The 69,020-nt window shown below is 47.9% G+C and overlaps 1 protein-coding gene across 1 annotated transcript; it reads left to right on the forward strand.

The window, feature by feature from the left end:
- Window positions 1-20,311: 20,311 nt before the first annotated feature.
- On the forward strand, window positions 20,312-57,556 carry LOC141122107 (WD repeat-containing protein 97-like; the record flags this gene model as incomplete). The annotated part of the gene is made up of 7 exons (XM_073611938.1): window positions 20,312-20,382; window positions 41,115-41,704; window positions 44,359-44,480; window positions 45,709-46,354; window positions 47,909-48,057; window positions 52,519-52,755; window positions 57,466-57,556. Coding segments are annotated over exons 2-7 (1,835 nt in total), but the record flags the coding sequence as incomplete, so codon positions are not given.
- Between the last annotated feature and the right edge of the window lie 11,464 nt (window positions 57,557-69,020).

The following is a 69,020-nucleotide window of genomic DNA, read 5'->3' on the forward strand; positions in this document are numbered from 1 at the left end:
GAGACGGACGACATAGGAGGGATTGCATCACTGGGAATATTCTGTATATGAGTTTGCCACTGTTGATTTTTACGCCATGCTGACACATGCTTGCACCCCTACAGCTGACAATTATCCTCTGAAGATGACCCAGTGAGGGTCGAAACGCGTCAGGATTCCAATTTCCATGATCTTCTTGTCTCTAATATACTGTACGGTACATTGTTCCCGACCACGGGCATTGTCCGCTGTGATTTTTATATTGTACTCCAGTTCATGTCCTGACTCTAAGGTCAGAACTCATCTGTTTTACACCATTTTTTGTATCAATAAAATTAACTTTTTGACTATCTATAGTCTTTTTCATTGGCTGCTATAAAGCCCCGCTAGGGGGTTTCTCATAGTATTTTTCAAATATAGTCTGCTCCCCCCCTAATATCGTCTGCTCCCCCCCCCCCCCCCCCCTAATATCATCTGCTTCCCCCCCCCCCCATATATCGTCTGCTTCTCCCCCCCCCCCCCTAATATCGTCTGCTCCCCCCCCCCCCCATAATATCGTCTGCTCCCCCCCCCCCCCCCCATATATCGTCTGCTTCCCCCCCCCATAATATCGTCTGCTTCCCCCCCCCCCTAATATCGTCTGCTTCCCCCCCCCCCATAATATCGTCTGCTCCCCCCCCCCATAATATCGTCTGCTTCCCCCCCCCATATCGTCTGCTTCCCCCCCCATAATATCGTCTGCTTCCCCCCCCCTAATATCGTCTGCTTCCCCCCCCCCCATAATATCGTCTGCTTCCCCCCCCCATAATATCGTCTGCTTCCCCCCCCCATAATATCGTCTGCTCCCCGCCCCCCATAATATCGTCTGTTCCCCCCCCCATAATATCGTCTGTTCCCCCCCCCCATAATATCGTCTGCTCCCCTCCCCCCCCATAATATCGTCTGCTCCCCCCCCCCCCCCCTAATATCGTCTGCTCCCCCCCCCCCCCATAATATCGTCTGCTTCCCCCCCCTAATATCGTCTGCTCCCCCCCCCCCATAATATCGTCTGCTTCCCCCCCCTAATATCGTCTGCTTCCCCCCCCCCCCCTAATATCGTCTGCTTCCCCCCCCCAATAATATCGTCTGCTCCCCCCCCCCCCCCCATAATATCGTCTGCTCCCCGCCCCCCATAATATCGTCTGTTCCCCCCCCATAATATCGTCTGTTCCCCCCCCCTAATATCGTCTGCTTCCCCCCCCCCCATAATATCGTCTGCTTCCCCCCCCCCCCATAATATCGTCTGCTTCCCCCCCCCCCCCATAATATCGTCTGCTCCCCCCCCCCCCATAATATCGTCTGTTCCCCCCCATAATATCGTCTGCTCCCCTCCCCCCCATAATATCGTCTGCTCCCCCCCCCTCCCCCCCCATAATATTGTTTGCTCCCCCCCATAATATCGGCCGCTCCCCATTGTCTTATTCTACAGAACAAAGGAAGTTTGTGCCCCACAAATCATAAATAGAGAGTAACTTGGGGTCCAGAGAGAAGTCCAATCCGAGTGAACTAAATTTATTCCATTATTCTTATTGAATATGAACAATTTCTGAATAAAACAGAACAGAGACCTCCTGGACCCCATTGGAATCGGGGGAAAACATTTCCTAATTCACTTCTCTATACTTTATTATTCCATATAAAGAACCGAATTATAATAAGACTACATTTATAAAATCCTGTCTATGTATTATTGTAATTCTCCATTCTAATTTCATGATATGAATGATGAGAGGAAACATTATGATGGAATACTTGTCCACTTATCCTTAATCATTACCTCAAAATTCAGATCTCAATAAGTCACAGATACCGTATTTCATGATTACAATGAGAGAACATTCAAGATATAAGACCACAAGTAATATAATCCACACCAGGACCTCCTCCATAGAATATATATATATATATATATCTCACAAAAGTGAGTACAACCCCTTTCATTTTTGTAAATGTTTTATTATATCTTCCCATACTTCCCAACATTTGAACTTCAGAATGAGGGAGTAGGTGAGCTGTGGCGCATGCAACTGCAAAATGTGGGTGTGGTCAAAGTCGTAACGGTGGGAGGGTCTTAAGGGGTGTGGTTAAACAAAACCCAGCTCTCTGACCAATGCCCCCAAACTAGCTTTCTCAGCAATGCCCCCAGCTCTCTTACTAATGCCCCCAGCTCTCTTACTAATGCCCCCAGCTCTCTTACTAATGCCCCCAGCTCTCTTATTAATGCCCCCAGCTCTCTTACTAATGCCCCCAGCTCTCTTACTAATGCCCCCAGCTCTCTTACTAATGCCCCCTGCTCTCTCACTAAGCCCCCTCCTCTCTTACTAGTGCCCCCCCAGCTCTATCACCAACTCCCCCTCCTCTCTTACTGGTGCCCCCCCAGCTCTCTGACCAACTCCCCCTCCTCTCTTACTGGTGCCCCCCCCAGCTCTCTCACCAACACCCCCTCCTCTCTTACTAGTGCCCCCCCAGCTCTATTACCAACTCTCCCTCCTCTCTTACTAGTGCCCCCCCCAGCTCTCTGACCAACACCCCCTCCTCTCTTACTAGTGCCCCCCCAGCTCTATTACCAACTCCCCCTCCTCTCTTACTAGTGCCCCCCCAGCTCTCACCAACTCCCCTTCCTCTCTTACTAGTGCCCCCTAGCTCTATCACCAACAGCCCCTCCTCTCTTGCTAGTGCCCCCCCAGCTCTCTGACCAACACCCCCTCCTCTCTTACTAGTGCCCCCCCAGCTCTCTCACCAACACCCCCCTCCTCTCTTACTAGTGCCCCCCCAGCTCTCACCAACTCCCCTTCCTCTCTTACTAGTGCCCCCTAGCTCTATCACCAACACCCCTCCTCTCTTGCTAGTGCCCCCCCAGCTCTCTGACCAACACCCCCTCCTCTCTTACTAGTGCCCCCCCAGCTCTCTCACCAACACCCCCCTCCTCTCTTACTAGTGCCCCCCCAGCTCTCACCAACTCCCCTTCCTCTCTTACTAGTGCCCCCTAGCTCTATCACCAACACCCCCTCCTCTCTTGCTAGTGCCCCCCCAGCTCTCTGACCAACACCCCCCTCCTCTCTTACTAGTGCCCCCCCAGCTCTCTGACCAACACCCCCTCCTCTCTTACTAATGCCCCCCCCCCCCCAGCTCTCTCACCAACTCCCCCCCTCCTATTACTAGTGCTCCCCCCTCCTCTCTTACTAATGCCCCCCCCCCCAGCTCTCTCACCAACTCCCCCCCCTCCTATTACTAGTGCTCCCCCCTCCTCTCTTACTAATGCCCATCAGCTCACTCACAAATTCAGAATGGTAGGTAGGTGCTTTTTAAGCACAGTCCTGCTGTCAGCTCCGAGTGTCGGGGACTGTAGCATGGAGCCCAGGAGGAGTTTCACAGCACTTCAACCGGCTCCCTGCTACAGTCCTGACAGGCGGGGAAAGACACATCCCCAATGTGAGGGCAGCAATGTGGGCAGTTGTGGCACCCACCAGAAAATGTGGGCCATGTCCCCCCTGGGTGCCTGGCGAAGCAGGTAGAGCGCTTCTGTGTGATAGAGTTCAGTTCCTCTTACCTTTCACGAGCCAATGACAGGCAGAATCGGGGCTGTTGAGAGGCGGGGTCTGGGCCAATGAGAGCGGCATGGGGAACGCTGACAGGCGGGATTGGGGGCGCTGAGAGCTGGATGGGGACCACTGAGAGCCGGAATGGGGACCAATATAAGCCGGCATGGGGAACGCTGACAGGCGGGATTGGGGGCACTGAGAGCTGGATGGGGACCCACTGAGAGCCGGAATGGGGACCAATATAAGCCAGCATGGGGAACGCTGACAGGCAGGATTGGGGGCGCTGAGAGCTGGAATGGGGAACGCTGACAGGCGGAATTGGGGGCGCTGAGAGCCAGAATGGGGACCAATATAAGCCGGCATGGGGAACGCTGACAGGCAGGATTGGGGGCGCTGAGAGCTGGAATGGGGACCAATGAAAGCCGGCATGGGGAATGCTGACAGGCGGATTGGGGAATGCTGAGAGACGGAATGGGGACCAATGAGAGCCGGCATGGGGAACGCTGACAGGCGGGATTGGGGGCGCTGAGAGCTGGAATGGGGAACGTTGACAGGCAGGATTGGGGGCGCTGAGAGCCGGAATGGGGACCACTGAGAGCCGGCATGGGGAATGCTGACAGGCGGGATTGGGGAATGCTGAGAGCCGGCATGGGGACCAATGAGAGCCGGCATGGGGAACGCTGACAGGCGGGATTGGGGGCGCTGAGAGCTGGAATGGGGAACGTTGACAGGCAGGATTGGGGGCGCTGAGAGCCGGAATGGGGACCACTGAGAGCCGGCATGGGGAATGCTGACAGGCGGATTGGGGAATGCTGAGAGCCGGCATGGGGACCAATGAGAGCCGGCATGGGGAACGCTGACAGGCGGGATTGGGGGGCGCTGAGAGCTGGAATGGGGAACGTTGACAGGCAGGATTGGGGACCACTGAGAGCCGGAATGGGGACCACTGAGAGCCGGCATGGGAACACAGAGCCGGAATGGGGAACGCTGAGAGGTGGGATTGGGGGGCGCTGAGAGGCGGGATTGGGGGCACTGAGAGCCGGAATGAGGACCAATGAGAGCCGGTATGGGGAACACTGACAGGCGGCGGGATTGGGGGCGCTGAGAGCCGGCATGGGGAACACTGAGAGCCGGAATGGGGACCAATGAAAGCCAGCATGGGGAATGCTGACAGGCGGGATTGGGGGCGCTGAGAGCTGGAATGGGGACCAATGAAAGCCGGCATGGGGAATGCTGACAGGTGGGATTGGGGGCGCTGAGAGACGGAATGGGGACCAATGAGAGCCGGCATGGGGAACGCTGACAGGCAGGATTGGGGGCGCTGAGAGCTGGAATGGGGAACGCTGACAGGTGGGATTGGGGGCGCTGAGAGCTGGAATGGGGACCGCTGACAGACGGGATTGGGGGCGCTGAGAGCTGGAATGGGGACCGCTGAGAGCCGGCATGGGGACCACTGAGAGCCGGCATGGGGACCGCTGAGAGCCGGCATGGGGACCGCTGAGAGCCGGCATGGGGACCGCTGAGAGCCGGCATGGGGACCGCTGAGAGCCGGCATGGGGACCGCTGAGAGGTGGGATTGGGGGCGCTGAGAACCAGCATGGGGAACGCTGAGAGGCAGGATTGGGGGCGCTGAGAGCCGGAATGGGGACCAATGAAAGCCGGCATGGGGAACACTGACAGGCGGGATTGGGGGCACTGAGAGCCGGAATGAGGACCAATGAGAGCCGGTATGGGGAACACTGACAGGCGGCGGGATTGGGGGCGCTGAGAGCTGGAATGGGGACCAATGAGAGCCGGCATGGGGAATGCTGACAGGCGGGATTGGGGGCGCTGAGAGCCGGAATGGGGACCAATGAAAGCCGGCATGGGGAACGCTGACAGGCGGAATAGGGGGCGCTGAGAGCCGGAATGGGGGCAGCTGAGAGACTGGATTGGAAGCCAAAGAGGGGGCCGGAGCTGAGAAGTGGCCTGCAAATGATGTCATCAGTTGCTAGGATGCCTACGGTCCTAACAACCGGTGACTGCATTAAGGAGGGGGGAGCAGAGCTTGCCAGCCAGATCTTCTCCCAAGACTCCTCACTTGGTGCTGTGTGTGAGAGCACACATTACACCCATTGAGGATACCACTATGGCAGTGGTCATCTACCCTGTCCTCAGGGCTCACTAACAGGCCAGGTTTTATGTATTACTTTGGGGGAGATGCAGCCTAAAATACTGCAATCACTGAGCAGCAAATGATATCACCTGTCATGTATTTCAGTTATCTTGCAAATCTGGCCTGTTAGTGGGCCCTGAGGAGAGGGTTGATGACCACTGCACTACGAAGTTCCAGCCCTGGGTTCCGGGACTCCAGCTCAGATCCGAGGGACCCCGGGACTTACTTCAAATCGCGGGATGGTCCCGTGGAATCTGGAACTGTTGGGAGGTATGCTTTTCATGTGACAACACTGAAGAAATGACACTTGTCTACAATGTAAAGTAGTGAGTGTACAGCTTGTATAACAGTGTAAATTTTCTGTCCCCTCAAAATAACTCAACACACAGCCATTAATGTCTAAACCGCTGGCAACAAAAGTCAGTATACCCCTAAGTGAAAATCTCCAAATTGGCCCCAAAGTGTCAATATTTTGTGTGGCCACCATTATTTTCCAGCACTGCCTTAACCCTCTTGGACATGGAGGTCACCAGAGCTTCACAGGTTGTCACTGGAGTCCTCTTCCCCTCCTCCATGATGACATCACAGAGCTGGTGGATGTTAGAGACCTTGCGCTCCTCCACCTTCCGTTTGAGGATGTCCCACAGATGATCAATAGGGTTTAGGTCTGGAGACATGCTTGGCCAGTCCATCACCTTTACCCTCAGCTTCTTTAGCAAGGCAGTGGTGGTCCTGGAGGTGTGTTTGGGGTGGTTATCATGTTGGAATACTGCCCTGCGGTCCAGTCTCTGAAGGGAGGGGATCATGCTCTGCTTCAGTATGTCACAGTACATGTTGGCATTCATGGTTCCCTCAATGATCTGTAGCCCCCCCAGTGCCGGCAGCACTCATGCAGCCCCAGACCATGACACTCCCACCACCATGCTTGACTGTAGACAAGACACACTTGTCTTTGTCCTCCTCACCTGGTTGCCCCCACACACGCTTGTCACCATCTGAACCAAATAAGTTTATCTTGGTCTCATCAGACCACAGGACATGGTTCCAGTAATCCATGTCCTTAGTCTTTCTTGTGCATCATCTTTAGAAGAGGCTTCCTTCTGGGACGACAGCCATGCAGACCAATTTGATGCAGTGTGCGGCGTATGGTCTGAGCACTGACAGGCTGACCCCCCACCCCTACAACCTCTGCAGCAATGCTGGCAGCACTCATACGTCTATTTCCCAAAGACAACCTCTGGATATGATGCTGAGCATGTGACCTCAACTTCTTTGGTGGACCATGGCGAGGCCTGTTCTGAGTGGAACCTGTCCTGTTATACCGCTGTATGGTCTTGGCCACCGTGCTGCAGCTCAGTTTCAGGGTCTTGGCAATCCTCTTATAGCCTAGGCCATCTTTATGTAGAGCAACAATTCTTTTTTTCATATCCTCAGAGTTGTAGCAAGGTCTCCATCCTTGTCCAGTCTAATGAGTACCTCCAAGGCCGAAGATAGCTGACATCCTTCAGTATGTAGTGGAATGTGAGGCAAAGATGGTGAAATTCACTGGGCGCCAGACACTTCTTGGATGTAAAAGAGGTTTTATTTCTTTTAACAGTCCTTTTTGTATTTTTGGCAGACTCTGAGACTGCAATAGGAAAAACAGCCATGCAGGGAAAGGCCCCCAGCAAGGTGCCACATCTGCACATGTAGGAATGCTGTCTCCTATGATAACAATTCCTAACTCGAACGTAACAGTCCTTTCAGCTCCACTACAACTGCCTCTTGTAGTTCTTAGACACTGAGCTCCTGATCTCTCACTAGACCCTCTGATTCACTAACTCTGAATCCCTTGAGCTCGTCCAAGGTTGTGGTGGTATCCCTCAAGCGTCACCCCCGCTTCCCTGCTGGGTCCCTAGCTTGGCACTTCAGATACTTCTCAAACCAGCTCGGTCCCTGGCTTGACTCACAAGGCTGATCTGCAAGCGTCTCCTCCGCGGGTTGGGTCCCTGACTTGATCACCACCTGAAGTTTCCCGATTCTCCACCATGCCCATTCGGTGAGAATGTGGTTTGGGTACTTGCTTGTGGTCCCTGGTAAAGGTGGTTGGTCCCTTGGTGGTGACAGCTGCCCTTCTACCTCCGACCACGAAAGGTTCTCCGGCTGGCAGAACCGTCACTTCTGGTTGGACTGCAAGCCGCAATCTCAACCCTGCGCTGCTCTCACTTCCCGATAGGCCCAATCTCTGGCATAGCAGCCCTGGGCGTGCGACACACGTCCCCCCCCAGACAACCAGAACACCGATCACCTGATTCCACCCAAATATATAGGTGCTCCCAGCAGGCCAAGGGTTTCAAGAAAACCCCTGCCCATTGGTTAAAATACCCCATATACCCATAAGATGACCTTGGGTTGCCTTTCTCATATCTAGTACCACCAAGTACCCGGCCACCTAGTGGTAGAAGAGAAAAGTGCAACAAGGCCAAACTTAGGGAGAAATCAATAGATCTCTATTAATCAACCAGGATAACTACTCCTGGCAAGTAAATTTGTGAGAAGCTCCCTGCCCAAACTACAGGGTGCTACAGAGTTCTTTGCCATGAGGTGCCATGTTGAACTTCCAGTGACCAGTATGAGAGAGTGAGAGCGATAACACCAAATTTAACACACCTGCTCCCCATTCACACCTGAGATCTTGTAACACTAACGAGTCACATGACACCGGTAAGGGAAAATAACTAGTTAGGCCCAATTTGGAGATTTTCACTTAGGGGTGTACTGACTTTTGTTGCCAGCGGTTTAGACATTAATGGCTGTGTGTTGAGTTATTTTGAGGGGACAGCAAATTTACACTGTTATACAAGCTGTACACTCACTACTTTACATTGTAGACAAGTGTCATTTCTTCAGTGTTGTCACATGAAAAGATAGAAGAAAAGATTTACACAAATGTCACTGAGGGGTGTACTTACTTTTGTCAGATACTGTGTCTAATATATCTGGAAGTAACTCATGGATAAGAATATAATGTCACAGATAAGGTTAATTGATCTATTGATTACATTTAAATTTATTTCCAGAGCCCCAAAATGGGAATTCCTGGTCCTAGAGTGCCATCAGATGGGCTGGTACGATCACCACCTAAATAAATATTAGGGTGATCAATAGAAATGCCTTCTAAACAGATGTAGGTAAATATTCCAAATGACTCCTTTTTTTCCTTAGATAAAAGGGGAAGTTTTAAAGAGGAACGGGGGTCAGACACATAGAGGTCAACATGGACCACCACACAGACACTTCTCCAATCTTCATCTTGACTCTCTATCACAAACCCAGATTCTCCATACCAGATCAGATTCTATATAAAGAGGCCACTGTGAATCCTCGGGGGCGGTCCTATAATCCAGCAGAGCTCTCTTCACCTTGTAACCTATAAATGAATCTCTCCACTGTGAAATGTTATCTCACTTCTGAATGTGACAGAATTGGGGCCTTCATAGTTTTCTTTGAAAGACTTCTGACGTTAAATCATCTCCACCTAAGGAATCGAAGTAATGAAGTTGTATCAGCATAACTTGTATAGACTGGATCCTTGAATTTTGCTGCAGAGATTTCAAGGGGGGGACTGATTAGGGGGGGACCTTGTTGTCTGCTAGTATAGTCTAAATGGTTTATATTCCAAGATGGTGGAGACAACTGTATACCTAAAGACTGACTTCTTGGTGTTAGACTATTAGGTTATTCCTGATAATAATGTGATTCTCCATAAATCAGACATATGATTGTTGTGACTTGACGGTAAATCAACTGACATTTCTCATTCCGTAGTTCATACCTTCAAATATTATAGTGATAAAAATCTCTACATAGACTTAAAAGAACTCAGGAAACTGATGAAGTCATTGTGGTGTGTGGGGTAGAACCAGACAAAACCATATACATATGTAAAAAATTGTATTCATTATTAGACCAAAGATAGGGCATGGATCAACCCATATAAACACATAATAGCACTTTGGTATATAAAATACAAAGTAACATACATATTGAGGATAGTCACCAACGTGACACAGAAAGTTAAATATTATACATCACAGTCCCCAAAATGGAGTGGGCATAACATTATATCAGGGTGGTAGAGCAATAAAAACCATCTAGAATCATGAATATGAGATGGATGCATCAAAATAAGCTCAACGACGTTTCATGGACTTCTATCCACTCATCAGGAGCAAGTTCATCCATATACTAAAAAGGGGATAAAAATGACCATTATAGTTTGATATAACCACAGACTGGAGGGGTAGTGGGATTAAAAATGATGATGAACAAATTAACGGCCATAACTGAAAGTCCTCACATAAGAGCTGATATTAGGCCATGCGATACCACCTGCCGGAGGTCAGCCAGATAATTATGTCCAGCACGGGAGCTGAGGAAAGGACCCAAGCATGGACCAGGAGCACAGACGCAGTCCCCCATGTCCAGTACGGGAGCTGAGGAAAGGACCCAAGCATGGATCAGGAGCACACACGCAGTCCCCCATGTCCAGTACGGGAGCTGAGGAAAGGACCCAAGCATGGATCAGAAGCACACACGCAGTCCCCCATGTCCAGTACGGGAGCTGAGGAAAGGACTCAAGCATGGATCAGGAGCACACACGCAGTCCCCCATGTCCAGCACGGGAGCTGAGGAAAGGACCCAAGCATGGACCAGGAGCACACACAGTCCCCCCATGTCCAGCACGGGAGCTGAGGAAAGGACCCAAGCATGGATCAGGAGCAAACACGCAGTCCCCCATGTCCAGCACGGGAGCTGAGGAAAGGACCCAAGCATGGACCAGGAGCATACACGCAGTCCCCCATGTCCAGCACAGGAGCTGAGGAAAGGAGCCAAGCATGGATCAGGAGCAAACACGCAGTCCCCCATGTCCAGCACGGGAGCTGAGGAAAGGACCCAAGCATGGATCAGGAGCACACACGCAGTCCCCTATGTCCAGTACGGGAGCTGAGGAAAGGACCCAAGCATAAATCAGGAGCACACACGCAGTACCCCATGTCCAGCACAGGAGCTGAGGAAAGGACCCAAGCATGGATCAGGAGCACACACGCAGTCCCCAATGTCCAGTACGGGAGCTGAGGAAAGGACCCAAGCATAAATCAGGAGCACACACGCAGTCCCCCAAAAAAAGTGTGTACATTATTATTATTATTATTATTATTATTATACAGGATTTATATAGCGCCAACAGTTTACGCAGCGCTTTACAACATTAGGGCAGACAGTACAAGTACAATACAATTCAATACAGGAGGAATCAGAGGGCCCTGCTCGTTAGAGCTTACAATCTAGGAGCAAGCTCTTGATTTATTCTTCAATTCCTCTATAACAAGCATTACTAATATTTCTTTACTCCTAGTTTTCATTAATTTCTCCTGATTTCAGGAATCTCATCTCCTCTTCCCCATTCTTACTATATGGACACCCTATTTTTTCATTCTGTTCACCTTGTTGATATGCTCCACAATATACTTCTATACTGTGGTGATGGGTCTACTCTATATGACATTTCTTTTTATTTATACCAATATGGTAACAAACCACTTACTTTATTGTATACAATACAGAAACCCCATCCACAGCTACGTCAAGATTTTTCCATACACAATTTTTTTGGGGGACTGCGTGTATGCTCCTGATCCATGCTTGGGTCCTTTCCTCAGCTCCCGTACTGGACATGGGGGACTGCGTGTGTGCTCCTGATCCATGCTTGGGTCCTTTCCTCAGCTCCCGTGCTGGACATGGGGGGGACTGTGTGTGCTCCTGATCCATGCTTGGGTCCTTTCCTCAGCTCCCATGCTGGACATGGGGGACTGCGTGTGTGTGTGCTCCTGATCCATGCTTGGGTCCTTTCCTCAGCTCCCGTACTGGACATGGGGGACTGTGTGTGCTCCTGATCCATGCTTGGGTCCTTTCCTCAGCTCCCGTACTGGACATGGGGGACTGCGTGTGTGCTCCTTATCCATGCTTGGGTCCTTTCCTCAGCTCCCGTACTGGACATGGGGGACTGTGTGTGCTCCTGATCCATGCTTGGGTCCTTTCCTCAGCTCCCCTACTGGACATGGGGGACTGTGTGTGCTCCTGATCCATGCTTGGGTCCTTTCCTCAGCTCCCGTACTGGACATGGGGGACTGCGTGTGTGCTCCTGGTCCATGCTTGGCTCCTTTCCTCAGCTCCCGTGCTGGACATGGGGGGACTGTGTGTGCTCCTGATCCATGCTTGGGTCCTTTCCTCAGCTCCCATACTGGACATGGGGGACTGCGTGTGTGCTCCTGGTCCATGCTTGGGTCCTTTCCTCAGCTCCCGTACTGGACATGGGGGACTGCGTGTGTGCTCCTGATCCATGCTTGGGTCCTTTCCTCAGCTCCCGTGCTGGACATGGGGGACTGCGTGTGTGCTACTAGTCCATGCTTGGGTCCTTTCCTCAGCTCCCGTACTGGACATGGGGGGGACTGTGTGTGCTCCTGATCCATGCTTGGGTCCTTTCCTCAGCTCCCGTGCTGGACATGGGGGGACTGTGTGTGCTCCTGATCCATGCTTGGGTCCTTTCCTCAGCTCCCGTGCTGGACATGGGGGGACTGTGTGTGCTCCTGATCCATGCTAGGGTCCTTTCCTCAGCTCCCGTGCTGGACATGGGGGGACTGTGTGCTCCTGATCCATGCTTGGGTCCTTTCCTCAGCTCCCGTACTGGACATGGGGGGTGTGTGTGCTCCTGATCCATGCTTGGGTCCTTTCCTCAGCTCCCGTACTGGACATGGGGGACTGCGTGTGTGCTCCTGATCCATGCTTGGGTCCTTTCCTCAGCTCCCTTACTGGACATGGGGGACTGCGTGTGTGCTCCTGATCCATGCTTGGTGTCACGGAACGTCCCACACTCCGCTTGAGTGCTTCCGTCATATACTGCTTCCTAAGTTCTGGAACACGAGTCCAATGGATCTGGCTATAGGAACCCCCAAGAACTAGACACCAGTCTTGGAGTACATCAGAACTAACTCTTTATTTGAGATCTCACACACATTTATACAGCAGGCTGACTCAAAGCTAACCTAATTAACATGAGCTAATTTACTAAAACGTTTACCCAGACCAGATGACAGACTTGTAGGCACCGAGCTTCACACAGTAGTATAAACACAATAGCTGGAGCTAATTACAATTAACAATACAAACAAAACCTAATTAACCTAATTAACATGAGCTCCAATAGGAGTCGTCCCATCTCCTACATTGTATAGAGGACAATGTGATCAGCTCATTCAATTAACACACATTACCATAAACATCAACACAGGGTTAATTAGAACAAACAACAATGGGTTGAATACCCTTAGAACCTAGACTATACTTATTTACATTAAACCCATTATAGCTGACATCAGACAGGTGAGTGGAGTTGATGACACCAGCATCTCCTCACAGGATGTGTCCCAACAGTATAATTCAGTCTTATCATTCTAATATGGCATATAAAGGGTTCCAGAGTCTGTGTGTTTTGGGGGGACATGGAGCTGAATCCAAAGTAACACCAACCCCAGGGTCCCCAGGCATACAGCTCACAGAGAGCACCATTCCCCCAAATGCTAGGGCCCATAATCGGTGGGCAAGAGGCTAGCGTTCAGTCCCCTCCAATAGCCTCTGTCCCGGGTGAGTCTGTCACACTTGGGTCCTTTCCTCAGCTCCCGTGCTGGACATAATTATCTGGCTGACCTCCGGCAGGTGGTATCGCATGGCCCAATATCAGCTCTTATGTGAGGACTTTCAGTTATGGCCGTTTATTTGTTCATCATCATGTTTAATCCCTCTACCCCTCCAGTCTGTGGTTATATCAAACTATAATGGTGATTTTTATCCCCTTTTTAGTATATGGATGAACTTGCTCCTGATGAGTGGATAGAAGTCCACGAAACGTCGTTGAGATTATTTTGATGCATCCATCTCATATTCATGATTCTAGATGGTTTTTATTGCTCCACCACCCTGATATAATGTTATGCCCACTCCATTTGGGGACTGTGATGTATAATATTTACTTTCTGTGTCATGTTGGTGACTATCCTCAATATGTATGTTACTTTGTATTTTATATGCCAATGTGCTATTATGTGTTTATATGGGTTGATCCATGCCCTATCTTTGTTCTAATAAAGAATACAATTTTTTTACAAGTCCCACCCTCCCCCCCCTCTTTTCTGCATAAGCAACCAGGGATGGAGGTGCAATATTCCCCATTGCATCTCATTTAAAGTCCCAAATATTCTCTTTATTCTTTAATGAAGTCATTGTGGTTTATGTTTCACCGATACATTGTATGCTAATGAGGTTGGCACGCCATAAGGCTGGAGACGTGGTCTTCTACCGATGAAATAATTCGCTGGTATTACTGTCTTCAGTAATCGTTTCCACTTCCTGACAACCATCTTCATCCTTCTCTGTACTTGAGAACAAGTCATCTTCATCCCAGTAATAGTACTCACCACCTCCATCCTCATCAATACTCACCCCAGTCAGAGTACTCACCACCTCCATCCTCATCAATACTCACCCTAGTCATAGTACTCACCACCTCCATCCTCATCAATACTCACCCCAGTCATAGTACTCACCACCTCCATCCTCATCAATACTCACCCTAGTCATAGTACTCACCACCTCCATCCTCATCAATACTCACCCTAGTCATAGTACTCACCACCTCCATCCTCATCAGTACTCACCCCAGTCATAGTACTCACCATCTCCATCCTCATCAATACTCACCCCAGTCATAGTACTCACCACCTCCATCCTCATCAATACTCACCCCAGTCATAGTACTCACCACCTCCATCAATACTCACCCCAGTCATAGTACTCACCACCTCCATCCTCATCAATACTCACCCTAGTCATAGTACTTCACCTCGTTCCTCATCAATACTCACCCTAGTCATAGTACTCACCACCTCCATCAATACTCACCCCAGTCATAGTACTTCACCTCCATCCTCATCAATACTCACCCCAGTCATAGTACTTCACCTCCATCCTCATCAATACTCACCCTAGTCATAGTACTCACCACCTCCATCAATACTCACCCTAGTCCTAGTACTTCACCTCCTTCCTCATCAATACTCACCCTAGTCCTAGTACTTCACCTCCATCCTCATCAATACTCACCCTAGTCATAGTACTCACCACCTCCATCCTCATCAATACTCACCCTAGTCATAGTACTCACCACCTCCATCAATACCCTAGTCATAGTACTCACCACTTCCATCAATACTCACCCTAGTCATAGTACTTCACCTCCCATCAATACTCACCCTAGTCATAGTACTTCACCTCCCATCAATACTCACCCTAGTCATAGTACTTCACCTCCATCCTCATCAATACTCACCCTAGTCATAGTACTCACCACCTCCATCAATACTCACTCTAGTCATAGTACTCACCACCTTCATCAATACTCACCCTAGTCCTAGTACTCACCACCTCCATCAATACTCACCCCAGTCATAGTACTTCGCCTCCATCCTCATCAATACTCACCCTAGTCATAGTACTCACCACCTTCATCAATACTCACCCTAGTCCTAGTACTCACCACCTCCATCAATACTCACTCCAGTCATAGTACTCGCCACCTCCATCAATACTCACCCTAGTCCTAGTACTTCACCTCCATCCTCATCAATACTCACCCTAGTCATAGTACTCACCACCTCCATCCTCATCAATACTCACCCTAGTCATAGTACTCACCACCTCCATCAATACTCACCCTAGTCCTAGTACTTCACCTCCATTCTCATCAATACTCACCCTAGTCATAGTACTCACCACCTCCATCCTCATCAATACTCACACTAGTCATAGTACTCACCACCTCCATCAATACTCGCCCTAGTCCTAGTACTTCACCTCCATCCTCATCAATACTCACCTTAGTCATAGTACTCAGCACCTCCATCAATACTCACCCTAGTCATAGTACTCACCACCTTTATGCTCACCCTACTCATAGTACTCACCACCTCCATCAATACTCACCCTAGTCATAGTACTCACCACCTCCATCCTCATCAATACTCACCCTAGTCCTAGTACTCACCACCTCCATCAATACTCACCCTAGTCATAGTACTCACCACCTCCATCCTCATCAATACTCACCCTAGTCATAGTACTTCACCTCCATTCTCATCAATACTCACCCTAGTCATAGTACTCACCACCTCCATCAATACTCACCCTAGTCCTAGTACTTCACCTCCATTCTCATCAATACTCACCCCAGTCATAGTACTCACCACCTCCATCAATGCTCACCCCAGTCATAGTACTCACCACCTCCATCAATACTCACCCCAGTCATAGTACTCACCACCTCCATCAATGCTCACCCCAGTCATAGTACTCACCACCTCCATCAATACTCACCCTAGTCCTAGTACTTCACCTCCATCCTCATCAATACTCACCCTAGTCCTAGTACTTCACCTCCATCCTCATCAATACTCACCTTAGTCATAGTACTCAGCACCTCCATCAATACTCACCCTAGTCATAGTACTCACCACCTCCATCCTCATCAATACTCACCCTAGTCCTAGTACTCACCACCTTTATGCTCACCCTACTCATAGTACTCACCACCTCCATCAATACTCACCCTAGTCATAGTACTCACCACCTCCATCCTCATCAATACTCACCCTAGTCCTAGTACTCACCACCTTTATGCTCACCCTACTCATAGTACTCACCACCTCCATCAATACTCACCCTAGTCATAGTACTCACCACCTCCATCCTCATCAATACTCACCCTAGTCATAGTACTCACCACCTCCATCAATACTCACCCTAGTCATAGTACTTCACCTCCATCCTCATCAATACACACCCCAGTCATAGTACTCACCACCTCCATCAATACTCACCCTAGTCATAGTACTCACCATCTCTATACTCACCAGCACTCACCCTAGTCATAGTACTCACCACCTCCATTAATACTCACCCTAGTCATAGTACTCACCATCTCTATACTCACCAGCACTCACCCTAGTTATAGTACTTCACCTCGTTCCTCATCAATACTCACCCTAGTCATAGTACTCACCACCTCCATCAATACTCACCCCAGTCATAGTACTTCACCTCCATCCTCATCAATACTCACCCCAGTCATAGTACTTCACCTCCATCCTCTTCAATACTCACCCTAGTCATAGTACTTCACCTCCTTCCTCATCAATACTCACCCTAGTCATAGTACTCACCACCTCCATCAATACTCACCCTAGTCCTAGTACTTCACCTCCTTCCTCATCAATACTCACCCCAGTCATAGTACTTCACCTCCATCCTCATCAATACTCACCCCAGTCATAGTACTCACCACCTCCATCAATACTCACCCTAGTCCTAGTACTTCACCTCCATCCTCATCAATACTCACCCTAGTCAGAGTACTCACCACCTCCATCAATACCCTAGTCATAGTACTCACCACTTCCATCAATACTCACCCTAGTCATAGTACTTCACCTCCCATCAATACTCACCCTAGTCATAGTACTTCACCTCCCATCAATACTCACTCTAGTCATAGTACTCACCACCTCCATCAATACTCACTCTAGTCATAGTACTCACCACCTTCATCAATACTCACCCTAGTCCTAGTACTCACCACCTCCATCAATACTCACCCCAGTCATAGTACTTCGCCTCCATCCTCATCAATACTCACCCTAGTCATAGTACTCACCACCTTCATCAATACTCACCCTAGTCCTAGTACTCACCACCTCCATCAATACTCACCCTAGTCCTAGTACTTCACCTCCTTCCTCATCAATACTCACCCCAGTCATAGTACTCACCACCTCCATCAATACTCACCCTAGTCCTAGTACTTCACCTCCATCCTCATCAATACTCACCCTAGTCATAGTACTCACCACCTCCATCAATACCCTAGTCATAGTACTCACCACTTCCATCAATACTCACCCTAGTCATAGTACTTCACCTCCCATCAATACTCACCCTAGTCATAGTACTTCACCTCCCATCAATACTCACTCTAGTCATAGTACTCACCACCTCCATCAATACTCACTCTAGTCATAGTACTCACCACCTTCATCAATACTCACCCTAGTCCTAGTACTCACCACCTCCATCAATACTCACTCCAGTCATAGTACTCGCCACCTCCATCAATACTCACTCCAGTCATAGTACTCGCCACCTCCATCAATACTCACCCCAGTCATAGTACTCACCACCTCCATCAATACTCACCCTAGTCCTAGTACTTACCACCTCCATCAATACTCACCCTAGTCCTAGTACTTCACCTCCATCCTCATCAATACTCACCCTAGTCATAGTACTCACCACCTCCATCCTCATCAATACTCACCCTAGTCATAGTACTCACCACCTCCATCAATACTCACCCTAGTCCTAGTACTTCACCTCCATTCTCATCAATACTCACCCTAGTCATAGTACTCACCACCTCCATCCTCATCAATACTCACACTAGTCATAGTACCCACCACCTCCATCAATACTCACCCCAGTCATAGTACTCACCACCTCCATCAATGCTCACCCCAGTCATAGTACTCACCACCTCCATCAATACTCACCCTAGTCCTAGTACTTCACCTCCATCCTCATCAATACTCACCCTAGTCCTAGTACTTCACCTCCATCCTCATCAATACTCACCTTAGTCATAGTACTCAGCACCTCCATCAATACTCACCCTAGTCATAGTACTCACCACCTCCATCCTCATCAATACTCACCCTAGTCATAGTACTCACCACCTCCATCAATACTCACCCTAGTCATAGTACTTCACCTCCATCCTCATCAATACGCACCCCAGTCATAGTACTCACCACCTCCATCAATACTCACCCCAGTCATAGTACTCACCATCTCTATACTCACCAGCACTCACCCTAGTCATAGTACTCACCACCTCCATTAATACTCACCCTAGTCATAGTACTCACCATCTCTATACTCACCAGCACTCACCCTAGTTATAGTACTCACCACCTCCATTAATACTCACCCTAGTCATAGTACTCACAATCTCTATACTCACCAGCTCTCACCCTAGTTATAGTACTCACCACCTCCATTAATACTCACCCTAGTCATAGTACTCACAATCTCTATACTCATCAGCACTCACCCTAGTCATAGTACTCACCACCTCCATCAATACTCACCCTAGTCATAGTACTCACCACCTCCATCAATACTCACCCTAGTCATAGTACTCACCACCTCCATCCTCATCAATACTCACCCTAGTCATAGTACTCACCACCTCCATCAATACTCACCCCAGTCATAGTACTCACCACCTCCATCCTCATCAATACTCACCCTAGTCATAGTACTCACCACCTCCATCAATACTCACCCTAGTCATAGTACTCACCACCTCCATCCTCATCAATACTCACCCTAGTCATAGTACTTCACCTCCATTCTCATCAATACTCACCCTAGTCATAGTACTCACCACCTCCATCAATACTCACCCTAGTCCTAGTACTTCACCTCCATTCTCATCAATACTCACCCCAGTCATAGTACTCACCACCTCCATCAATGCTCACCCCAGTCATAGTACTCACCACCTCCATCAATGCTCACCCCAGTCATAGTACTCACCACCTCCATCAATACTCACCCTAGTCCTAGTACTTCACCTCCATCCTCATCAATACTCACCCTAGTCCTAGTACTTCACCTCCATCCTCATCAATACTCACCTTAGTCATAGTACTCAGCACCTCCATCCTCATCAATACTCACCCTAGTCATAGTACTCACCACCTTTATGCTCACCCTACTCATAGTACTCACCACCTCCATCAATACTCACCCTAGTCATAGTACTCACCACCTCCATCCTCATCAAAACTCACCCTAGTCATAGTACTCACCACCTCCATCAATACTCACCCTAGTCATAGCACTCACCACCTCCATCAATACTCACCCTAGTCATAGTACTCACCACCTCCATCCTCATCAATACTCACCCCAGTCATAGTACTCACTACCTCCATCCTCATCAATACTCACCCTAGTCATAGTACTCGCCATCTCCATCCTCATCCTTACCTGTGGACAAGTAATTATCCTCCTCATCCCAGTTATAATACTCACCACCTCCATCCTCATTTTTATTCACCCAAGTACTAATATAACTTACCTCCATCCTGTTAATCACACTAGTCATAGTACCTACCACCTCCAACCTCGTTATCTTTCATCCCAGTCAAGTACTCAACCCCTCCATCCCCATCCTCACTCACCGCAGAACTAATACTCCCCACCTCATCTTCTCTTACCCTACTGCAAATACTCCCAAACCCCATCTTCTAATACTCTGCACTGACCTCTCATCTACAGATCTCCTATACTGGACATATACTGGCCTGTTATCTCTTTTAGGGATAAATAATACTCCATTCTATACAAATATACTGCGATTTATCAAAATTCTCTGTTGCAGATGACAAATGCCAAAGTAAAGCCCGTCATTTGTGGAAAGATCTGCGGGAGGACTTCAGAAGAGTTGTTACCAGGGTAACCTCCAATAACTGATCTTGTAAAGCATATCAATCCTCTGTCATTTAAATATGATAATGAGAAGTTTGTGTTTAATATTTTCACGTTTCAGCAGTTCACACCTTTGGTAACAATTTTACCTCTCCCCTTGTAGTACTTTATGAGATGTTCAGTCACCTGTCCTCTAGAAGTAAGGTATGAGGTGTTCAGTCACCTGTCCTCTAGAAGGTATGAGGTGTTCAGTCACCTGTCCTCTAGGAGTAAGGTATGAGATGTTCAGTCACCTGTCCTCTAGAAGGTATGAGGTGTTCAGTCACCTGTCCTCTAGAAGGTATGAGGTGTTCAGTCACCTGTCCTCTAGAAGTAAGGTATGAGATGTTCAGTCACCTGTCCTCTAGAAGGTATGAGGTGTTCAGTCACCTGTCCTCTAGAAGGTATGAGGTGTTCAGTCACCTGTCCTCTAGAAGTTAGGTATGAGGTGTTCAGTCACCTGTCCTCTAGGAGTAAGGTATGAGGTGTTCAGTCACCTGTCCTCTAGGAGTAAGGTATGAGGTGTTCAGTCACCTGTCCTCTAGGAGTAAGGTATGAGGTGTTCAGTCACCTGTCCTCTAGAAGGTATGAGGTGTTCAGTCACCTGTCCTCTAGAAGGTATGAGGTGTTCAGTCACCCGTCCTCTAGAAGTAAGGTATGAGGTGTTCAGTCACCTGTCCTCTAGAAGTAAGGTATGAGGTGTTCAGTCACCTGTCCTCTAGAAGTAAGGTATGAGGTGTTCAGTCACCTGTCCTCTAGAAGGTATGAGGTGTTCAGTCACCTGTCCTCTAGAAGGTATGAGGTGTTCAGTCACCTGTCCTCTAGGAGTAAGGTATGAGGTGTTCAGTCACCTGTCCTCTAGAAGTAAGGTATGAGGTGTTCAGTCACCTGTCCTCTAGAAGTAAGGTATGAGGTGTTCAGTCACCTGTCCTCTAGGAGTAAGGTATGAGGTGTTCAGTCACCTGTCCTCTAGGAGTAAGGTATGAGGTGTTCAGTCACCTGTCCTCTAGAAGTAAGGTATGTGGTGTTCAGTCACCTGTCCTCTAGAAGTAAGGTATGAGGTGTTCAGTCACCTGTCCTCTAGAAGTTAGGTATGAGGTGTTCAGTCACCTGTCCTCTAGAAGGTATGAGGTGTTCAGTCACCTGTCCTCTAGAAGTAAGGTATGAGGTGTCCAGTCACCTGTCCTCTAGAAGTAAGGTATGAGGTGTTCAGTCACCTGTCCTCTAGAAGTAAGGTATGAGGTGTTCAGTCACCTGTCCTCTAGAAGTAAGGTATGAGGTGTTCAGTCACCTGTCCTCTAGGAGTAAGGTATGAGGTGTTCAGTCACCTGTCCTCTAGGAGTAAGGTATGAGGTGTTCAGTCACCTGTCCTCTAGAAGTAAGGTATGTGGTGTTCAGTCACCTGTCCTCTAGAAGTAAGGTATGAGGTGTTCAGTCACCTGTCCTCTAGAAGTAAGGTATGAGGTGTTCAGTCACCTGTCCTCTAGAAGTAAGGTATGAGGTGTCCAGTCACCTGTCCTCTAGAAGTAAGGTATGTGGTGTTCAGTCACCTGTCCTCTAGGAGTAAGGTATGAGGTGTTCAGTCACCTGTCCTCTAGGAGTAAGGTATGAGGTGTTCAGTCACCTGTCCTCTAGAAGTAAGGTATGTGGTGTTCAGTCACCTGTCCTCTAGGAGTAAGGTATGAGGTGTTCAGTCACCTGTCCTCTAGGAGTAAGGTATGAGGTGTTCAGTCACCTGTCCTCTAGAAGTAAGGTATGAGGTGTTCAGTCACCTGTCCTCTAGAAGTTAGGTATGAGGTGTTCAGTCACCTGTCCTCTAGAAGGTATGAGGTGTTCAGTCACCTGTCCTCTAGAAGTAAGGTATGAGGTGTCCAGTCACCTGTCCTCTAGAAGTAAGGTATGAGGTGTTCAGTCACCTGTCCTCTAGAAGGTATGAGGTGTTCAGTCACCTGTCCTCTAGAAGTAAGGTATGAGGTGTCCAGTCACCTGTCCTCTAGAAGTAAGGTATGAGGTGTTCAGTCACCTGTCCTCTAGAAGTAAGGTATGAGATGTTCAGTCACCCGTCCTTTAGGAGTAAGGTATGAGGTGTTTCATGGTACAGGCACAGTATATGGTTGGATGGCTCAGTGTATGGTTGGATGGTACAGGCACAGTGTTAGATTGTATGGCGTAGTGTATGGTTGGATGGTGAAGGCGCAGTGTATGGTTGGATGGTACAGGTTCAATGTATGGTTGGATCATGCAGTATATGGTTGGATGGTGCAGGCACAGTGTATGGTTGGATGGTACAGGCACAGTGTATGATTGGATGGCGCAGTGTATGGTTGGATGGTACAGGCGTAGTGTATGATTGGATGGCGCAGTGTATGGTTGGATGGAGCAGGCGCAGTGTATGGTTGGATGGTGCAGGCGCAGTGTATGGTTGGATCGTGCAGTGTATGGTTGGATGGTACAGGCGCAGTGTATGGTTGGATGGTGCAGTGTATGGTTGGATGGTGCAAGCGCAGTGTATGGTTGGATCGTGCAGTGTATGGTTGGATGGTACAGGCGCAGTGTATGGTTGGATGGTGCAGTGTATGGTTGGATGGTGGAGGCGCAGTGTATGGTTGGATCGTGCAGTATATGGTTTCATGGTACAGGCACAGTATATAATTGGATGGCACAGTGTATGGTTGGATGGTGAAGGCGCAGTGTATGGTTGGATGGTGCAGGCACAGTGTATGATTGTATGGCGCAGTGTATGGTTGGATGGTGCAGGCACAGTGTATGATTGTATGGCGCAGTGTATGGTTGGATGGTACAGGCGCAGTGTATGGTTGGATGGTGCAGTGTATGGTTGGATGGTGCAAGCGCAGTGTATGGTTGGATGGTGCAGGCGCAGTGTATGGTTGGATGGTGCAGGCGCAGTGTATGATTGTTTGGCGCAGTGTATGATTGGATGGCGCAGTGTATGGTTGGATGGTACAGGCGCAGTGTATGATTGGATGGCGCAGTGTATGGTTGGATGGTGGAGGCGCAGTGTATGGTTGGATGGTGGAGGCGCAGTGTATGGTTGGATCGTGCAGTATATGGTTTCATGGTACAGGCACAGTATATAATTGGATGGCACAGTGTATGGTTGGATGGTGAAGGCGCAGTGTATGGTTGGATGGTGCAGGCACAGTGTATGGTTGGATGGTGCAGGCGCAGTGTATGGTTGGATGGTGCAGGCACAGTGTATGATTGTTTGGCGCAGTGTATGGTTGGATCGTGCAGTATATGGTTTCATGGTACAGGCACAGTATATAATTGGATGGCACAGTGTATGGTTGGATGGTGAAGGCGCAGTGTATGATTGTATGGCGCTGTGTATGGTTGGATGGTGCAGGCGCAGTGTATGGTTGGATGGTGCAGGCGCAGTGTATGGTTGGATGGTGCAGGCGCAGTGTATGGTTGGATGGTACAGGCGCAGTGTATGATTGTATGGCGCAGTGTATGGTTGGATGGTGCAGGCGCAGTGTATGATGGTGCAGGCGCAGTGTATGATTGTATGGCGCAGTGTATGGTTGGATGGTGCAGGCACAGTGTATGTTTGAATGGTACAGGCGCAGTGTATGATTGGATGGCGTAGTGTATGGTTGGATGGTGCAGGCGCAGTGTATGGTTGGATGGCGCAGTGTATGGTTGGATGGTGCAGGCGCAGTGTATGGTTGGATGGTGCAGGCACAGTGTATGATTGGATGGCGCAGTGTATGGTTGGATGGTGCAGGCGCAGTGTATGATTGTATGGCGCAGTGTATGGTTGGATGGTGCAGGCACAGTGTATGATTGGATGGCGCAGTGTATGGTTGGATGGTGCAGGCGCAGTGTATGGTTGGATGGTGCAGGCGCAGTGTATGGTTGGATGGTGCAGGCGCAGTGTATGATTGTATGGTTGGATGGTGAAGGCGCAGTGTATGAATGTTTGGCGCAGTATATGGTTGGATGGTGCAGGCGCAGTGTATGATTGTATGGCGCAGTGTATGATTGGATGGCACAGTGTATGGTTGGATGGTACAGGCGCAGTGTATGATTGGATGGCGCAGTGTATGGTTGGATGGTGCAGGCGCAGTGTATGGTTAGATGGTGGAGGCGCAGTGTATGGTTGGATCGTGCAGTATATGGTTTCATGGTACAGGCACAGTATATAATTGGATGGCACAGTGTATGGTTGGATGGTACAGGCACAGTGTATGATTGGATGGCGCAGTGTATGGTTGGATGGTGCAGGCGCAGTGTATGGTTGGATGGTACAGGCGCAGTGTATGGTTGGATGGTGAAGGCGCAGTGTATGATTGTATGGCGCAGTGTATGGTTGGATGGTACAGGCGCAGTGTATGGTTGGATGGTGCAGGCGCAGTGTATGATTGTTTGGCGCAGTGTATGATTGGATGGCACAGTGTATGGTTGGATGGTACAGGCGCAGTGTATGATTGGATGGCGCAGTGTATGGTTGGATGGTGCAGGCGCAGTGTATGATTGTTTGGCGCAGTGTATGGTTGGATGGTGCAGGCACAGTGTATGAATGTTTGGCGCAGTGTATGGTTGGATGGTGCAGGCACAGTGTATGATTGGATGGCGCAGTGTATGGTTGGATGGTGCAGGCGCAGTGTATGGTTGGATGGTACAGGCGCAGTGTATGGTTGGATGGTGAAGGCGCAGTGTATGGTTGGATGGTGCAGTGTATGGTTGGATGGTGAAGGCGCAGTGTATGGTTGGATGGTGAAGGCACAGTGTATGGTTGGATGGTACAGGCGCAGTGTATGGTTGGATGGTGCAGTGTATGGTTGGATGGTGAAGGCGCAGTGTATGGTTTCATGGTGCAGGCGCAGTGTATGATTGGATGGCGCAGTGTATGGTTGGATGGTGCAGGCGCAGTGTATGGTTAGATGGTGGAGGCGCAGTGTATGGTTGGATCGTGCAGTATATGGTTTCATGGTACAGGCGCAGTGTATGGTTGGATGGTGAAGGCGCAGTGTATGATTGTATGGCGCAGTGTATGGTTGGATGGTACAGGCGCAGTGTATGGTTGGATGGTGCAGGCGCAGTGTATGATTGTTTGGCGCAGTGTATGATTGGATGGCACAGTGTATGGTTGGATGGTACAGGCGCAGTGTATGATTGGATGGCGCAGTGTATGGTTGGATGGTGCAGGCGCAGTGTATGGTTGGATGGTGGAGGCGCAGTGTATGGTTGGATCGTGCAGTATATGGTTTCATGGTACAGGCGCAGTGTATGATTGGATGGCGCAGTGTATGGTTGGATGGTGCAGGCGCAGTGTATGATTGTTTGGCGCAGTGTATGGTTGGATGGTGCAGGCGCAGTGCATGATTGTTTGGCGCAGTGTATGGTTGGATGGTACAGGCACAGTGTATGAATGTTTGGCGCAGTGTATGGTTGGATGGTGCAGGCACAGTGTATGATTGGATGGCGCAGTGTATGGTTGGATGGTGCAGGCGCAGTGTATGGTTGGATGGTGCAGGCGCAGTGTATGGTTGGATGGTACAGGCGCAGTGTATGGTTGGATGGTGAAGGCGCAGTGTATGGTTGGATGGTGCAGTGTATGGTTGGATGGTGCAGGCGCAGTGTATGGTTGGATGGTGAAGGCGCAGTGTATGGTTGGATGGTGAAGGCGCAGTGTATGGTTGGATGGTGCAGTGTATGGTTGGATGGTGAAGGCGCAGTGTATGGTTGGATGGTGAAGGCGCAGTATATGGTTGGATGGTGAAGGCGCAGTGTATGGTTGGATGGTGCAGTGTATAGTTGGATGGTGAAGGCGCAGTGTATGGTTTCATGGTGCAGGCGCAGTGTATGATTGGATGGTGCAGGCGCAGTGTATGGTTGGATGGTGCAGGCGCAGTGTATGGTTGGATGGTGCAGGCGCAGTGTATGGTTGGATGGTGCAGGCGCAGTGTATGATTGGATGGTACAGGCGCAGTGTATGGTTGGATGGTACAGGCGCAGTGTATGGTTGGATGGTACAAGCGCAGTGTATGGTTGGATGGTACAAGCGCAGTGTATGATGGTGCAGGCGCAGTGTATGGTTGGATGGTGCAGGCGCAGTGTATGATTGTATGGCGCAGTGTATGGTTGGATGGTGAAGGCGCAGTGTATGGTTGGATGGTGAAGGCGCAGTGTATGGTTGGATGGTGAAGGCGCAGTGTATGATTGTATGGCGCAGTGTATGGTTGGATGGTGAAGGCGCAGTGTATGGTTGGATGGTGAAGGCGCAGTGTATGGTTGGATGGTGAAGGCGCAGTGTATGGTTTCATGGTACAGGCACAGTATATGGTTGGATGGTACAGGCGCAGTGTATGATTGTATGGCGCAGTGTATGGTTGGATGGTGCAGGCGCAGTGTATGGTTGAATGGTACAGGTGCAGTGTATGATTGTATGGCGCAGTGTATGGTTGGATGGTACAGGCGCAGTGTATGGTTGTTTGGCGCAGTGTATGGTTGGATGGTGCAGGCGCAGTGTATGATTGTATGGCGCAGTGTATGGTTGTTTGGCGCAGTGTATGGTTGGATGGTGCAGGCGCAGTGTATGATTGGATCGTGCAGTATATGGTTTCATGGTACAGGCACAGTATATGGTTGGATGGTACAGGCGCAGTGTATGATTGTATGGCGCAGTGTATGGTTGGATGGTGCAGGCGCAGTGTATGATTGGATGGTGAAGGCGCAGTGTATGGTTGGATGGTGCAGGCGCAGTGTATGATTGTATGGCGCAGTGTATGGTTGGATGGTACAGGCGCAGTGTATGATTGGATGGTACAGGCGCAGTGTATGATTGTATGGCGCAGTGTATGGTTGGATGGTACAGGCGCAGTGTATGGTTTAATGGTACAAGCACAGTGTATGGTTGTTTGGCGCAGTGTATGGTTGGATGGTGCAGGCGCAGTGTATGGTTGTTTGGCGCAGTGTATGGTTGGATGGTGCAGGCGCAGTGTATGATTGGATCGTGCAGTATATGGTTTCATGGTACAGGCACAGTATATGGTTGGATGGTACAGGCGCAGTGTATGATTGTATGGCGCAGTGTATGGTTGGATGGTGAAGGCGCAGTGTATGGTTGGATGGTACAGGCACAGTATATGGTTGGATGGTACAGGTGCAGTGTATGATTGTATGGCGCAGTGTATGGTTGGATGGTACAGGCGCAGTGTATGGTTGTTTGGCGCAGTGTATGGTTGGATGGTGCAGGCGCAGTGTATGATTGTATGGCGCAGTGTATGGTTGGATGGTACAGGTGCAGTGTATGATTGTATGGCGCAGTGTATGGTTGGATGGTACAGGCGCAGTGTATGGTTGTTTGGCGCAGTGTATGGTTGGATGGTGCAGGCGCAGTGTATGATTGGATCGTGCAGTATATGGTTTCATGGTACAGGCACAGTATATGGTTGGATGGTACAGGCGCAGTGTATGATTGTATGGCGCAGTGTATGGTTGGATGGTGCAGGCGCAGTGTATGATTGGATGGTGAAGGCGCAGTGTATGGTTGGATGGTGCAGGCGCAGTGTATGATTGTATGGCGCAGTGTATGGTTGGATGGTACAGGCGCAGTGTATGGTTTAATGGTACAAGCACAGTGTATGATTGTATGGCGCAGTGTATGGTTGGATGGTACAGGCGCAGTGTATGGTTGTTTGGCGCAGTGTATGGTTGGATGGTGCAGGCGCAGTGTATGGTTGTTTGGCGCAGTGTATGGTTGGATGGTGCAGGCGCAGTGTATGATTGGATCGTGCAGTATATGGTTTCATGGTACAGGCACAGTATATGGTTGGATGGTACAGGCGCAGTGTATGATTGTATGGCGCAGTGTATGGTTGGATGGTGCAGGCGCAGTGTATGATTGGATGGTGAAGGCGCAGTGTATGGTTGGATGGTGCAGGCGCAGTGTATGATTGTATGGCGCAGTGTATGGTTGGATGGTACAGGCGCAGTGTATGGTTGAATGGTACAGGTGCAGTGTATGGTTGGATGGTGAAGGCGCAGTGTATGGTTTCATGGTGCAGGCGCAGTGTATGATTGGATGGTACAGGCGCAGTGTATGGTTGAATGGTACAGGTGCAGTGTATGGTTGGATGGTGAAGGCGCAGTGTATGGTTTCATGGTGCAGGCGCAGTGTATGGTTGGATGGTGCAGGCGCAGTGTATGGTTGGATGGTGCAGGCGCAGTGTATGATTGGATGGTACAGGCGCAGTGTATGGTTGGATGGTACAGGCGCAGTGTATGGTTGGATGGTACAAGCGCAGTGTATGATGGTGCAGGCGCAGTGTATGGTTGGATGGTGCAGGCGCAGTGTATGATTGTATGGCGCAGTGTATGGTTGGATGGTGAAGGCGCAGTGTATGGTTGGATGGTGAAGGCGCAGTGTATGGTTGGATGGTACAGGCGCAGTGTATGGTTGGATCGTGCAGTATATGGTTTCATGGTACAGGCACAGTGTATGGTTGGATGGTACAGGCGCAGTGTATGATTGTATGGCGCAGTGTATGGTTGGATGGTGCAGGCGCAGTGTATGGTTGGATCGTGCAGTATATGGTTTCATGGTACAGGCACAGTGTATGGTTGGATGGTACAGGCGCAGTGTATGATTGTATGGCGCAGTGTATGGTTGGATGGTGCAGGCGCAGTGTATGATTGGATGGTGAAGGCGCAGTGTATGGTTGGATGGTGCAGGCGCAGTGTATGATTGTATGGCGCAGTGTATGGTTGGATGGTACAGGCGCAGTGTATGGTTGAATGGTACAGGCGCAGTGTATGATTGTATGGCGCAGTGTATGGTTGGATGGTACAGGCGCAGTGTATGGTTGTTTGGCGCAGTGTATGGTTGGATGGTGCAGGCGCAGTGTATGATTGGATCGTGCAGGCGCAGTGTATGATTGTATGGCGCAGTGCATGGTTGGATGGTGCAGGCGCAGTGTATGATTGGATCGTGCAGTATATGGTTTCATGGTACAGGCGCAGTGTATGGTTGTATGGCGCAGTGTATGGTTGGATGGTGCAGGCGCAGTGTATGATTGGATGGTGCAGTGTATGGTTGGATGGTACAGGCGCAGTGTATGGTTGAATGGTACAGGCGCAGTGTATGATTGTATGGCGCAGTGCATGGTTGGATGGTGCAGGCGCAGTGTATGATTGGATCGTGCAGTATATGGTTTCATGGTACAGGCGCAGTGTATGGTTGTATGGCGCAGTGTATGGTTGAATGGTACAGGCACAGTGTATGATTGTATGGCGCAGTGTATGGTTGAATGGTACAGGCGCAGTGTATGGTTGGATGGTGCAGGCACAGTGTATGATTGTATGGCGCAGTGTATGGTTGAATGGTACAGGCGCAGTGTATGGTTGGATGGTGCAGGCGCAGTGTATGATTGGATGGCGCAGTGTATGGTTGGATGGTGCAGGCGCAGTGTATGATTGGATGGCGCAATGTATGGTTGGATGGTACAGGCGCAGTGTATGATTGGATGGCGCAGTGTATGGTTGGATGGTGCAGGCACAGTGTATGGTTGAATGGTACAGGCGCAGTGTATGGTTGGATGGTGCAGGCGCAGTGTATGATTGGATGGCGCAGTGTATGGTTGGATGGTGCAGGCGCAGTGTATGATTGGATGGCGCAGTGTATGGTTGGATGGTGCAGGCACAGTGTATGGTTGAATGGTACAGGCGCAGTGTATGGTTGGATGGTGCAGGCGCAGTGTATGATTGGATGGCGCAGTGTATGGTTGGATGGTGCAGGCGCAGTGTATGATTGGATGGCGCAGTGTATGGTTGGATGGTGCAGGCACAGTGTATGGTTGAATGGTACAGGCGCAGTGTATGGTTGGATGGTGCAGGCGCAGTGTATGATTGGATGGCGCAGTGTATGGTTGGATGGTGCAGGCGCAGTGTATGGTTGGATGGTACAGGCGCAGTGTATGATTGTTTGGCGCAGTGTATGGTTGGATGGTGCAGGTGCAGTGTATGGTTGGATGGTGCAGGCGCAGTGTATGATTGTATGGCGCAGTGTATGGTTGGATGGTGCAGGCACAGTGTATGGTTGGATGGTGCAGGCGCAGTGTATGATTGTATGGCGCAGTGTATGGTTGGATGGTACAAGCGCAGTGTATGGTTGGATGGTACAAGCGCAGTGTATGATGGTGCAGGCGCAGTGTATGGTTGGATGGTGCAGGCGCAGTGTATGATTGTATGGCGCAGTGTATGGTTGGATGGTGAAGGCGCAGTGTATGGTTGGATGGTACAGGCGCAGTGTATGGTTGGATGGTACAGGCGCAGTGTATGGTTGGATGGTGCAGGCGCAGTGTATGATTGGATCGTGCAGTATATGGTTTCATGGTACAGGCACAGTGTATGGTTGGATGGTACAGGCGCAGTGTATGATTGTATGGCGCAGTGTATGGTTGGATGGTGCAGGCGCAGTGTATGATTGGATGGTGAAGGCGCAGTGTATGGTTGGATGGTGCAGGCGCAGTGTATGATTGTATGGCGCAGTGTATGGTTGGATGGTACAGGCGCAGTGTATGGTTGAATGGTACAGGCGCAGTGTATGATTGTATGGCGCAGTGTATGGTTGGATGGTACAGGCGCAGTGTATGGTTGTTTGGCGCAGTGTATGGTTGGATGGTGCAGGCGCAGTGTATGATTGTATGGCGCAGTGTATGATTGGATGGTGAAGGCGCAGTGTATGGTTGGATGGTGCAGTGTATGGTTGGATGGTGCAGGCGCAGTGTATGATTGTATGGCGCAGTGTATGGTTGGATGGTACAGGCGCAGTGTATGATTGTATGGCGCAGTGTATGGTTGAATGGTACAGGCACAGTGTATGATTGTATGGCGCAGTGTATGGTTGAATGGTACAGGCGCAGTGTATGGTTGTATGGCGCAGTGTATGGTTGAATGGTACAGGCACAGTGTATGATTGTATGGCGCAGTGTATGGTTGAATGGTACAGGCGCAGTGTATGGTTGGATGGTGCAGGCGCAGTGTATGATTGGATGGCGCAGTGTATGGTTGGATGGTGCAGGCGCAGTGTATGATTGGATGGCGCAGTGTATGGTTGAATGGTACAGGCACAGTGTATGATTGTATGGCGCAGTGTATGGTTGAATGGTACAGGCACAGTGTATGATTGTATGGCGCAGTGTATGGTTGAATGGTACAGGCGCAGTGTATGGTTGGATGGTGCAGGCGCAGTGTATGATTGGATGGCGCAGTGTATGGTTGGATGGTGCAGGCGCAGTGTATGATTGGATGGCGCAGTGTATGGTTGGATGGTGCAGGCGCAGTGTATGGTTGGATGGTACAGGCGCAGTGTATGATTGTTTGGCGCAGTGTATGGTTGGATGGTGCAGGCGCAGTGTATGGTTGGATGGTGCAGGCACAGTGTATGGTTGGATGGTGCAGGCGCAGTGTATGATTGGATGGTGCAGGCGCAGTGTATGGTTGGATGGTACAGGCGCAGTGTATGATTGGATGGCGCAGTGTATGGTTGGATGGTGCAGGCGCAGTGTATGATTGGATGGTGCAGGCGCAGTGTATGGTTGGATGGTACAGGCGCAGTGTATGATTGGATGGCGCAGTGTATGGTTGGATGGTGCAGGCGCAGTGTATGGTTGGATGGTGCAGGCGCAGTGTATGGCTGGATGGTGCAGGCGCAGTGTATGATTGGATGGCGCAGTGTATGGTTGGATGGTGCAGGCGCAGTGTATGGTTGGATGGTGCAGGCGCAGTGTATGATTGGATGGCGCAGTGTATGATTGGATGGTGCAGGCGCAGTGTATGATTGGATGGCGCAGTGTATGGTTGGATGGTACAGGCGCAGTGTATGATTGGATGGTGAAGGCGCAGTGTATGGTTGGATGGTACAGGCGCAGTGTATGATTGGATGGTGCAGGCGCAGTGTATGGTTGGATGGTACAGGCGCAGTGTATGGTTGGATGGTACAGGCGCAGTGTATGATTGTATGGCGCAGTGTATGGTTGGATGGTGCAGGCGCAGTGTATGATTGGATGGTGCAGGCGCAGTGTATGGTTGGATGGTACAGGCGCAGTGTATGATTGTATGGCGCAGTGTATGGTTGGATGGTGCAGGCGCAGTGTATGGTTGGATGGTGCAGGCGCAGTGTATGATTGTATGGCGCAGTGTATGGTTGGATGGTGCAGGCGCAGTGTATGATTGTATGGCGCAGTGTATGGTTGGATGGTGCAGGCGCAGTGTATGGTTGGATCGCGCAGAATATGGTTTCATGGTACAGGCACAGTGTATAATTGTATGGCGTAGTGTATGGTTGGATGGTACAGGCGCAGTGTATGATTGTATGGCACAGTGTATGATTGGATGGTGCAGGCGCAGTGTATGATTGGATCGTGCAGTATATGGTTTCATGGTACAGGCGCAGTGTATGGTTGTATGGCGCAGTGTATGGTTGGATGGTGCAGGCGCAGTGTATGATTGGATCGTGCAGTATATGGTTTCATGGTACAGGCGCAGTGTATGGTTGTATGGCGCAGTGTATGGTTGAATGGTACAGGCACAGTGTATGATTGTATGGCGCAGTGTATGGTTGAATGGTGCAGGCGCAGTGTATGGTTGGATGGTGCAGGCGCAGTGTATGGTTGGATGGTGCAGGCGCAGTGTATGATTGGATGGCGCAGTGTATGGTTGGATGGTGCAGGCGCAGTGTATGGTTGGATGGTGCAGGCGCAGTGTATGATTGGATGGCGCAGTGTATGATTGGATGGCGCAATGTATGGTTGGATGGTACAGGCGCAGTGTATGATTGGATGGCGCAGTGTATGGTTGGATGGTGCAGGCACAGTGTATGGTTGAATGGTACAGGCGCAGTGTATGGTTGGATGGTGCAGGCGCAGTGTATGATTGGATGGCGCAGTGTATGGTTGGATGGTGCAGGCGCAGTGTATGATTGGATGGCGCAGTGTATGGTTGGATGGTGCAGGCACAGTGTATGGTTGAATGGTACAGGCGCAGTGTATGGTTGGATGGTGCAGGCGCAGTGTATGATTGGATGGCGCAGTGTATGGTTGGATGGTGCAGGCGCAGTGTATGATTGGATGGCGCAGTGTATGGTTGGATGGTGCAGGCACAGTGTATGGTTGAATGGTACAGGCGCAGTGTATGGTTGGATGGTGCAGGCGCAGTGTATGATTGGATGGCGCAGTGTATGGTTGGATGGTGCAGGCGCAGTGTATGGTTGGATGGTACAGGCGCAGTGTATGATTGTTTGGCGCAGTGTATGGTTGGATGGTGCAGGTGCAGTGTATGGTTGGATGGTGCAGGCACAGTGTATGGTTGGATGGTGCAGGCGCAGTGTATGATTGTATGGCGCAGTGTATGGTTGGATGGTACAAGCGCAGTGTATGGTTGGATGGTACAAGCGCAGTGTATGATGGTGCAGGCGCAGTGTATGGTTGGATGGTGCAGGCGCAGTGTATGATTGTATGGCGCAGTGTATGGTTGGATGGTGAAGGCGCAGTGTATGGTTGGATGGTACAGGCGCAGTGTATGGTTGGATGGTACAGGCGCAGTGTATGGTTGGATGGTGCAGGCGCAGTGTATGATTGGATCGTGCAGTATATGGTTTCATGGTACAGGCACAGTGTATGGTTGGATGGTACAGGCGCAGTGTATGATTGTATGGCGCAGTGTATGGTTGGATGGTGCAGGCGCAGTGTATGGTTGGATGGTGAAGGCGCAGTGTATGATTGTATGGCGCAGTGTATGGTTGGATGGTGCAGGCGCAGTGTATGATTGGATGGTGAAGGCGCAGTGTATGGTTGGATGGTGCAGGCGCAGTGTATGATTGTATGGCGCAGTGTATGGTTGGATGGTACAGGCGCAGTGTATGGTTGAATGGTACAGGCGCAGTGTATGATTGTATGGCGCAGTGTATGGTTGGATGGTACAGGCGCAGTGTATGGTTGTTTGGCGCAGTGTATGGTTGGATGGTGCAGGCGCAGTGTATGATTGGATGGCGCAGTGTATGGTTGGATGGTACAGGCGCAGTGTATGGTTGAATGGTACAGGCACAGTGTATGATTGTATGGCGCAGTGTATGGTTGAATGGTACAGGCGCAGTGTATGGTTGGATGGTGCAGGCGCAGTGTATGATTGGATGGCGCAGTGTATGGTTGGATGGTGCAGGCGCAGTGTATGATTGGATGGCGCAGTGTATGGTTGGATGGTGCAGGCGCAGTGTATGGTTGGATGGTACAGGCGCAGTGTATGATTGTTTGGCGCAGTGTATGGTTGGATGGTGCAGGCGCAGTGTATGGTTGGATGGTGCAGGCACAGTGTATGGTTGGATGGTGCAGGCGCAGTGTATGATTGTATGGCGCAGTGTATGGTTGGATGGTGCAGGCGCAGTGTATGATTGGATGGTGCAGGCGCAGTGTATGGTTGGATGGTACAGGCGCAGTGTATGATTGGATGGCGCAGTGTATGGTTGGATGGTGCAGGCGCAGTGTATGATTGGATGGTGCAGGCGCAGTGTATGGTTGGATGGTACAGGTGCAGTGTATGATTGGATGGCGCAGTGTATGGTTGGATGGTGCAGGCGCAGTGTATGGTTGGATGGTGCAGGCGCAGTGTATGGCTGGATGGTGCAGGCGCAGTGTATGATTGGATGGCGCAGTGTATGGTTGGATGGTGCAGGCGCAGTGTATGGTTGGATGGTGCAGGCGCAGTGTATGATTGGATGGCGCAGTGTATGGTTGGATGGTACAGGCGCAGTGTATGATTGGATGGTGAAGGCGCAGTGTATGGTTGGATGGTACAGGCGCAGTGTATGATTGGATGGTGCAGGCGCAGTGTATGGTTGGATGGTACAGGCGCAGTGTATGGTTGGATGGTACAGGCGCAGTGTATGATTGTATGGCGCAGTGTATGGTTGGATGGTGCAGGCGCAGTGTATGATTGGATGGTGCAGGCGCAGTGTATGGTTGGATGGTACAGGCGCAGTGTATGATTGTATGGCGCAGTGTATGGTTGGATGGTGCAGGCGCAGTGTATGATTGGATGGTGCAGGCGCAGTGTATGATTGTATGGCGCAGTGTATGGTTGGATGGTGCAGGCGCAGTGTATGATTGTATGGCGCAGTGTATGGTTGGATGGTGCAGGCGCAGTGTATGGTTGGATCGCGCAGAATATGGTTTCATGGTACAGGCACAGTGTATAATTGTATGGCGTAGTGTATGGTTGGATGGTACAGGCGCAGTGTATGATTGTATGGCACAGTGTATGATTGGATGGTGCAGGCGCAGTGTATGGTTGGATCGCGCTGTATATGGTTTCATGGTACAGGCGCAGTGTATGGTTGGATGGTACAGTGTATGGTTGGATCGCGCAGTATATGGTTTCGTGGTACAGGCGCAGTGTATGGTTGGATGGTGCAGGCACAGTGTATGATTGGATGGCGCTATATATGGTTGGATGGTGGAGGCGCAGTGTATGGTTGGATCGCGCAGTATATGGTTTCATGGTACAGGCGCAGTGTATGGTTGGATGGTACAGTGTATGGTTGGATCGCGCAGTATATGGTTTCATGGTACAGGCGCAGTGTATGGTTGGATGGTACAGTGTATGGTTGGATCGCGCAGTATATGGTTTCGTGGTGCAGGCGCAGTGTATGGTTGGATGGTGCAGGCGCAGTGTATGGTTGGATGGTGCAGGCGCAGTGTATGGTTGGATGGTGCAGGCGCAGTGTATGATTGGATGGTACAGGCGCAGTGTATGGTTGGATGGTACAGGCGCAGTGTATGGTTGGATGGTACAAGCGCAGTGTATGATGGTGCAGGCGCAGTGTATGGTTGGATGGTGCAGGCGCAGTGTATGATTGTATGGCGCAGTGTATGGTTGGATGGTGAAGGCGCAGTGTATGGTTGGATGGTGAAGGCGCAGTGTATGGTTGGATGGTACAGGCGCAGTGTATGGTTAGATGGTGGAGGCGCAGTGTATGATTGGATCGTGCAGTATATGGTTTCATGGTACAGGCACAGTGTATGGTTGGATGGTACAGGCGCAGTGTATGATTGTATGGCGCAGTGTATGGTTGGATGGTGCAGGCGCAGTGTATGATTGGATGGTGAAGGCGCAGTGTATGGTTGGATGGTGCAGGCGCAGTGTATGATTGTATGGCGCAGTGTATGGTTGGATGGTACAGGCGCAGTGTATGGTTGAATGGTACAGGCGCAGTGTATGATTGTATGGCGCAGTGTATGGTTGGATGGTACAGGCGCAGTGTATGGTTGTTTGGCGCAGTGTATGGTTGGATGGTGCAGGCGCAGTGTATGATTGTATCGTGCAGGCGCAGTGTATGATTGTATGGCGCAGTGCATGGTTGGATGGTGCAGGCGCAGTGTATGTTTGGATCGTGCAGTATATGGTTTCATGGTACAGGCGCAGTGTATGGTTGTATGGCGCAGTGTATGGTTGGATGGTGCAGGCGCAGTGTATGATTGGATGGTGCAGTGTATGGTTGGATGGTACAGGCGCAGTGTATGGTTGAATGGTACAGGCGCAGTGTATGATTGTATGGCGCAGTGCATGGTTGGATGGTGCAGGCGCAGTGTATGATTGGATCGTGCAGTATATGGTTTCATGGTACAGGCGCAGTGTATGGTTGTATGGCGCAGTGTATGGTTGGATGGTGCAGGCGCAGTGTATGATTGGATCGTGCAGTATATGGTTTCATGGTACAGGCGCAGTGTATGGTTGTATGGCGCAGTGTATGGTTGAATGGTACAGGCACAGTGTATGATTGTATGGCGCAGTGTATGGTTGAATGGTACAGGCGCAGTGTATGGTTGGATGGTACAGGCGCAGTGTATGGTTGGATGGTGCAGGCGCAGTGTATGATTGGATGGCGCAGTGTATGGTTGGATGGTGCAGGCGCAGTGTATGATTGGATGGCGCAGTGTATGGTTGGATGGTACAGGCGCAGTGTATGATTGGATGGCGCAGTGTATGGTTGGATGGTGCAGGCGCAGTGTATGGTTGGATGGTGCAGGCGCAGTGTATGATTGGATGGCGCAGTGTATGGTTGGATGGTGCAGGCGCAGTGTATGATTGGATGGCGCAGTGTATGGTTGGATGGTACAGGCGCAGTGTATGATTGGATGGCGCAGTGTATGGTTGGATGGTGCAGGCACAGTGTATGGTTGAATGGTACAGGCGCAGTGTATGGTTGGATGGTGCAGGCGCAGTGTATGATTGGATGGCGCAGTGTATGGTTGGATGGTGCAGGCGCAGTGTATGATTGGATGGCGCAGTGTATGGTTGGATGGTGCAGGCACAGTGTATGGTTGAATGGTACAGGCGCAGTGTATGGTTGGATGGTGCAGGCGCAGTGTATGATTGGATGGCGCAGTGTATGGTTGGATGGTGCAGGCGCAGTGTATGATTGGATGGCGCAGTGTATGGTTGGATGGTGCAGGCACAGTGTATGGTTGAATGGTACAGGCGCAGTGTATGGTTGGATGGTGCAGGCGCAGTGTATGATTGGATGGCGCAGTGTATGGTTGGATGGTGCAGGCGCAGTGTATGGTTGGATGGTACAGGCGCAGTGTATGATTGTTTGGCGCAGTGTATGGTTGGATGGTGCAGGTGCAGTGTATGGTTGGATGGTGCAGGCACAGTGTATGGTTGGATGGTGCAGGCGCAGTGTATGATTGTATGGCGCAGTGTATGGTTGGATGGTACAAGCGCAGTGTATGGTTGGATGGTACAAGCGCAGTGTATGATGGTGCAGGCGCAGTGTATGGTTGGATGGTGCAGGCGCAGTGTATGATTGTATGGCGCAGTGTATGGTTGGATGGTGAAGGCGCAGTGTATGGTTGGATGGTACAGGCGCAGTGTATGGTTGGATGGTGCAGGCGCAGTGTATGATTGGATCGTGCAGTATATGGTTTCATGGTACAGGCACAGTGTATGGTTGGATGGTACAGGCGCAGTGTATGATTGTATGGCGCAGTGTATGGTTGGATGGTGCAGGCGCAGTGTATGATTGGATGGTGAAGGCGCAGTGTATGGTTGGATGGTGCAGGCGCAGTGTATGATTGTATGGCGCAGTGTATGGTTGGATGGTACAGGCGCAGTGTATGGTTGAATGGTACAGGCGCAGTGTATGATTGTATGGCGCAGTGTATGGTTGGATGGTACAGGCGCAGTGTATGATTGTATGGCGCAGTGTATGGTTGGATGGTACAGGCGCAGTGTATGGTTGGATGGTACAGGCGCAGTGTATGGTTGTTTGGCGCAGTGTATGGTTGGATGGTGCAGGCGCAGTGTATGATTGTATGGCGCAGTGCATGGTTGGATGGTGCAGGCGCAGTGTATGATTGGATCGTGCAGTATATGGTTTCATGGTACAGGCGCAGTGTATGGTTGTATGGCGCAGTGTATGGTTGGATGGTGCAGGCGCAGTGTATGATTGGATGGTGAAGGCGCAGTGTATGGTTGGATGGTGCAGTGTATGGTTGGATGGTGCAGGCGCAGTGTATGATTGTATGGCGCAGTGTATGGTTGGATGGTACAGGCGCAGTGTATGGTTGAATGGTACAGGCACAGTGTATGATTGTATGGCGCAGTGTATGGTTGAATGGTACAGGCGCAGTGTATGGTTGGATGGTGCAGGCGCAGTGTATGATTGGATGGCGCAGTGTATGGTTGGATGGTGCAGGCGCAGTGTATGATTGGATGGCGCAGTGTATGGTTGGATGGTGCAGGCGCAGTGTATGGTTGGATGGTACAGGCGCAGTGTATGATTGTTTGGCGCAGTGTATGGTTGGATGGTGCAGGCGCAGTGTATGGTTGGATGGTGCAGGCGCAGTGTATGATTGTATGGCGCAGTGTATGGTTGGATGGTGCAGGCGCAGTGTATGATTGGATGGTGCAGGCGCAGTGTATGGTTGGATGGTACAGGCGCAGTGTATGATTGGATGGCGCAGTGTATGGTTGGATGGTGCAGGCGCAGTGTATGATTGGATGGTGCAGGCGCAGTGTATGGTTGGATGGTACAGGCGCAGTGTATGATTGGATGGCGCAGTGTATGGTTGGATGGTGCAGGCGCAGTGTATGGTTGGATGGTGCAGGCGCAGTGTATGGCTGGATGGTGCAGGCGCAGTGTATGATTGGATGGCGCAGTGTATGGTTGGATGGTGCAGGCGCAGTGTATGGTTGGATGGTGCAGGCGCAGTGTATGATTGGATGGCGCAGTGTATGATTGGATGGTGCAGGCGCAGTGTATGATTGGATGGCGCAGTGTATGGTTGGATGGTACAGGCGCAGTGTATGATTGGATGGTGAAGGCGCAGTGTATGGTTGGATGGTACAGGCGCAGTGTATGATTGGATGGTGCAGGCGCAGTGTATGGTTGGATGGTACAGGCGCAGTGTATGGTTGGATGGTACAGGCGCAGTGTATGATTGTATGGCGCAGTGTATGGTTGGATGGTGCAGGCGCAGTGTATGATTGGATGGTGCAGGCGCAGTGTATGGTTGGATGGTACAGGCGCAGTGTATGATTGTATGGCGCAGTGTATGGTTGGATGGTGCAGGCGCAGTGTATGATTGGATGGTGCAGGCGCAGTGTATGATTGTATGGCGCAGTGTATGGTTGGATGGTGCAGGCGCAGTGTATGATTGTATGGCGCAGTGTATGGTTGGATGGTGCAGGCGCAGTGTATGGTTGGATCGCGCAGAATATGGTTTCATGGTACAGGCACAGTGTATAATTGTATGGCGTAGTGTATGGTTGGATGGTACAGGCGCAGTGTATGATTGTATGGCACAGTGTATGATTGGATGGTGCAGGCGCAGTGTATGGTTGGATCGCGCTGTATATGGTTTCATGGTACAGGCGCAGTGTATGGTTGGATGGTACAGTGTATGATTGGATCGCGCAGTATATGGTTTCGTGGTACAGGCGCAGTGTATGGTTGGATGGTGCAGGCACAGTGTATGATTGGATGGCGCTATATATGGTTGGATGGTGGAGGCGCAGTGTATGGTTGGATCGCGCAGTATATGGTTTCATGGTACAGGCGCAGTGTATGGTTGGATGGTACAGTGTATGGTTGGATCGCGCAGTATATGGTTTCATGGTACAGGCGCAGTGTATGGTTGGATGGTACAGTGTATGGTTGGATCGCGCAGTATATGGTTTCGTGGTGCAGGCGCAGTGTATGGTTGGATGGTGCAGGCGCAGTGTATGGTTGGATCGCGCAGTGTATGGTTGGATGTTGCAGGCACAGTGTATGGTTGGATGGTGCAGGCGCAGTGTATGGTTGGATCGCGCAGTGTATGGTTGGATGGTGCAGGCACAGTGTATGGTTGGATGGTGCAGGCGCAGTGTATGGTTGGATCGCGCAGTATATGGTTTCATGGTACAGGCGCAGTGTATGGTTGGATGGTACAGCGTATGGTTGGATCGCGCAGTATATGGTTTCGTGGTACGGCGCAGTGTATGGTTGGATGGTGCAGACACTATATATGGTTGGATGGTGGAGTGTTTGATGGTTGGATGGTACAGAACAGTGAAGAGCCTGAATTGTCTAAACACACTCTGCCCCTGTGGGGAAGGTTGTAATGGAGGAACACTCTACAGGTGACAAGTGCGATAGTAAGAATTGAGTATACAATACAAACTCTATTTTTTTTTTTTTTTTTTCTCTTGGTCTTTAGATGAGGAAGGAGGATGCGAAACCCTTGGTGCTCACACATGGTCTTCAGCCTGTACGTCATCTCACCTTCCCTGCCAAACTGAAATGTGTGAAATATGTGGTGGGGCAGCATTGTCTGGTGTCCCTGGACTTTGATGGAAATGTCTGTGTCCACCATGAAGATGGCCGAGTCCAGAGCCAGAGAAAGTTGTCATTGCCAATTTCTGGTCTGCTGTATGCAGCTGGTGTCCAACTCTACGTGGCCTGGAACCGGCAGGGGCTTTTACTGCTAGACAAGACTTTCACCCTGGTGTCAGAAATCCCTGTGAAGGAAGAGGTCCTCTGTTGTGCCTATGATCCAGGGAAGAACCTCTTGCTGAGTGGAGGTGCTGGTGGGGTCTCCATCTGGAGGTTTAGTCACAGTGGACACAAATTGGTCTGGGAACAGTCGCTGAGTCAGTCAATGAAGAATCAGGACAAAGTTGAAGTTCTTGCTCTAGATACAGAATCACAGAATCCACATACATGTTTCGCTGCGTGTGGGACCAGCGTGTGGGAATTCAGTCTGATGGACGGAACTCTGGTGAGACGGAGGAAGAATCTACATTTCAGGTGCATAATATCGCCTACAGTATAGGATTGTCCTGTGTCCACGTCTGAGTTATCTTGTAGTAAATCCATGAGTAGCAGGCCCAGGGCTTTTATATCTATAGGTACAGAAAACGCAGAACTGGTGGCATCAATCTCTGTACCACAGGAGCTTACATTCTAATGATCAGCTTGACACGCAAGGCTGCTCTACAAGCGTCACCTCCGCCGGTTGGGTCCCTGACTTGATCATTGCCTGAAGTTTCCTGATTTTCCACCTTGCCCATTTGGTGAGAATACTGCTTCAGTTACTCACTGAGGTCCCTGGTAATATGGTGGTTGGTCCCTTAGTGGTGACAGCTTCCCTTCTACCTCCGACCACTGACAGGTTCTCCGGCCGACAGAATCGTCACTTTTGGTTGGACTGCAAGCCGCAATCCCAACCCTGCGCTGCTCTCTTGCTTCTGGATAGGACCTCACACAGCCTAGCAGCCAGATGTGCCCAGGATAGGCCCAATTTCTGGCCTAGCAGCCCGGGGCGTATGACACACGTCCACTCCGACAGCCGTCCAGGTGGCACAGAACATCCATCACCCGACTCCACCCAAATATATAGGTGCTCCAAGCAGGCCAAGGGATTCAAGAAAACCCCTGCCCATTGGCTGAGATGCCCCATATACCCATAACCTGACCTTGGGTTGGCCTTCTCATATCTAGTACCACCAAGTGCCTGTCCACCTATCGGTAGAAGAGAAAAGTGCAACAAGGCCAAACTTAGGGAGAAATCAATGGATCTCTAACAATCATCCAGGATAACTACTCCTGGCAAGTAAATTTGTGAGGAGCTCCCTGCCTAAGCTACAGGGTTCTACACCCATAATACAGGTCCCCTATCTGCATTAAACAACTGTCACTATGGGTGCTTCATCAGTGGGGAAAAAAGTACAAATCGCTGCTATTGGGACATGCTGGGGTAGATTTACTAAAACTGAAGCACTCGGAATCTGGTTTAGCTGTGTATGGGAGCCAATCAGATTCTAAGGCCGGGTACACACGGGGAGTCTTGTTTTGTTAACCCAGAAGGCTGAACAAAATAAAAACGGAGAGTTTGCAGTGCTAACTATTAGATGTTAGTGCACCGCTCTCACCCGCTAAGTTATTGTGTTCTGTCAGGGGGGCCGCCCCGCCACCAGGACACACTGATCAGTGGTCATAGCCATTGGCTGCCAGGGGATTTCCAGCATGTCCCTTTGATAAAAGATGGTCCTTAGACCTGCTGGAAGGAAGGACAGCTGTACACATGGGCCGAATGTTGGCTGGTTTCTGTTGAACTAGCTGATACCAGCCAATATTTGGCCCATGTGATCCAGGCTCACCTTCAGCTTCTTCCAATAAGCTTTAGCAATAAAACCTGGAAGCTGATTGGTTTGTATGCACAGCTGCACCAGATTTTACATTCTCAATTTTTAGTAAATCTCTTGACAGAGATTAATTACAGCAGATGGACTGATCAAAGGATAATTACCAGCCTGGTATACTCTGAGAATCTCCATCAGTAGGATTGTTGGGTTGGGTTGGGTCGAGTTGGGTTGCTAGTCTTTGGATGCTGTGTATAATGTGCTTTGTTTCCTGACACAGGATAATTACCAGCCTGGTATACTCTGAAAATCTCCATCTGTAGGATTGTTGGGTTGGGGTGGGTTGGGTCACTAGTCTTTGGATCCCGTGTATAATGTGCTTTGTTTTCCTGACACAGGATAATTACTAGCCTGGTATACTCTGAAAATCTCCATCTGTAGGATTGTTGGGTTGGGGTGGGTTGGGTCACTAGTCTTTGGATGCTGTGTATAATGTGTGGATAATTACCAGCCTGGTATACTCTGAAAATCTCCATCTGTAGGATTGTTGGGTTGGGTTGGATCGAGTTGGGTTGCTAGTCTTTGGATCCCGTGTATAATGTGCTTTGTTTCCTGACACAGGATAATTACTAGCCTGATATACTCTGAAAATCTCCATCTGTAGGATTGTTGGGTTGGGTCGAGTTGGGTTGCTAGTCTTTGGATCCCGTGTATAATGTGCTTTGTTTCCTGACACAGGATAATTACCAGCCTGGTATACTCTGAGAATCTCCATCTGTAGGATTGTTGGGTTGGGTTGGGTTGGGTCACTAGTCTTTGGATGCTGTGTATAATGTGCTTTGTTTCCTGACACAGGATAATTACCAGCCTGATATACTCTGAGAATCTCCATCTGTAGGATTGTTGGGTTGGGTTGGGTCACTAGTCTTTTGGATGCCATCTATAATGTGTTTAATTTTCCTGACACAGATTCATTTCCACCCTATTATACTCTGAGAATCTCCATCTGTAGGATTGTTGGGTTGGGTCGAGTTGGGTTGCTAGTCTTTGGATCCCGTGTATAATGTGCTTTGTTTCCTGACACAGGATAATTACTAGCCTGATATACTCTGAGAATCTCCATCTGTAGGATGATTGGGTTGGGTGGGTTGGGTGCACTAGTCTTTGGATGCCATCTATAATGTGTTTAATTTTCCTGACACAGATTCATTTCCAGCCTAGTATACTCTGAGAATCTCCATCTGTAGGATTGTTGGGTTGGGGTGGGTTGGGTCACTAGTCTTTGGATGCTGTGTATAATGGGTTTTGTTTTCCTGACAGATTAATTTCCAGCCTGGTATACTCGGAGAATCTCCATCTGCTGATTTCAGGATCCAGAGACTGCAGTGTCAAAGTGTGGGGTGGTGAAGGGCAGCTCATAGCTGTATTTGTTGGACATACAGGTAATGAACAGATCTGACAGATCACAGTATTTGGTGCTTGACCCCAGAAATAGGGAGTAGTACACTGACCCTTTAGACCAGCTTTGTTCAGCATCTATACAATAAATGTATTTTCAGTAATAATCATGAAATGATATGACTAATATTAATGGCCAGAAATACAATCAAAATAACAGTTCCCCCCTCACCTAGATGATCATTGGAACTTGCCCAGTTACATTATTGTGAAGTAGAGGGTTGTAAGCTGGCAGAAGTATATAAAGAAGTCAGATTGCAATCTTAGCAGTGATGGAGAATGACATCAGTATTTAGAAGTGATGTAGAGTAGATGTGGGGTGAGGGCATTATGGAGAGTACAAAAGTGTAGTAGTGTGAGGGCAGTACTGAGAAGTGATGTAGAGTAGAAGTGCAGTGAGGGCATTATGGATAGCATAGAAGTGTAGTAGAGTGAGGGCAATATGGAGAAGTAGTGTGAGGGCAGTACTGAGAAGTGATGTAGAGTAGAAGTGGGGTGAGGGCATTATGGATAGCATAGAAGTGTAGTTGAGTGAAGACATTATGGAGAGTACAGTAGAAGTAGTGTGAGGGAAGTACTGAGAAGTGATGTATTGTAGAGTAGACGTGGGGTGAGGGCATTATGGAGCGTACCGTAGAAGTAGTGTGAGGGAAGTACTGAAAAGTGATGTAGAGTAGAAGGGTGAGGCCAGCATTATGCAGAGTACAGCAGAAGTATAGTACAGTGAAAGTAGTATGGATTTGGCTTGAGAGCATTGTAAAGGTTAAGTAGAGTCAAACCATTTTGAAGCATGGTGGTGGTGTGGGTAAGTAGTGATTCAGCTTAGAATAAGGTTAGGAAGGAACATACACCACTTTAGTCATTCTGGCAGTACTGAGAAGTGATGTGGAATAGAAGTGGGGTGAGGCCAATATGGAGTGTACTGGAAAGTGTAGAAGAGAACATACACCACTTTAGTCATTCTGGCAGTACTGAGAAGTGATGTGGAATAGAAGTGGGGTGAGGCCAATATGGAGTGTACTGTAACGTGTAGAAGAGAACATACACCACTTTAGTCATTCTGTGTATGATGGTTTATTGTGTCTCAGATCTCTAGTTAACCAATCATGGAAAGTTTTATTGGATAAATACCTCTAATGGTGTCTTTCCTCTGTCCTATTACGTTCAGTAACATTGTAGGATGATGTAATGGTTGTGTCCACCACCCCCTAGGTCCCATCACTGCTCTGTCCCTGAGCACCTCTAGAAGGACTCTCATCTCAGGCTCTGAAGATAAAACTATTCGGACATGGGACCTAAACACTCAGGAACAATCTGAAGAACTGGAGATATCCGGGTCTCCGATTGGAATAGAAACGTTCGGTGATAATGCAGAACATGTTCTCTGTTACAGCAGCTTTGACATCCATATCTGGCAGATACAACAATTATACAAACTTCACTGCCTTCTGGGAACGAATGTGAAGGATATGAAAGTGGTTGGGGGACCCTTTCCTGCCAGAGGTCTATGTGTGTGTTCAGATGGCACAGTGAGGGTAATATCGGCGGTTACTGGAGATCTTATATCAACACTCTCACTACAGAGATATGAAAGATTGTTGGTGGCAGATTACTGTATACACAGAGAGACTGTTTGTGTTCTGCTGAAGGATGGACAGCTCCTTAAAGCCAATGCCTTAGTCAATCCTATGAGTGTCCTGAGCAAGGTGAAAGTTAACAGTGACCAATCACTTCCTCGGTGCTTCACTCTCTACTCCAACATTATGGATGAGGAGTTGGCAGTCGCAGAGTGGAAGCAAGTGGTGATGCAGCGGGAAGACAAAGGACCACCTGGCCTAGACAGCGAAATGACAAACAGGTAAATTACTTTATCTTCTCAAGCTGAACTGCCTTGATGGTGAGGTCTTCCACTGGAAGGATATTGGGGAATTATGGTGAGGTCTTCCACTGTGGGGATATTGGGGAATGGTGGTGGATTCTTCCACTGGGAGGATATTGGGGAATTATGGTGAGGTCTTCCACTGGAAGGATATTGGGAAATGATGGTGAGATCTTCCACTGGAGGGATATTAATGAAGGATGGTGAGATCTTCCACTGTGGGGATATTGGGGAATGGTGGTGGATTCTTTCACTGGGAGGATATTGGGAAATGATGGTGAGTTCTTCCACTGGAGGGATATTAATGAAGGATGGTGAGATCTTCCACTGTGGGGATATTGGGGAATGGTGGTGCATTCTTCCACTGGGAGGATATTGGGCAATTATGGTGAGATCTTCCACTGGAGGGATATTAATGAAGGATGGTGAGATCTTCCACTGTGGGGATATTGGGGAATGGTGGTGGATTCTTCCACTGGGAGGATATTGGGAAATGATGGTGAGATCTTCCACTGGAGGGATATTAATGAAGGATGGTGAGATCTTCCACTGTGGGGATATTGGGGAATGGTGATGGATTCTTCCACTGGGAGGATATTGGGCAATTATGGTGGATTCTTTTACTGGGGAGATATTGGGGAATGATGGTGAGGTCTTCAGCTCTGAGGATATTGATGAATGATGGTGAGATCTTCCACTGTGAGATAATTGATGAATGATGGTGGATTCTTCCCCTGGGAGGATATTGATGAATGATGGTGGATTCTTCCACTGGGAGGATATTGATGAATGATGGTGAGATCTTCCACTGTGAGATAATTGATGAATGATGGTGGATTCTTCCCCTGGGAGGATATTGGGGAATGATGGTGGATTCTTCCCCTGGGAGGATATTGGGGAATGATGGAAAGATTTTCCATTGGGGGAAGTTTGGGGAATAATGGTGGGACCGTCCACCTGGGAGGATGTTGGGGAATAATGGTGGGACTGTCCACTTAGAGGATATTGGGGAATGATGCCTTTCTTTATTTTCCTCTGATTTGTATGATGTCTGTGTTAGAAGGATCATTGAACACTTGAGGATCTAAGAACACAGGCATCCTGAAGAGCACTTAGGGGGTTCCATGACATGCTGGGTCCCCGAATGAAGAAACAGACACTTGGAGGGGATCCCAGAACAATGACACCCTGACACTTGGGGGTCCCAGAACGATGACACCCTGACACTTGGGGGTCCAGAACAATGACACCCTGACACTTGGGGATCCCAGAACAATGACACCCTGACACTTGGGGGTCCCAGAACAATGACACCTGACACTTGGGGGTCCCAGAACAATGACACCCTGTCACTTGGGGGTCCCAGAACAATGACACCCTGTCACTTGGGGGTCCCAGAACAATGACACCCTGTCACTTGGGGGTCCCAGAACAATGACACCCTGTCACTTTGTGCCCTCATTACTATTATTCATACTTTGTGGTGGTGCTCGGTTTGCTGTTTCTGTAGAAATGTAATGATTTGATTTGCAGGTTTTTCCCGATAATTGGGAGCGATGATGGAAGTCTGAGTGTCTGTGATTGGTATTCCTGCAAAATCCTCTACCAGACTACAGCACACAGCCCCACCCAGGTGACCTCTCTGTCATGTGACCCAAAGAACAACTACATCATATCTGCAGGTAAGTCACCCTGTGTGCCCCTTCTACCCCGCCATTACCTAGAAGACCCCTTAGGGTGACAGTATCCTGTGTGCCCCTTCTACCCTGCCATTACCTAGAAGACCCCTTGGGGTGACAGTATCCTGTGTGCCCCTTCTACCCCGCCATTACCTAGAAGACCCCTTAGGGTGACAGTATCCTGTGTGCCCCTTCTACCCCGCCATTACCTAGAAGACCCCTTAGGGTGAGAGTATCCTGTGTTCCCCTTCAATATCACCATTACCTAGAAGACCCCTTAGGGTGACAGTATCCTGTGTGCCCCTTCTACCCTGCCATTACCTAGAAGACCCCTTGGGGTGACAGTATCCTGTGTGCCCCTTCTACCCCGCCATTACCTAGAAGACCCCTTAGGGTGACAGTATCCTGTGTGCCCCTTCTACCCCGCCATTACCTAGAAGACCCCTTAGGGTGACAGTATCCTGTGTGCCCCTTCAATATCGCCATTACCTAGAAGACTCCGTGGGGTGACAGTATCCTGTGTGCCCCTTCTACCCCGCCATTACCTAGAAGACCCCTTAGGGTGACAGTATCCTGTGTGCCCCTTCAATATCGCCATTACCTAGAAGACCCCTTGGGGTGACAGTATCCTGTGTGCCCCTTCTACCCCGCCATTACCTAGAAGACCCCTTAGGGTGACAGTATCCTATCTCCTGGAATTAGAAAGGGTGAAATGATATTGCTGGTGTCACTAGAGGAGACCCGGCCTCTCCAAATATTAGTATTGATTACACATGAGCAGGAAATCCCCCTCCCCCTCATCTTTCAGTCATCTCTATGGTAATGATTGGCTCCTCTTTTCCTCACTCTCAGTCATCTCTATGGTAATGATTGGCTCCTCTTTTCCTCACTCTCAGTCATCTCTATGGTAATGATTGGCTCCTCTTTTCCTCACTCTCAGTCATCTCTATGGTAATGATTGGCTCCTCTTTTCCTCACTCTCAGTCATCTCTATGGTAATGATAGGGCTCCTCTTTTCCTCACTCTCAGTCATCTCTATGGTAATGATTGGCTCCTCTTTTCCTCACTCTCAGTCATCTCTATGGTAATGATAGGGGTCCTCTTTTCCTCACTCTCAGTCATCTCTATGGTAATGATTGGCTCCTCTTTTCCTCACTCTCAGTCATCTCTATGGTAATGATTGGCTCCTCTTTTCCTCTCTCTCAGTCATCTCTATGGTAATGATAGGGCTCCTCTTTTCCTCACTCTCAGTCATCTCTATGGTAATGATTGGGGTCCTCTTTTCCTCACTCTCAGTCATCTCTATGGTAATGATAGGGCTCCTCTTTTCCTCACTCTCAGTCATCTCTATGGTAATGATTGGCTCCTCTTTTCCTCACTCTCAGTCATCTCTATGGTAATGATTGGCTCCTCTTTTCCTCTCTCAGTCATCTCTATGGTAATGATAGGGGTCCTCTTTTCCTCACTCTCAGTCATCTCTATGGTAATGATTGGCTCCTCTTTTCCTCACTCTCAGTCATCTCTATGGTAATGATTGGCTCCTCTTTTCCTCACTCTCAGTCATCTCTATGGTAATGATTGGCTCCTCTTTTCCTCACTCTCAGTCATCTCTATGGTAATGATTGGCTCCTCTTTTCCTCACTCTCAGTCATCTCTATGGTAATGATTGGCTCCTCTTTTCCTCACTCTCAGTCATCTCTATGGTAATGATTGGCTCCTCTTTTCCTCACTCTCAGTCATCTCTATGGTAATGATTGGCTCCTCTTTTCCTCACTCTCAGTCATCTCTATGGTAATGATTGGCTCCTCTTTTCCTCTCTCTCAGTCATCTCTATGGTAATGATAGGGCTCCTCTTTTCCTCACTCTCAGTCATCTCTATGGTAATGATTGGGGTCCTCTTTTCCTCACTCTCAGTCATCTCTATGGTAATGATAGGGCTCCTCTTTTCCTCACTCTCAGTCATCTCTATGGTAATGATTGGCTCCTCTTTTCCTCACTCTCAGTCATCTCTATGGTAATGATTGGCTCCTCTTTTCCTCTCTCAGTCATCTCTATGGTAATGATAGGGGTCCTCTTTTCCTCACTCTCAGTCATCTCTATGGTAATGATTGGCTCCTCTTTTCCTCACTCTCAGTCATCTCTATGGTAATGATTGGCTCCTCTTTTCCTCACTCTCAGTCATCTCTATGGTAATGATTGGCTCCTCTTTTCCTCACTCTCAGTCATCTCTATGGTAATGATTGGCTCCTCTTTTCCTCACTCTCAGTCATCTCTATGGTAATGATTGGCTCTTCTTTTCCTCACTCTCAGTTATCTCTATGGTAATGATAGGGCTCCTCTTTTCCTCACTCTCAGTCATCTCTATGGTAATGATAGGGCTCCTCCTTTCCTCACTCTCAGTCATCTCTATGGTAATGATTGGCTCCTCTTTTCCTCACTCTCAGTCATCTCTATGGTAATGATTGGCTCCTCTTTTCCTCACTCTCAGTCATCTCTATGGTAATGATTGGCTCCTCTTTTCCTCACTCTCAGTCATCTCTATGGTAATGATAGGGGTCCTCTTTTCCTCACTCTCAGTCATCTCTATGGTAATGATTGGCTCCTCTTTTCCTCACTCTCAGTCATCTCTATGGTAATGATTGGCTCCTCTTTTCCTCACTCTCAGTCATCTCTATGGTAATGATAGGGGTCCTCTTTTCCTCACTCTCAGTCATCTCTATGGTAATGATTGGGTCCTCTTTTCCTCACTCTCAGTTATCTCTATGGTAATGATTGGCTCCTCTTTTCCTCACTCTCAGTCATCTCTATGGTAATGATAGGGGTCCTCTTTTCCTCACTCTCAGTCATCTCTATGGTAATGATAGGGCTCCTCTTTTCCTCACTCTCAGTCATCTCTATGGTAATGGTTGGCTCCTCCTTTCCTCACTCTCAGTCATCTCTATGGTAATGGTTGGCTCCTCTTTTCCTCACTCTCAGTCATCTCTATGGTAATGATTGGCTCCTCTTTTCCTCACTCTCAGTCATCTCTATGGTAATGATTGGCTCCTCTTTTCCTCACTCTCAGTCATCTCTATGGTAATGATAGGGCTCCTCTTTTCCTCACTCTCAGTCATCTCTATGGTAATGATTGGCTCCTCTTTTCCTCACTCTCAGTCATCTCTATGGTAATGATTGGCTCCTCTTTTCCTCACTCTCAGTCATCTCTATGGTAATGATTGGCTCCTCTTTTCCTCACTCTCAGTCATCTCTATGGTAATGATTGGCTCCTCTTTTCCTCACTCTCAGTCATCTCTATGGTAATGATTGGCTCCTCTTTTCCTCACTCTCAGTCATCTCTATGGTAATGATAGGGGTCCTCTTTTCCTCACTCTCAGTCATCTCTATGGTAATGATAGGGGTCCTCTTTTCCTCACTCTCAGTCATCTCTATGGTAATGATAGGGGTCCTCTTTTCCTCACTCTCAGTCATCTCTATGGTAATGATAGGGGTCCTCTTTTCCTCACTCTCAGTCATCTCTATGGTAATGATTGGCTCCTCTTTTCCTCACTCTCAGTCATCTCTATGGTAATGATTGGCTCCTCTTTTCCTCACTCTCAGTCATCTCTATGGTAATGATTGGCTCCTCTTTTCCTCACTCTCAGTCATCTCTATGGTAATGGTTGGCTCCTCTTTTCCTCACTCTCAGTCATCTCTATGGTAATGATTGGCTCCTCTTTTCCTCACTCTCAGTTATCTCTATGGTAATGATAGGGGTCCTCTTTTCCTCACTCTCAGTCATCTCTATGGTAATGATTGGGTCCTCTTTTCCTCACTCTCAGTCATCTCTATGGTAATGATTGGGTCCTCTTTTCCTCACTCTCAGTTATCTCTATGGTAATGATTGGCTCCTCTTTTCCTCACTCTCAGTCATCTCTATGGTAATGATAGGGGTCCTCTTTTCCTCACTCTCAGTCATCTCTATGGTAATGATAGGGCTCCTCTTTTCCTCACTCTCAGTCATCTCTATGGTAATGGTTGGCTCCTCCTTTCCTCACTCTCAGTCATCTCTATGGTAATGGTTGGCTCCTCTTTTCCTCACTCTCAGTCATCTCTATGGTAATGGTTGGCTCCTCTTTTCCTTGCTGTTTTTATGACATGTCAATAAAGCTAAAAATATAGGAAGAAAAGGTAAACTGTGCCTACACCTACACCTAGCACCGCCTGTACACAAGGTACACATCTCACATGATATAAGGCCTCATTTTTAGCATGTTTGGGAGGATCCCATATATCAGACATCCAGGATTGGAGCATTAGAGCCTCAAGTTTTGGTCAGGATGTTAGGTCCTTGGACCTGATGCCAGTTCTTGTGGTCTCCTCGTGTCCATTACTCTGTTTTCTCCTCTTTTCCGTTGGTTTTGTAAATCTTTTCTTCTCAATGAACCCTCAGTACTGTGAACAGAGTTTGTTGCTTTTCTTCCTCAGGATCAGATCTGACAGTGAAGGTCTGGAGGTTTTTTGCCCATGCTGAGGAAAGTCTGAGTCTTTATATGAGCTTCTTCTGCTCCCAACCAGTGGGACAAATGTGCAGCTTCAAGTCCCAGCTCTTTGTGGCCTTCCATGACACCTCCAATGCCTCATACAGCCTGGTACAGTATTGTCTGAGGACAAAGACTAGGAAGGACCATCCACCAAGTGATGACCATCAGGACCAAATAACAGGTAAGATTGTGGCTTAGGGATTGACACGTCCCTTGCTGGGATCTTCTCTTCACTTCCCACCAGGATCTCTCTGTATTGTTTTGTATGTTTCCTCCCCCAATAAAAAGACATATTGCTAAATAAGTACTACACTCCAGAATATGTCAGAGCTATATAAATGTATAATTATAATAGCATGGGACATTAGAGTGTACATTTTTGTTTTTTTAAAAATCTTACAAACATATAACATAATAAAAACATTTACATCTAAGGATTTGACCCCTTAGATCTCACAGGTTCATGCTGGGACCTGTAGACCTTCACTATTTGGGGGGGCAGGGGAACGCATCCTCAGCTCTGAGGGTTTCATGCTGGGACAGTGGGATCTGTAGTCCTTCACTAGTTGGGGGCCAGGGGCACACATCCTCAGCTCTGAGGGTTTCATGCTGGGACAGTGGGATCTGTAGTCCTTCACTAGTTGGGGGCCAGGGGCACACATCCTCAGCTCTGAGGGGTTCATGCTGGCACAGTGGGACCTGTAGTCCTTCACTAGTTGGGGGGCCAGGGGCACACATCCTCAGCTTTGAGGGTTTCATGCTGGGATAGTGGGACCTGTAGTCCTTCACTAGTTGGGGGGCCAGGGGAACACATCCTCAGCTTTGAGGGGTTCATGCTGGGACAGTGGGACCTGTAGTCCTTTACTCGTTGGGGGGGTCAGGGGCACACATCCTCAGCTCTGAGGGTTTATGCTGGGACAGTGGGACCTGTAGTCCTTCACTAGTTGGGGGGCCAGGGGCACACATCCTCAGCTCTGAGGGTTTCATGCTGGGATAGTGGGGCCTGTAGTCCTTCACTAGTTGGGGGGCCGGGGGCACACATCCTCAGCTTTGAGGGGTTCATGCTGGGACAGTGGGACCTGTAGTCCTTCACTAGTTGGGGGGCCAGGGGCACGCATCCTCAGCTCTGAGGGTTTCATGCTTGGATAGTGGGACCTGTAGACCTTCACTAGTTGGGGGGGTTGGGGGCTGTGACATATCCTTAGCGCTGAGGGGTTCATGCTGGGACCTGTAGTCCTTCATTTTTAGGGGTTCATATCCCTAAAAGGTTAGGACTACAAGTCCCAGCATGAACCCCTGAGATTTAAGGATGTGACCACCTCCTCCCCCCATCCCTCCGAGGGTGTTATCTATCCTCTGCTGCCAGCACATACTCCCTCATCATGACACACATGCTTGTGCTCCACATGACACATACGTTTCAATCAATCCACGGTGCCAGTCCTCACCTCAGGCAGATCGATAGTCTCTTGAGATTTGCTCTAATCCCGGCGCAGTTCCTTTCCCTCAGTCAGGCTCCGTGCCGGAGAAGATGAAGGGAGGAGGTGGGTGGAGCCAAAATGCACTAGGTGCGGAGGAGGAGGAAGTGAAATCCTCCTTCACTCTGAGTGCTGGGGCCTCGCTCTCTTCCTCGTGATATCACTGGTTGTTAGATGCCAGGCAGCAGGCGGTCTTAGCAACCAGTGTGGGCAGTAGCGGCCTGCGGGGGAACAAGCGGGTCTTGGCTGGCCAGAATATATACTAAAGTAAAGCTGAGCTGCTGCTGCTGCCTTTTTATGAGGGCATCAGATCGGCCCGCGGGTTTTTGGCACCCTGCCTCCCGGCCCAGTCAGCGCCTGGGCGTGGCTCCCTGACTGCGCTCTAGGACAGCGCCTACCTTGCCTATAGGTAGCGCCGGTCCTGATTATTGCTTATAATAGTGATGAACACTGTTCTAAGCAATAGTTATCTATCATGAAAAACTTTCCATTCATGACGGCCTACTGTTGACTTTCTGTGATTGACTCCAGTTCATGGCAGTTTTGTTAACATTGTAACCATGTGATTCCCCTATTACCAATCGTAGCAATCGCATGATACCCCGGCCGCTGTGGTCACGTGATACCCTGGCCGCTGTGGTCACGTGATACCCCGGCCGCTGTGGTCACGTGATACCCCGGCCGCTGTGGTCACGTGATACCCCGGCCGCTGTGGTCACGTGATACCCCGGCCGCTGTGGTCACGTGATACCCCGGCCGCTGTGGTCACGTGATACCCCGGCCGCTGTGGTCACGTGATACCCCGGCCGCTGTGGTCACGTGATACCCCGGCCGCTGTGGTCACGTGATACCCCGGCCGCTGTGGTCAGGTGATACCCCGGCCGCTGTGGTGACGTGATACCCCGGCCGCTGTGGTGACGTGATACCCCGGCCGCTGTGGTGACGTGATACCCCGGCCGCTGTGGTGACGTGATACCCCGGCCGCTGTGGTGACGTGATACCCCGGCCGCTGTGGTCACGGGATCGCACTGCTGTGCGCATGTGCACTTCGACATATAGTACGGAGCGGTGCCGCTTGCAATACATCTACTGTGGGTGGGAAGTGATTAATAAACTGATGGCTTTTGTTGACAGCAGCAACTGCTAGACGATCTACATTTACTCAGCAGCTCCGGATTGGATTTTAGGAGCGGAGAATGGCCATGGAGTGGGACGGAGGATGAAGAAGATGGGGGGGGGGGGGGGCAGACTCTAATCCTGGCACAGTTCCCTTACCTCCGTCTTCAGTTAGTGATGTAGAACGGCAGCCTTCAGTAAAGGCGGAACTTTACTGCCCCGCCCTGCCTCCTGTGTGTGTATATATATGTATATATGTGTGTGGCACTTCCCCCGAAGGAGCTGCTGGTTTTGATTGGGCTTAGCGTTGCCTCGTGTCCATCACAGGGGGTCGCAATGGTGAGGAGGGAAAAAGAACAGGGGTGTAGGATTTAGGGAGATTCAGGTACCTTAGATTGCGGGTATTTCTACTTGTCCAGAGGACTAACGGTCTCCTCAACTGGATATAGCAATCACCGGATAGACCTCTCTCACGGACCTCAATACTTGAACACAATCTCTGCCACAGACTTGATGAAAAACACAGAATATCATTTCGGTCGTTATACAATCCTCTGCCACAGGATGGTGTAACTAAACTTTGATTAGATTTTAAGTTTAGCTGTACAGTACCAGATTCTTTCAGCCGACCCGGTGATACTGCGAGTTAGATGATGCAGGTTGCATCCCCTGATTGGGTTTCCAGGTTCCTCCTGAGATACCAGCATACTTTGCTCAATCACCTCTGGAGGAGACCAGGGGAGGACTTCTCTGATCGATCGGCTTCTCCCCGCAGGCAAGACAGCACAGGACCAACCTCTGGATCAGCAGACCCCAGAACTCCTTGGCCTACTTCTGTAGTAACAAAGCCTCGGGCGAGCCGGCCCCAAGACAGCACAGCACCAACCTCTGGATCAGCAGACCCCAGAACTCCTGGGCCTACTTCTGTAGTAACAAAGCCTCGGGCGAGCCGGCCCCAAGACAGCACAGCACCAACCTCTGGATCAGCAGGCCCCAGAACTCCTGGGCCTACTTCTGTAGTAACAAAGCCTCGGGCGAGCCGGCCCCAAGACAGCACAGCACCAACCTCTGGATCAGCAGACCCCAGAACTCCTGGGCCTACTTCTGTAGTAACAAAGCCTCGGGCGAGCCGGCCCCAAGACAGCACAGCACCAACCTCTGGATCAGCAGGCCCCAGAACTCCTGGGCCTACTTCTGTAGTAACAAAGCCTCGGGCGAGCCGGCCCCAAGACAGCACAGCACCAACCTCTGGATCAGCAGGCCCCAGAACTCCTGGGCCTACTTCTGTAGTAACAAAGCCTCGGGCGAGCCGGCCCCAAGACAGCACAGCACCAACCTCTGGATCAGCAGGCCCCAGAACTCCTGGGCCTACTTCTGTAGTAACAAAGCCTCTGGCCAGCTGGCCCGGAGACAGCGGAGCTGCCACAGCACACCCTGGGCCAGGAGGGCCTCCAGGTCAGGAACAACGAACCCCGACCAATTGGCGTCTGTACTTTAAGTACCCTTACCCAGAATGCACGGCAAGTGAACCACTCCCACCGGGTTATTTCTGAGTAAAAGGGGTACCCAATACATCCAGCCTGTTGCATTTCCAACACTTACCGGTGGCCACAGCAACATCCACAGCCAAGTGGAAATTGACACAACCCAGCTGAACTGATACAGAAACCAGAGAATTTACCATCATTAGTCTGAGCCAAACTACAGCTTCAAACTTAAATTTACACAGATATCACCTGCCCATCAGGAGCCGGGCCCTACATATATATATATTTACAGTATATATAAAATCACCTTTATCTGTAGACCATTGTGTGTGTGTGTGTGTGTGTGTGTGTGTGTGTGTGTGTGTGTGTGACAGACATTTATCTGTAGAAAAAGTCAATATTTCTATGGGGTGTTTCACATGACTGAAAATGAACCCATCTCCTCCTCTTCTTGGATCCAGTTGAACCCATCCCCCCTTTCCAGGTTCTTTGGTCATTTCTGGTGACATTTGGGGTCTATACTCTGGTTCATACATAAGATGACTTGTTAGAGATCTCAGGATGGGCCGAGTGGGATGTTGTACGAGACGTGTACGAGACGTGTACGAGATGTGTATGAGACGTGTACGAGAGACGTGTACGAGATGTGTACGAGAGACGTGTACGAGATGTGTACGAGACGTGTACGAGAGACGTGTATGAGACGTGTATGAGACGTGTATGAGACGTGTATGAGACGTGTACGAGACGTGTACGAGAGACGTGTATGAGACGTGTATGAGACGTGTACGTGGCTTTCTGTCTCCTCAGGTCTGTGCTGCTCTCCTGCCCTCAATCTGCTGGCCACGTGTGGAAGAGATGGACGGATCCGTGTGTGGAATTACCAAAACCAACTCATCAGGTCTGTTCAGATCTCTTCTATAGATAACATGGTGATTTCCAAAGACATTCCCAGGAATTTCTGACTTGTCCAAAATATCCAAATCCACAAATATAACTGATTGGAGATTCCACAACAATTTGTGAGGATCTGATCTGTAAATGTTTGGTGCTCCATCCTGAAAAAACACAACATGATTTCCGACTGGACCCTCAATTCTTGTATATTTCTTCCTGTCATCCCCTGTACCTCCTCACATGTCCTATAACATGTCATACACTACCCCCCGTATAATCATGTATTGTGTACTCTGTACTGATCACATGTCCTATAACATGTCATACACTACCCCCGTATAATCATGTATTGTGTACTCTGTACTGATCACATGTCCTATAACATGTCATACACTACCCCCGTATAATCATGTATTGTGTACTCTGTACTGATCACATGTCCTATAACATGTCATACACTACCCCCGTATAATCATGTATTGTGTACTCTGTACCTCCTCACATGTCCTATAACATGTCATACACTACCCCCGTATAATCATGTATTGTGTACTCTGTACTGATCACATGTCCCTATAACATGTCATACACTACCCCCCGTATAATCATGTATTGTGTACTCTGTACCTGATCACATGTCCTATAACATGTCATACACTACCCCCCGTATAATCATGTATTGTGTACTCTGTACCTGATCACATGTCCTATAACATGTCATACACTACCCCCGTATAATCATGTATTGTGTACTCTGTACTGATCACATGTCCTATAACATGTCATACACTACCCCCGTATAATCATGTATTGTGTACTCTGTACTGATCACATGTCCTATAACATGTCATACACTACCCCCGTATAATCATGTATTGTGTACTCTGTACTGATCACATGTCCTATAACATGTCATACACTACCCCCGTATAATCATGTATTGTGTACTCTGTACCTCCTCACATGTCCTATAACATGTCATACACTACCCCCGTATAATCATGTATTGTGTACTCTGTACCTCCTCACATGTCCTATAACATGTCATACACTACCCCCGTATAATCATGTATTGTGTACTCTGTACCTGATCACATGTCCTATAACATGTCATACACTACCCCCGTATAATCATGTATTGTGTACTCTGTACCTGATCACATGTCCTATAACATGTCATACACTACCCCCGTATAATCATGTATTGGTGTACTCTGTACTGATCACATGTCCTATAACATGTCATACACTACCCCCGTATAATCATGTATTGTGTACTCTGTACTGATCACATGTCCTATAACATGTCATACACTACCCCCGTATAATCATGTATTGTGTACTCTGTACTGATCACATGTCCTATAACATGTCATACACTACCCCCGTATAATCATGTATTGTGTACTCTGTACTGATCACATGTCCTATAACATGTCATACACTACCCCCGTATAATCATGTATTGTGTACTCTGTACTGATCACATGTCCTATAACATGTCATACACTACCCCCCGTATAATCATGTATTGTGTACTCTGTACCTGATCACATGTCCTATAACATGTCATACACTACCCCCCGTATAATCATGTATTGTGTACTCTGTACCTCCTCACATGTCCTATAACATGTCATACACTACCCCCGTATAATCATGTATTGTGTACTCTGTACCTGATCACATGTCCTATAACATGTCATACACTACCCCCCCGTATAATCATGTATTGTGTACTCTGTACTGATCACATGTCCTATAACATGTCATACACTACCCCCCGTATAATCATGTATTGTGTACTCTGTACTGATCACATGTCCTATAACATGTCATACACTACCCCCCGTATAATCATGTATTGTGTACTCTGTACTGATCACATGTCCTATAACATGTCATACACTACCCCCGTATAATCATGTATTGTGTACTCTGTACTGATCACATGTCCTATAACATGTCATACACTACCCCCGTATAATCATGTATTGTGTACTCTGTACTGATCACATGTCCTATAACATGTCATACACTACCCCCGTATAATCATGTATTGTGTACTCTGTACTGATCACATGTCCTATAACATGTCATACACTACCCCCGTATAATCATGTATTGTGTACTCTGTACTGATCACATGTCCTATAACATGTCATACACCTACCCCCGTATAATCATGTATTGTGTACTCTGTACTGATCACATGTCCTATAACATGTCATACACTACCCCCGTATAATCATGTATTGTGTACTCTGTACTGATCACATGTCCTATAACATGTCATACACTACCCCCGTATAATCATGTATTGTGTACTCTGTACCTCCTCACATGTCCTATAACATGTCATACACTACCCCCGTATAATCATGTATTGTGTACTCTGTACTGATCACATGTCCTATAACATGTCATACACTACCCCCGTATAATCATGTATTGTGTACTCTGTACCTGATCACATGTCCTATAACATGTCATACACTACCCCCGTATAATCATGTATTGTGTACTCTGTACCTCCTCACATGTCCTATAACATGTCATACACTACCCCCGTATAATCATGTATTGTGTACTCTGTACCTGATCACATGTCCTATAACATGTCATACACTACCCCCGTATAATCATGTATTGTGTACTCTGTACTGATCACATGTCCTATAACATGTCATACACTACCCCCGTATAATCATGTATTGTGTACTCTGTACCTGATCACATGTCCTATAACATGTCATACACTACCCCCGTATAATCATGTATTGTGTACTCTGTACCTGATCACATGTCCTATAACATGTCATACACTACCCCCGTATAATCATGTATTGTGTACTCTGTACCTGATCACATGTCCTATAACATGTCATACACTACCCCGTATAATCATGTATTGTGTACTCTGTACCTGATCACATGTCCTATAACATGTCATACACTACCCCCGTATAATCATGTATTGTGTACTCTGTACTGATCACATGTCCTATAACATGTCATACACTACCCCCGTATAATCATGTATTGTGTACTCTGTACCTCTCACATGTCCTATAACATTGTCATACACTACCCCCGTATAATCATGTATTGTGTACTCTGTACCTCCTCACATGTCCTATAACATGTCATACACTACCCCCGTATAATCATGTATTGTGTACTCTGTACTGATCACATGTCCTATAACATGTCATACACTACCCCCGTATAATCATGTATTGTGTACTCTGTACCTGATCACATGTCCTATAACATGTCATACACTACCCCCGTATAATCATGTATTGTGTACTCTGTACCTCCTCACATGTCCTATAACATGTCATACACTACCCCCGTATAATCATGTATTGTGTACTCTGTACTGATCACATGTCCTATAACATGTCATACACTACCCCCGTATAATCATGTATTGTGTACTCTGTACTGATCACATGTCCTATAACATGTCATACACTACCCCCGTATAATCATGTATTGTGTACTCTGTACTGATCACATGTCCTATAACATGTCATACACTACCCCCGTATAATCATGTATTGTGTACTCTGTACCTGATCACATGTCCTATAACATGTCATACACTACCCCCGTATAATCATGTATTGTGTACTCTGTACCTGATCACATGTCCTATAACATGTCATACACTACCCCCGTATAATCATGTATTGTGTACTCTGTACTGATCACATGTCCTATAACATGTCATACACTACCCCCCGTATAATCATGTATTGTGTACTCTGTACCTGATCACATGTCCTATAACATGTCATACACTACCCCCGTATAATCATGTATTGTGTACTCTGTACCTGATCACATGTCCTATAACATGTCATACACTACCCCCCGTATAATCATGTATTGTGTACTCTGTACCTGATTCACATGTCCCTATAACATGTCATACACTACCCCCGTATAATCATGTATTGTGTACTCTGTACTGATGACATGTCCTATAACATGTCATACACTACCCCCGTATAATCATGTATTGTGTACTCTGTACCTGATCACATGTCCTATAACATGTCATACACTACCCCCCGTATAATCATGTATTGTGTACTCTGTACTGATCACATGTCCTATAACATGTCATACACTACCCCCGTATAATCATGTATTGTGTACTCTGTACCTGATCACATGTCCTATAACATGTCATACACTACCCCGTATAATCATGTATTGTGTACTCTGTACCTCCTCACATGTCCTATAACATGTCATACACTACCCCCCGTATAATCATGTATTGTGTACTCTGTACCTGATCACATGTCCTATAACATGTCATACACTACCCCCCGTATAATCATGTATTGTGTACTCTGTACTCCTCACATGTCCTATAACATGTCATACACTACCCCCGTATAATCATGTATTGTGTACTCTGTACCTGATCACATGTCCTATAACATGTCATACACTACCCCCGTATAATCATGTATTGTGTACTCTGTACTGATCACATGTCCTATAACATGTCATACACTACCCCCCGTATAATCATGTATTGTGTACTCTGTACTGATCACATGTCCTATAACATGTCATACACTACCCCCGTATAATCATGTATTGTGTACTCTGTACCTCCTCACATGTCCTATAACATGTCATACACTACCCCCGTATAATCATGTATTGTGTACTCTGTACCTGATCACATGTCCTATAACATGTCATACACTACCCCCGTATAATCATGTATTGTGTACTCTGTACTGATCACATGTCCTATAACATGTCATACACTACCCCCCGTATAATCATGTATTGTGTACTCTGTACCTCCTCACATGTCCTATAACATGTCATACACTACCCCCGTATAATCATGTATTGTGTACTCTGTACCTGATCACATGTCCTATAACATGTCATACACTACCCCCGTATAATCATGTACTGTGTACTCTGTACTGATCACATGTCCTATAACATGTCATACACTACCCCCGTATAATCATGTATTGTGTACTCTGTACTGATGACATGTCCTATAACATGTCATACACTACCCCCGTATAATCATGTATTGTGTACTCTGTACCTGATCACATGTCCTATAACATGTCATACACTACCCCCGTATAATCATGTATTGTGTACTCTGTACCTCCTCACATGTCCTATAACATGTCATACACTACCCCCGTATAATCATGTATTGTGTACTCTGTACTGATCACATGTCCTATAACATGTCATACACTACCCCCGTATAATCATGTATTGTGTACTCTGTACTGATCACATGTCCTATAACATGTCATACACTACCCCCCGTATAATCATGTATTGTGTACTCTGTACTGATCACATGTCCTATAACATGTCATACACTACCCCCGTATAATCATGTATTGTGTACTCTGTACCTGATCACATGTCCTATAACATGTCATACACTACCCCCGTATAATCATGTATTGTGTACTCTGTACCTGATCACATGTCCTATAACATGTCATACACTACCCCCGTTATAATCATGTATTGTGTACTCTGTACTGATCACATGTCCTATAACATGTCATACACTACCCCCGTATAATCATGTATTGTGTACTCTGTACTGATCACATGTCCTATAACATGTCATACACTACCCCCGTATAATCATGTATTGTGTACTCTGTACCTCCTCACATGTCCTATAACATGTCATACACTACCCCCGTATAATCATGTATTGTGTACTCTGTACCTGATCACATGTCCTATAACATGTCATACACTACCCCCGTATAATCATGTATTGTGTACTCTGTACCTGATCACATGTCCTATAACATGTCATATACTACCCCCCGTATAATCATGTATTGTGTACTCTGTACCTGATCACATGTCCTATAACATGTCATACACTACCCCCCGTATAATCATGTATTGTGTACTCTGTACCTCCTCACATGTCCTATAACATGTCATACACTACCCCCGTATAATCATGTATTGTGTACTCTGTACCTGATCACATGTCCTATAACATGTCATACACTACCCCCGTATAATCATGTATTGTGTACTCTGTACCTGATCACATGTCCTATAACATGTCATACACTACCCCCGTATAATCATGTATTGTGTACTCTGTACCTCCTCACATGTCCTATAACATGTCATACACTACCCCCCGTATAATCATGTATTGTGTACTCTGTACCTCCTCACATGTCCTATAACATGTCATACACTACCCCCGTATAATCATGTATTGTGTACTCTGTACTCCTCACATGTCCTATAACATGTCATACACTACCCCCGTATAATCATGTATTGTGTACTCTGTACCTGATCACATGTCCTATAACATGTCATACACTACCCCCCGTATAATCATGTATTGTGTACTCTGTACCTGATCACATGTCCTATAACATGTCATACACTACCCCCCCGTATAATCATGTATTGTGTACTCTGTACCTGATCACATGTCCTATAACATGTCATACACTACCCCCGTATAATCATGTATTGTGTACTCTGTACCTGATCACATGTCCTATAACATGTCATACACTACCCCCGTATAATCATGTATTGTGTACTCTGTACCTGCTCACATGTCCTATAACATGTCATACACTACCCCCCGTATAATCATGTATTGTGTACTCTGTACCTCCTCACATGTCCTATAACATGTCATACACTACCCCCCGTATAATCATGTATTGTGTACTCTGTACCTGATCACATGTCCTATAACATGTCATACACTACCCCCGTATAATCATGTATTGTGTACTCTGTACTGATCACATGTCCTATAACATGTCATACACTACCCCCGTATAATCATGTATTGTGTACTCTGTACCTCCTCACATGTCCTATAACATGTCATACACTACCCCCCGTATAATCATGTATTGTGTACTCTGTACCTGATCACATGTCCTATAACATGTCATACACTACCCCCGTATAATCATGTATTGTGTACTCTGTACCTCCTCACATGTCCTATAACATGTCATACACTACCCCCGTATAATCATGTATTGTGTACTCTGTACCTCCTCACATGTCCTATAACATGTCATACACTACCCCCGTATAATCATGTATTGTGTACTCTGTACCTGATCACATGTCCTATAACATGTCATACACTACCCCCGTATAATCATGTATTGTGTACTCTGTACTGATCACATGTCCTATAACATGTCATACACTACCCCCGTATAATCATGTATTGTGTACTCTGTACCTGCCTCACATGTCCTATAACATGTCATACACTACCCCCGTATAATCATGTATTGTGTACTCTGTACCTGATCACATGTCCTATAACATGTCATACACTACCCCCGTATAATCATGTATTGTGTACTCTGTACCTGATCACATGTCCTATAACATGTCATACACTACCCCCGTATAATCATGTATTGTGTACTCTGTACCTCCTCACATGTCCTATAACATGTCATACACTACCCCCCGTATAATCATGTATTGTGTACTCTGTACTGATCACATGTCCTATAACATGTCATACACTACCCCCGTATAATCATGTATTGTGTACTCTGTACCTGATCACATGTCCTATAACATGTCATATACTACCCCCGTATAATCATGTATTGTGTACTCTGTACCTGATCACATGTCCTATAACATGTCATACACTACCCCCCGTATAATCATGTATTGTGTACTCTGTACCTGATCACATGTCCTATAACATGTCATACACTACCCCCGTATAATCATGTATTGTGTACTCTGTACCTGGCTCACATGTCCTATAACATGTCATACACTACCCCCGTATAATCATGTATTGTGTACTCTGTACCTGATCACATGTCCTATAACATGTCATACACTACCCCCGTATAATCATGTATTGTGTACTCTGTACCTGATCACATGTCCTATAACATGTCATACACTACCCCCCGTATAATCATGTATTGTGTACTCTGTACCTCCTCACATGTCCTATAACATGTCATACACTACCCCCGTATAATCATGTATTGTGTACTCTGTACCTGATCACATGTCCTATAACATGTCATACACTACCCCCGTATAATCATGTATTGTGTACTCTGTACCTGATCACATGTCCTATAACATGTCATACACTACCCCCGTATAATCATGTATTGTGTACTCTGTACTGATCACATGTCCTATAACATGTCATACACTACCCCCGTATAATCATGTATTGTGTACTCTGTACCTGATCACATGTCCTATAACATGTCATACACTACCCCCGTATAATCATGTATTGTGTACTCTGTACTGATCACATGTCCTATAACATGTCATACACTACCCCCGTATAATCATGTATTGTGTACTCTGTACCTGATCACATGTCCTATAACATGTCATACACTACCCCCCGTATAATCATGTATTGTGTACTCTGTACTGATCACATGTCCTATAACATGTCATACACTACCCCCCGTATAATCATGTATTGTGTACTCTGTACCTGCCTCACATGTCCTATAACATGTCATACACTACCCCCGTATAATCATGTATTGTGTACTCTGTACCTGATCACATGTCCTATAACATGTCATACACTACCCCCGTATAATCATGTATTGTGTACTCTGTACCTCCTCACATGTCCTATAACATGTCATACACTACCCCCCGTATAATCATGTATTGTGTACTCTGTACCTGATCACATGTCCTATAACATGTCATACACTACCCCCGTATAATCATGTATTGTGTACTCTGTACCTGATCACATGTCCTATAACATGTCATACACTACCCCCGTATAATCATGTATTGTGTACTCTGTACCTGATCACATGTCCTATAACATGTCATACACTACCCCCCGTATAATCATGTATTGTGTACTCTGTACCTCCTCACATGTCCTATAACATGTCATACACTACCCCCCGTATAATCATGTATTGTGTACTCTGTACCTCCTCACATATCCTATAACATGTCATACACTACCCCCGTATAATCATGTATTGTGTACTCTGTACCTCCTCACATGTCCTATAACATGTCATACACTACCCCCGTATAATCATGTATTGTGTACTCTGTACTGATCACATGTCCTATAACATGTCATACACTACCCCCGTATAATCATGTATTGTGTACTCTGTACTGATCACATGTCCTATAACATGTCATACACTACCCCCGTATAATCATGTATTGTGTACTCTGTACTGATCACATGTCCTATAACATGTCATACACTACCCCCGTGTAATCATGTATTGTGTACTCTGTACTGATCACATGTCCTATAACATGTCATACACTACCCCCGTATAATCATGTATTGTGTACTCTGTACTGATCACATGTCCTATAACATGTCATACACTACCCCCCGTATAATCATGTATTGTGTACTCTGTACCTGATCACATGTCCTATAACATGTCATACACTACCCCCGTATAATCATGTATTGTGTACTCTGTACCTGATCACATGTCCTATAACATGTCATACACTACCCCCGTATAATCATGTATTGTGTACTCTGTACCTCCTCACATGTCCTATAACATGTCATACACTACCCCCGTATAATCATGTATTGTGTACTCTGTACTGATCACATGTCCTATAACATGTCATACACTACCCCCCGTATAATCATGTATTGTGTACTCTGTACCTGATCACATGTCCTATAACATGTCATACACTACCCCGTATAATCATGTATTGTGTACTCTGTACCTGATCACATGTCCTATAACATGTCATACACTACCCCCCGTATAATCATGTATTGTGTACTCTGTACCTCTCTCACATGTCCTATAACATGTCATACACTACCCCCGTATAATCATGTATTGTGTACTCTGTACCTCCTCACATGTCCTATAACATGTCATACACTACCCCCGTATAATCATGTATTGTGTACTCTGTACTGATCACATGTCCTATAACATGTCATACACTACCCCCGTATAATCATGTATTGTGTACTCTGTACTGATCACATGTCCTATAACATGTCATACACTACCCCCGTATAATCATGTATTGTGTACTCTGTACTGATCACATGTCCTATAACATGTCATACACTACCCCCGTATAATCATGTATTGTGTACTCTGTACTGATCACATGTCCTATAACATGTCATACACTACCCCCGTATAATCATGTATTGTGTACTCTGTACTGATCACATGTCCTATAACATGTCATACACTACCCCCCGTATAATCATGTATTGTGTACTCTGTACCTGATCACATGTCCTATAACATGTCATACACTACCCCCGTATAATCATGTATTGTGTACTCTGTACTGCCTCACATGTCCTATAACATGTCATACACTACCCCCGTATAATCATGTATTGTGTACTCTGTACCTGATCACATGTCCTATAACATGTCATACACTACCCCCGTATAATCATGTATTGTGTACTCTGTACCTGCCTCACATGTCCTATAACATGTCATACACTACCCCCCGTATAATCATGTATTGTGTACTCTGTACTCCTCACATGTCCTATAACATGTCATACACTACCCCCCGTATAATCATGTATTGTGTACTCTGTACCTGCCTCACATGTCCTATAACATGTCATACACTACCCCCGTATAATCATGTATTGTGTACTCTGTACTGATCACATGTCCTATAACATGTCATACACTACCCCCCGTATAATCATGTATTGTGTACTCTGTACTGATCACATGTCCTATAACATGTCATATACTACCCCCGTATAATCATGTATTGTGTACTCTGTACCTGATCACATGTCCTATAACATGTCATACACTACCCCCCGTTATAATTCATGTATTGTGTACTCTGTACCTCCTCACATGTCCTATAACATGTCATACACTACCCCCGTATAATCATGTATTGTGTACTCTGTACCTCCCTCACATGTCCTATAACATGTCATACACTACCCCCGTATAATCATGTATTGTGTACTCTGTACCTGATCACATGTCCTATAACATGTCATACACTACCCCCGTATAATCAAGTATTGTGTACTCTGTACTGATCACATGTCCTATAACATGTCATACACTACCCCCCGTATAATCATGTATTGTGTACTCTGTACCTGATCACATGTCCTATAACATGTCATACACTACCCCCGTATAATCATGTATTGTGTACTCTGTACTGATCACATGTCCTATAACATGTCATACACTACCCCCGTATAATCATGTATTGTGTACTCTGTACTGGATCACATGTCCTATAACATGTCATACACTACCCCCCGTATAATCATGTATTGTGTACTCTGTACTGATCACATGTCCTATAACATGTCATACACTACCCCCGTATAATTCATGTATTGTGTACTCTGTACTGATCACATGTCCTATAACCATGGT

The sequence above is a fragment of the Aquarana catesbeiana genome, unplaced genomic scaffold (genome assembly GCF_042186555.1).
Source record: "Aquarana catesbeiana isolate 2022-GZ unplaced genomic scaffold, ASM4218655v1 unanchor245, whole genome shotgun sequence".
Classification (NCBI taxonomy): domain Eukaryota; kingdom Metazoa; phylum Chordata; class Amphibia; order Anura; family Ranidae; genus Aquarana; species Aquarana catesbeiana.